At 40.1% G+C, this 57,132-nt stretch overlaps 2 protein-coding genes and 1 long non-coding RNA gene across 4 annotated transcripts; 2 read left to right on the top strand and 1 right to left on the bottom strand.

The window, feature by feature from the left end:
* The first annotated feature begins 10,583 nt into the window (after positions 1-10,583).
* LOC147523079 (uncharacterized) lies at positions 10,584-11,705 on the top strand. Its single transcript, XR_015215552.1, has 3 exons — positions 10,584-10,885; positions 10,970-11,149; positions 11,232-11,705. It is a non-coding gene; the product is annotated as an uncharacterized LOC147523079 (long non-coding RNA).
* Positions 11,706-20,740: 9,035 nt separating this feature from the next.
* Positions 20,741-23,289, top strand: LOC147523078 (non-functional NADPH-dependent codeinone reductase 2-like). Its single transcript, XM_086596742.1, has 4 exons — positions 20,741-21,295; positions 22,248-22,491; positions 22,584-22,766; positions 22,856-23,289. The coding sequence occupies exons 1-4, from the start codon at positions 20,985-20,987 to the stop codon at positions 23,078-23,080; spliced, it is 963 nt and encodes a 320-aa protein (XP_086452868.1). The 5' UTR covers positions 20,741-20,984; the 3' UTR covers positions 23,081-23,289.
* Positions 23,290-23,603: 314 nt separating this feature from the next.
* LOC147523077 (E2F transcription factor-like E2FE) lies at positions 23,604-26,643 on the bottom strand. Of its 2 annotated transcripts, XM_086596724.1 has the most exons (11): positions 26,516-26,643; positions 26,348-26,415; positions 26,216-26,268; positions 26,051-26,128; positions 25,900-25,959; positions 25,511-25,622; positions 25,215-25,282; positions 25,051-25,117; positions 24,881-24,954; positions 24,390-24,789; positions 23,604-23,869 (listed from the first exon to the last, which is right to left on the bottom strand). In XM_086596724.1, the coding sequence occupies exons 1-11, from the start codon at positions 26,557-26,559 to the stop codon at positions 23,781-23,783; spliced, it is 1,113 nt and encodes a 370-aa protein (XP_086452850.1). In that variant the 5' UTR covers positions 26,560-26,643; the 3' UTR covers positions 23,604-23,780. The 2 variants fall into 2 exon arrangements, with proteins under 2 accessions (XP_086452850.1, XP_086452858.1); XM_086596732.1 differs by lacking the exon at positions 26,516-26,643 and having other exon boundaries at positions 26,224-26,268; positions 26,348-26,483.
* Positions 26,644-57,132: the final 30,489 nt, after the last annotated feature.

Raw genomic sequence — 57,132 nt, 5'->3', positions numbered from 1 at the left:
TGAATGGAAGTGGAAAGTGATCCTTACGAGTGACGGCATTAAGTTTGCGATAGTCAATGCATATTCGCCATTTCACTGGGATACGAGTGGAAATGCATTCATCTTTATCATTTCGCACAACTGTAATGCCAGATTTCTTGGGAACCACGTGTACAGGACTCACCCAAACACTATCAGAAATAGGGTAAATAATACCCACATCGAGTAATTTTAAAACTTCTTCTCGTACCACATCTTTCATGGTAGGGTTTAGTCGACGTTGCAGTTCACGCGATGTCTTAGCATTTTCTTGAAGGTGTATGCAATGGGTGCACACAGTAGGTTCAATGCCTTTAATGTCATTTAGGGACCATCCAATAGCATAATGATGTTGTTGAATGACATTAATTAAATGAGCTTCCTGATCATCAGTCAATTGTGAAGAAATGATAACTGGGTGACGACCATCCGATCAAGCCAGCGTATTTTTTAATTCGGCGGAAGAGGTTTTAAATCGGGGGTGGGAATGGGTATTAAAGATTCTTGAGGAAAGTCATCATCCATGCAAGAAATGATTGATGTTCATCCAAGTTCTTGGACATCACAAAGTAGGTCAAATAATAGTATTAACTCTAATAACTCATTTACTTCTTGTGTATAATCATCGCCCTCAAACTCGGGATTCGCTACAGAAAGAAATTGGTACACTTCATCCTCTGGAAAAGAGTTTGTTAAATACTCTTAGCGTAATCTTTGTCAACCCCGCTTGACCTCACCATAAATGTCAGGCTCTGGAAGTTGTTTCATCAACTTGAACACATTCACCTCGACCGATAGATTTCCGAAGGACATGGTCATAGAACCATCCCTACAGTTAATAAGAGCATTAGCAGTTGCTAGGAACGGACGTCCTAAGATGTTGTATCCAAAATAACAAAGTATACAGGATAGAAGAAGTCTTGGACTTTTACAAGGACGTTTTCCACAATTCCTTTTGGATACTTTATGGAACGATTAGCTAACTGTAGAGTCATGGTGGTAGGTTTGAGCTCATGAAGACCTAGTTGTTTAAATAAGTAATATGGAAGTAAGTTCATACTAGCTCCTAGGTCTAGTAGCGCAGTAGCCGTATATTTGTCACCTGAGGTGTATGGAACCATTGGTCTACCAGGGTCCTTGTATTTGACTATACCATTGTGTTTGGTGATGGATGGAAATTGTTCGGTGAGAAACATTTGTTGAGGAACATTAGTTCTCCTTTTTGTGGTGCACATATCTTTCAGAAATTTTGCATGTTTTGGTAATAGTTTTAAGGCATCGAGAAAAGGTAAGTTGATTGTCAAATTTTTAAAAGTCTCTTAAATTTCAAAGAAAATTCTCATCGTTTATTCTTTGCCAAGCGTGCAGGAAACGGTGCCTTAGGGCTGAATTTGGCAAAGGGGTCTACTTGCTTGTTTCCTACATTCGGAGTTGTTGACTTTGTTGGATCTGGGGAATCCTCCGTAGGTTCATTATTAGAAATAGATTCATTGGAACCTTCGGATTCCTTTGGTTGATTATCTGGCATACGTATTTGATTGTCTACAGTTTTTCCTGATCGTAGAGTAGTGATTGCATGCACCTCACCTTGGTTGGGGGTGCTTGTACCAGGTGCATTGGTGAGTTCAAAGGCCGTGTTTGTTGGTTTAGGGTTTGGAACTGCTTGTGCAGGAAACACGCCTTTCTGACTCTTTTCTTGCGCCAATTGTTGAAGTGATTGTTGGATAGACGTTAAAATTTGAGACTGTTGGTTCATGTAAGCCAAGAAAGTCCCATTTGTCCTATCCATAACGGGTGGCGCAGGTTGTGCAACAGGTAGTAGTTCTCGATTATTGCTTAGAAGTTGCTGATTATAGTTAGGATCTGGATTAGCTGGAACAAGGCTGCGGTTGGTTTGATAATTAGCATTGGAATTATTTTGAAATTGACCTTGTTGGTATTGTTGATTATTTCCTTGGTGGTATGGAATAAAATTATTGGTAGGTCGAACAGGTGGATAAGCGAAACCTGGAGGAGCCCCCATTTGTTGGTTATTTTGGCGCCAAGCGAAATTCGGATGTTGTCTCCACAGTGCATTGGGAATGTTGAATGCACATGCCTCCTTCGATTGTTGAGTATGGGAAGCATATAACAAGGGACAATATGCATCAGGATGGTCAAGACTAAGACAAAGGACACACATGGGGGTCAACAACGTTCATGACCGGTTTTGGTAGTTGATCGTTTACTTGAACCGCACGGGCATCTACTTTTTTAGTTAGGGATTCTATCAAATTTTTTAATTCGGGATCGGGTTTTACCTCAAAAATAGATGTGGCCTTTGTAACATTGTCCTTTGATAACCTAGACGACTCAGTGTTACCCCAGTGTGTACCTTTTTTCGCTTGTTTTTCAAGAAAAGTATAAGCTTCAGTAGCTCTTTTGTCCATGAAGCAACCTCCGTTCATTATAGCAAGAGTTTCTTTTTGATGATCGCATGCACCATTAAAGAATGAACGAACAAGGACAGCTTTGTCTAGTTGGTGGTGAGGACATTCTAACAGAAGATCAGTGAAACGACTCCATGCTTCCGTAAAGGATTCATGAGGATTTTGACGAAAGAATTGAATTTTTTGAAGCATTTCAGTTGTTTTCTTCTAAGTGTAAAATTGAAGCATGAAAGCTTGAACTAATTTATTCCATGTGTCTATGGATTGTGGCTGTTGTCCTGCTAGCCAAATTTATGCTTTCTCCGCTAAAGTGAATGGAAACAACCGAAGCAAGAGTTGTTCCTTAGAGACGGCTGGATGGTGAAATGTTGTGGCCACTTGTTGAAGCCGGCGAAGATGATTGTACGGTTTTTCGTGTTCCAAACCATGATATATAGGTAACAAACTAAAAACGTTTGGTGGGATACGAAAATCACCGACAATGTCCTCAAGTTTGATGCAGGAAGAAGGTCCTTCCTCATGTAATGCAGTATAGAAGTCCGACAGAGGCTTCTCAGCTGGTGGAGGATCGTCGGCCATAACAACAGAAGTTAATGGCGACGAAGGATCTTGATGAAGGTAATTAACAGAAGAAGAACAATTTTTAGGTGAGAACTTACGCAATTGCTTATCGTATTTTCTTCGACGATAGGTATGTTCAAATTCTTTAGCGGAACTAGACCGTAATCTCATGCAAGCATAAAATTAGATCTAATTGATAGAAGAAACTTATTATTACTTGAATTTTATTATTATATTTAAGTTGTAGAGTTGAACAACGTAGGCCTAAGCTGCTGCTAACGTAGCAGTGAAGCTAGGAATATGTGTTCATAAACCAACAGCCAGGTCACAAGAGAGATATGAGGGAGGTTTTCCGTGCAAGCACGGTTCTAATTAAGTAACCTCAATCTTTCAAGTTTCCTAAACACCGTTGGAATATGATTATGAATAAGATTTATGGAATTAAAATTTATGCAAGGGCTTAATTTATTTATATATATATATATATATAAACTAAGATTTATGCAATGGTGAAAATATAAACATGCAAATACGATCTACTCATACAATACTAGATGCAGTAGCATGTGAAGATACTCTACTCATACGTATAGCTATACGAATAGGCAAGGTTGTGTCATCGATAAATAATTCCATACGTACAGGCAAATAAACATCAAGAATAATGATATATGTACGCTTAATTTGTAAGTCGATATTACGTAGACGATATCAACAAGAATGTGCAAATTTGAATCACTCATACGTGATCGAAATACATTAGCATGTGAATATCGTATACGTACGCAGATAAATACGACAAAACTAAACATACAACGTATTATACATAAACTAAAATACGACTCTTGTATTGCATAATAATTCGATTTCGGTAATACTCATTGAGATTGCGAGTGTCATATAGAGAGCAGCTTTACCCCGTAGGGTTTAGAAACAACTTACCCAACTCAGATTTTAACCCTCGTTGGAATGTTCTCCTCTTTCTTGACAAAATCAACTTATTAGACAATACCGTGTACGTATACATAGAGAAATACTAAACATGCAATAATAGACACTAATACATATAAATATAGATAACCATGCAAAACAGTACCATTGGTATGTACATATACATTAATATGCAATTCATACCCACTTAATCGCATATAAATATTTACGGGCGTATTAACATGATTCATGCATATTTCTAGCCTAAGACGTAAATAATAATCCATAAACTATTACATTATACTACATACATGGCATTCATGCAAAAAACTAAAAATAAAAACAATACTAAAAATTTGGAACCTGTAGCTTCCCGCTAGTCCGCCAAAGAAATGAAACAGACGTTTCAATCCGTCGACGTGATTAATCCCAAAAGATATTCGAAATTTCAGGTACAAGTACAGAGAGTTAGGTCTGGATATGGATTAGGATTTAGCAGTGGATGTTGGGGGGCTATTAGATGAGCAACAAATGAGCAAAGTCACCCGCGGACGCGAGTTACACTAGCAGACGCGAGTCCAGCTACGCGCACGCGTGTTAATTATGCCACAATGAGTTCAACTTTTCACAGAACTCTTATAATCGCCTGCAGTGTACTTTCCCAATCCTAACTTTTGGTACCTGGAAGTACAGCAAAAAATCCGTGAGTGATCAGGTCTTTTGCGAGACAAAATATGAAAATAAACCAAAAACGTAAGAAAGAAACGAAAAGGAAGAAAGGAAGAGAGTGGGGGTTCCCCCTTGATGCAACTTCCAATCTGTAGCACAAGTCATATGCCTTTAGAACAGCAGCGGCGCCATTTTGATAATCCTCTTTCTACCACGTTAGTTATTGACTCTCTAATTTGGCAAAAAATGCGAATTCAAAGTTTCCTTACTCACGATCTTCGTGTTCGTAAAGTTGAAGTAAGGATTCGAACCAACCTAAAGTCTAGGACAAACTACAACTTGGTTTTTACTTTTAGGGAACTAGTGAGTAAGTTTAATACTAATACTAGGTTTCTTTACTACACAAACATTAAAAAACATTAAGTTTCAAAATTATACAACTAAGACACAATAAAATTTACTAAAACAAAAGGTGGAGAGTTAATCCTCCTCATGTGAAGATAACTTTTGTTGTTGATTTTAATAAGTTCATTTTATTCTTCCTAGAACTCATAGACAAGTCCTAATAGAAGAAAACTTGATCCCTAACATGTATGGCTCATCTCTAAGCTCATACATGCTAGCAAGTGGAACCAAAGCAATGACTTATCTCTAAGCTCATCACTTTGATTCCTAACTATACACTACACTAACTATCATTTTGGGATAAGATGTAGGTCTAGTTGTTCTTCCTAAACAACTTACCAAACCAACAACAAACATTTTCCCTCACATGAGTTTTATTAACTCCCCAAAAGGGGAAGTTAGCTTATGATCCTTGGGATAAATGATTACAAGTTAGAAAGTAACAAAAAGAGAGAGAGAAAAAGGAAGAAGAAGACTAACTATCTAAACTCACTTAGTTTTGATTTATTTCACTAGAAGAAAACCCAAGTTTCCTCCATTAAAACTATTACAAACTATTTCTTCCAAAACTCAAAACTAAATAATAAAAATGACTAAGGAACTAAAATAATACAAGGTAAGGAAAAGAAGTCAAGGGAGTGAATGGAGTGTCCCCCCCTTGTTTTGTTTTCTTCTCCATTTGAGAGAAATCTCATTTCCTCCCACGTGAAACATCAAACCACATTTACTTCATTTTTATCCACCACATTAAAACAAAGTGACACTTTGCCTTTTTTCACTATTAACGCCTAATCTAATTAATTACATGCAAGGTGTCAACTTTGCACCAATAATTTGTCATTTTTGTCTTGACATGCTCCATAATTGATGACTCATCCAATCTTGTGGGCCCACATAGTGGGTCCTATGTGCAGTCCAGTGGCAGTCTGGTCTTTGGGCAATTTTACAACTTCCCACCTATGCATAGAGTTCATTGCCCTGATTGTCTGAGCAACTCACTTGTCGCATTTGGAGTCCTGGTTCAAGAGGTAGGAGCTTCGGAAGTTTGATGCTTCTGTGCGGATTTGGAAGAATTCATATATATGTCGTTCCTCGTGCTTTATCACAGGTTTAAATAATATTTCCATGTTTACTGCAAATACCTGCAAAAGTATGAAAACATATTTATTTCATGATTATTAAACACATAATTAACCAAATTTATATGTCTCAATGGGGTTTCATAATACACTTTTGGGTGCTTATCAGGAGTCGAGGGTAGGAGGAGCTGCCTCATGCGACTCCCCGTGGTTATATAATCCGCGGAGTGGGAGGAGCCCTTCGCGGATTATAGAGACTAACGACCTGTGTGGGAGGAGGCCAAACATAAAGAGAAATATTGGGAAGGTGGAGTACTCCGCAGAGATATTCATCCACCGCGAGTCTGTTACTAATACAAGGAACCAATCGTGGAGCACAGAGGCTGGATCACAACTGAAGGGATAGCCAGACTCAGAGGAAAGGGCTAAGCACAGGTTACAGGAGACAGATGAGAAAGAGAAGTACTCATCCAATTGAACTAGAATCTCTGGTAACACTAGCCGTTGTTAATCAAGGGACAAGAGGCATAGGATTGCTTATGCAAATAGACAAATCAGAAGAGATAGAGATGACAAACATGCTGAGCAAAATCGAACTTCATGGGAAAGAGAGTAGTGTGCAAGCATAATCGTAAACATAAACGGATGGGAAACCCCGTGAATATCCAAACACAAACAGAAATGATCAAACAAATGTAAGGTCATAATTTGCTCAGAGGGAACAAAGTGACTTATTACAAAAGACAGAGTATTTCTATTGCTTCTCGGATGGGGAGTCAGCGGTAGTAAGGACAGCGGACACTTCTTCAAAGGGTTCAGTAGTGAGGGATGCAGTAACATGCTCTGAGCTCCCAGTGTGGGTCTCTTCGATGGCCGCGGCTATCGGAGAGTTTTCTTCATGCACTGGGGAGCGGGGAATGATCTCAGTGGCGGTCACCTCTTCGTCGGAGGGGTCGGCGGCTGGGGTGGAAGGCTTGTCAGGTAAAAGCCGCCCTTCCTGGGTGAGTCGGACAAGCTCTTCTTGGATCTTCTTGGCTACCCGTTTCTCAGCCAGGGTCTTGAAGCGTTCACAAAGAATAGCCATATCGTCTTGATGTTGTTGGAGCAGAGTGGCGGTAGCAGCCTCATGTTCTTGGCAGAGTGAGGTGACGGCGGCTTGGTGTTGTTGTGACAGTTCAGATAGGTGTAGCTGATGGTGTTCAAGGAGTTGTTCCCCCTGACTGCTGAGATGGTCATTCACCGAATCCATGTAGGATTGATAAGACGACTCGCGGAGTCGCGTTAAATCCGGGCCTTGAGTTTGGCCATGTTAGCAGCGGCCAACTCAGCTTGAAGACCGGCATGGGCGGCCTTCAGACCACAAGGGCCATTGACCTCTTTCTCCAAGGCAGCCAGTTTGTTCTTGGTGCTGAGAAGACCGCGGATCATAAAAGAAATGTCCAAACTCACCTAGAGATAGAAACATAGAGATAATAAAAAATTAAAAAAAACGCATCTGCTCCCAATTGGTATAAAAGGAAGTGCGGTGGGTGTCAAACGAACCCCCATCGGCGTATGCGATGTCCCTTGGCAGATGGGAGTTGTAGAACAAGGAAGAAGCTACGGCCACATTATCTAGAGCGGAGTCAACAAAGGATACTTTCGGCGATTCGCATTACATTGAAGACGGGGTCAAGTCTTCGGCGGGGAGCTAGGTCAAAACAAAGGGAGGTCATGGAATCGGTTCTTTACCAGGCCGGCGAATGCTAGGGGAAGAGACTGTGGATGGAAGTGAAGAGTTAAAGGTGGAGGGTGCGTCGGGCACAGAGGTCCACGGAGTGACAGGGACGGACCCTTCAGAAGTTGAGGTCCGCTGCCTCTTGGACAGGGGCATTTCAGTAGGTGCCCTCACCTTAGACGGGGAGACTTCAGTCACCTCATCCTCCTCGGAGTCACTGTCAAAAAGTTTCTGCTTGTGAACATCCATGTCGTCGGTAGGAAAGGTGGGAGAGGTATACTGGTCGTCCCAATTGGAAATGGATCGGTAAGAGGGGATGTCTTCGGGCGTGGAGTTGGCAGGAGAGTCACGAGATCTAGGGGGTTGAGAGAAGGTGCGAGGACGACGGCGGTGGGAAGAGGAGACGCGAAACCTTTTCCGAATAGGGGGAGATGCTCTGGGTTTCCGTTCTTTGGGAGGAGGGCAGTAGAAGGGAGAAGAGAATCCACGGAAAATGTGCAGACTGGGGATTTGTAACAGAGGGGTAGCGGTGGTAGGATGGATGCCTAAGTGACTGGCTTGATCGGGTCCGAGATCACGGAGTCTTTGGAAAATGGGATAAGACACGCCGGAGTAAGTTTGGGATTTGGAATCTGGCCACCAACCTACAAAACAGAGAAGATTAGAGCGTTAGAGCATAACGGTAATAATGCAATAAGAGAGAAGGGAAGTACAAAGATACTCACCACGGGGGATGAAGGCGAGGTGGTTAAGAGTTAAATCTGAAGGAAGGTCCGCAAATAGAAATTGTCCCGATACGTACAAGGGGTAATGGTGTCATACTTTGTCAGAAGAGGTAATGCGGAGCAAGAGGGGTAACTTCTGAGGACGCACACAAAATGATTGGTAGCCCACACCGACATCTTTAGTGCTTTTCTTAAGGAAATAGTGGGAGAAGATATCGCGGCTGGTTATTTTGGGCTCGCCGATTCTATTGTGAGCATTCGCGGCATACATAGTTCTCCAGAAGTTTCATATACCTTGACAGGGGGGAATGTTGAAATGATTGCACACCTCGACATCCAAGAGAGTGAGGGGCAGCCGCAGCTTGGCAATAATTTGCCCCACCGTGATCACAAGGTGCCCAGGTCGGCGGGGAACCAAATGAAGGTAATGGGTGATGGATGGCATATGTTCTAGGGTTATGTTGGCCGGAATGCTGTAAGCAGCCCTAATAGCCTAGATCAGGGCGGCGGCATCGTGAGGGTGGAGGTAACAAAGAGGCTGGGCGCCCGGAGGTGGAAGGGGCCGCAGCGGTGGTAGGAGGAGGCAGGGATGCTATCTGAGGCGAACGGGAAGGGGAAAAGTCGTCGGAGTTAGAATCCGACATCGGAAAAATGAAGGGACAGGTGCAGATTATGGAAAGAACGCATTATCTAGCTAAACAAAAGTAATACAAGCCTAGAAAACGTACCAAGGGGAGCAAGGAGAGTAGATACACTGGAGTTGAAGTCCGAAAGGAGGAGAGAATCGCTAAGAAACCAGCAGTGTGCGTGCAAACCGGAGGGTGATCAGAAGGGAGTGAAGAGCAGTGGAAAATCAAAGGAGAGGGAAAGTGAAGTGAGGAAGGGGGAGAAGGAAGGGTATTTAAATAGAGAAGGGCAAAAAAGTAATTTTAGGGGTCGTGGAGCTCGAGGGGTCAGTGGAGTAGCCCAGCCAGCGCGAGACACGTGGATGCACAAAGATCGAGGGACGATTGAAATTGTGCGTGATGAGTGCAATAAAGTACACACGCAAACCAAGAAAAAGGAAGGGGCGGTGGAGAGAGAATAGCGGTGAGTGTTCTCGACCCCGGATCCATTAATAGGACCGCAGAGTCGAGAAGGGGCATTTGTAATAGCATGATATGTACCTCTTAGACCGAAGTTCGCGGTCACCGGTGATAAAGGGAGCAACATACGCAGGACGAGGAGGAGCAATGGATCAAGGCCGCTGAGAACCCTAGTCCACGCCGGCAAGTAGGGTCGGGTAATGGGTCGGTAAGAACCGATAATACGATCCGGTCCGAACCAATAAAAGCGGTCCGGGATGATAGTTATCATATTAGACCGGTTCTGGGTCTTGAAAATCAGAACCAGACTCTTATTGGATTGGTTCTGGATTAAGTATGTACCGAACCGTTATGGGCCTAATCCAATTAAAATTTTTAGTCTTATTCTTCCTAATTTTCCTCTACCATATATTTCTATTACCTTATACAACATTGCAATATTTAAAGTTCTAAAATAAGATATGCAAAATATATATGTAATATTACGATATTTTTTTACATAATAAAAAGATGGTTTCTATCTAAAGAAAAATCCTCTTTTACAAATTTGGATTTCAAATTATTCATTATGCCTTTTTGATTTGTGTACCTTGTTTTTGTGTTTAGCAAAAAAAAATTATTTAATATTTATATAATGAAAATTAGGATCCAATTATTAAAAACACAGTTCGTCGGGTTGAAATTGAGCTTATTGGTTCGGAACGGATCGGATTCGGAATCAAAAAAAAGTTTTCGGTTCGGTTCTAGTTCTCTAACTCAAATATCCATTCGGTCGGGTCTGGTTCTGGGTCTGTATTGTTGAAAAGCGGATCGGTTTTGGATTTGCCTATATCCGGACCGATCCAACCCATTGCCAGCCCTAGTGGCAAGTGTACGGCCGACATCGGGTCGTAGGATGACAGGACAGGTGGACGGTCCCGAAGAAGAAAAGGGGAATATAAAAAGGAGAAGAGGTGGAGAAAAGAGGGAGGCTGCTGGAGAAAAAGAGGGAGAGAGGAACAGGAAAAAGAGAGAAAAGGAGGGTCCATACATTTTGTGTAAGAGTGAACTAGAGAGCTAGGCATTTGTGTAGTAGTGAATTAGGGGTCTATACATTTACCCAATACCAAAAGACGATCTTCTTCCCTTGGATTTCGAATCTGTATGGGCAGCCATGGAAGAGTGTCAGGTTCTTAGCCTTACAAAGTCTATAGGCGTCAGCAATTTTTCTTGCAAGGAGCTTGAACACATTCTGTCCATTTCAACGATTCCACCCACCGTCAATCAAGTAAGTCAGCTTCTAACAATCCAGTCAATAATTATTTATCTACCAGTGAGAATGACAGTCGCCGAGAGTTGGTCATTTTGTTAGGTGGAGATGAGTCCAGTTTGGCAACAAAACAAGTTGAGAGAGTTTTGCCAAGCCAAAGGTATCATTGTAGCCGCATATTCACCTTTGGGGGCCAAAGGCACATCTTGGGGAACCAACAGTGTTATGGACTCTGAGGTGCTAAGTGAGATTGCCAAAGCTAAAGGAAAGACTCATGCTCAGGTTAGTATTGTTCTCTTCTTCAAAGTGCATTTCTCTGAATTCCAACGCCAAGCATATATTCAACTATTTGGTACGAGTGCAGATTTGTCTTAGATGGGCATATGAACAAGGTGTGTGTGGTGGTGAAAAGCTTCAATGAAGAGAGGATGCAAAGCAACCTGCAGATTTTTGATTGGGCATTGAGCCTAGAAGAGCATAAATTGATTGGTCAGATACCGCAGGAGAGGAGCAATGCGACACCGTGATGGAGAGATCTAATCCTACATATGTAGACAAAGAATTTCTCTAGTGATCTGCAAGTGAATCATTCGTTTGTGCGACTGAGCTCACGTAGCCGGCATATAAGTATGAAGTTTGTACTAATACAATATTTTCACCTGTCTAGTTCAAGGTTAAAATAAGTGCCCCTGTTAAAACAGGTTAAAAAATTGAATAAGAATCTTTTTAAATATACTAGTAGACAGCACGTGCAATGCACGTGATTGAGAGCTAGTATGTGGTATCCTATGATGTAATGATTGCAAAACGAAATATATTTTGGCAACAGTATGAATGACATGATTTCTAAATCCTAAGGGACTGCCAGAAATTTAGTATGCATATATAGGGCCATAGGGGAGATAACTACAATAAAGTTTCTTGTGTGTATGCCGAGCATTTCCTATTAATCTATGATAAACATCAACTGTTGAATAACTTTTTAATATTGGAATTCAACTGCAAATTCAGATAAATGCAGAAGAATTTAATCCGAGTAGAAGTATTCGCCTTTCCTATCGATCCAAAAGAAAAAGAACATCCTCTTCCTGCCAAGTCTTGTGTATCAAGTGTTGTGTGTACTGCCACTGTTGACGATGTCACAACATCGAGCCATCCACTCCATACTCCATAGTACAAAATATCAGGATATGGGTATTTATCGATATTCAATTTCTAGATATGTATCGTGGATATATCCTCTTCTTTAGAGATATTTGACATTGTTTCACATGCAAATATCGTGGATATATCTAAAATATCGATAAATATCGTAGATATTGTGGATATTTCTTGATATATCATGATACATTATTTATATTTATTTGAAATATAATGGTAAATATTAAATAAAATTGTTATATATACAAAATATCGCCAAATATCTCCAAATATTGCAAAATATCCTCAAATATCACAAATATCACAAATATTATCAAAATATCACTGATATTTACAGTCGTATATATCTCTAAACATATCGTGATATTTATATATCTTTTTCTGAAATATGGATAGATATCTCCAAATATCGCGATATATCGGAATATTTTGTACTATGATCCACTCATCCCAAACTGTTGATGAAGGACCTTAGTTCGGTATAGAAATGTTCTGCTTGATCAACTGCGTTGTCCAAAGATCTCCCTATCTATACTATCTAACATCAATTGTAGAGCGTCCACCGTGGAACCTGCATTATCAAATCAAGCAATTAATAACAAAAATCTCTACCAACACAATCTGAAATATTTCAACAAAACAAATATTTCAATAGCTTTTATTAATCTATTTCTTTAGTGTCGTCTAATTCATCTTTTTTGTATCTTCGCAATCGCAGCAAGAGGCATGTATACATGAGAGCTTTCTCTGAATGAGAAGGCTTTCTTTTGATAGCAGGGTGAAGATCTTGTGGGAAGATCACTGTGTTAATATTTTAAGAAACGAGAATTCTAAAAAAGATATAGAAAAGAAAACTGGATAATCAATACGAGTTCATATGGGAGACAAAATAAACGATATAGTGCTTAACATAGTGCTCACCATTAAATAAAAATCTCACAGTGTATGTCTTCTAAAATTGACATAAGCACGTTTCTACACATTGTATTACACGGTAGGGACATGGGGGTACGGTTACCTAATTGCCTGCTAATACTGCTATGCATCATTTAATAAACAATAGGCTCATATAAATGTGAAATATCAAGATAAGGATACAAATATAAGTAGGACATAATTTTTTAAAGTGCAGAGACAATATAGAAATTAAAAATTGGAAAAGAAACACGTATGCTAACTTAAGTAAATAAGATAAAGTTAGAGTAGATGTAGGACTATAATTCAAAGAAGACTAATAAAAGGTATAACCATGAGAAACCATGGTTAGTAAGTGCATGATGAAAATAGTTACTATATCACGCACTAAATGAGAATTTGGACTTACACATTTGCCTTGGAGAGTGCCTTTGCAAGTAAATTTATTGTTGATAAATCAGATCAAGTCATGTTCTGCTTGATCAACTGCGTTGTCCAAAGATCTCCCTATCTATACTATCTAACATCATTTGTAGAACGTCCACCGTGGAACCTGCATTATCAAATCAAGCAATTAATAACAAAAATCTCTACCAACACAATTTGAAATATTTCAACAAAACAAATATTTCAATAGCTTTTATTAATCTATTTCTTTAATGTCGTCTAATTCATCTTTTTTGTATCTTCATGCACTGCAAAGAGGCATGTATACATGAGAGCTTTCTCTGAATGAGAAGGCTTTCTTTTGATAGCAGGGTGAAGATCTTGTGGGAAGATCACTGTGTTAATATTTTAAGAAACGAGAATTCTAAAAAAGATATAGAAAAGAAAACTGGATAATCAATACGAGTTCATATGGGAGACAAAATAAACGATATAGTGCTTAACATAGTGCTCACCATTAAATAAAAATCTCACAGTGTATGTCTTCTAAAATTGACATAAGCACGTTTCTACACATTGTATTACACGGTAGGGACATGGGGGTACGGTTACCTAATTGCCTGCTAATACTGCTATGCATCATTTAATAAACAATAGGCTCATATAAATGTGAAATATCAAGATACGGATACAAATATAAGTAGGACATAATTTTTTAAAGTGCAGAGACAATATAGAAATTAAAAATTGGAAAAGAAACACGTATGCTAACTTAAGTAAATAAGATAAAGTTAGAGTAGATGTAGGACTATAATTCAAAGAAGACTAATAAAAGGTATAACCATGAGAAACCATGGTTAGTAAGTGCATGATGAAAATAGTTACTATATCACGCACTAAATGAGAATTTGGACTTACACATTTGCCTTGGAGAGTGCCTTTGCAAGTAAATTTATTGTTGATAAATCAGATCAAGTCATGTTCTGCTTGATCAACTGCGTTGTCCAAAGATCTCCCTATCTATACTATCTAACATCATTTGTAGAACGTCCACCGTGGAACCTGCATTATCAAATCAAGCAATTAATAACAAAAATCTCTACCAACACAATTTGAAATATTTCAACAAAACAAATATTTCAATAGCTTTTATTAATCTATTTCTTTAGTGTCGTCTAATTCATCTTTTTTGTATCTTCGTGCACTGCAAAGAGGCATGTATACATGAGAGCTTTCTCTGAATGAGAAGGCTTTCTTTTGATAGCAGGGTGAAGATCTTGTGGGAAGATCACTGTGTTAATATTTTAAGAAACGAGAATTCTAAAAAAGATATAGAAAAGAAAACTGGATAATCAATACGAGTTCATATGGGAGACAAAATAAACGATATAGTGCTTAACATAGTGCTCACCATTAAATAAAAATCTCACATTGTATGTCTTCTAAAATTGACATAAGCACGTTTCTACACATTGTATTACACGGTAGGGACATGGGGGTACGGTTACCTAATTGCCTGCTAATACTGCTATGCATCATTTAATAAACAATAGGCTAATATAAATGTGAAATATCAAGATACGGATACAAATATAAGTAGGACATAATTTTTTAAAGTGCAGAGACAATATAGAAATTAAAAATTGGAAAAGAAACACGTATGCTAACTTAAGTAAATAAGATAAAGTTAGAGTAGATGTAGGACTATAATTCAAAGAAGACTAATAAAAGGGATAACCATGGTTAGTAAGTGCATGATGAAAATAGTTACTATATCACGCACTAAATGAGAATTTGGACTTACACATTTGCCTTGGAGAGTGCCTTTGCAAGTAAATTTATTGTTGATAAATCAGATCAAGTCAATTGGGCATAAGCTGCTGATTTTAGATACAATTGAAAATACCTTAATATCTGTAAGTATGCAAATGTCGTCAGCAGGTGTAAAACACCAATAAAAGCCATGTCAACAAAAGCCTTGTTGTATTAAGGAAGCCCTTAACTTTTACCACTCTTAGCAGATACATTCTTAAATTCTTTTCTATCGTCTTCCTAGATCATAAAATATGCATCCAACGGAATGCTTATAATTAAGATGACATGATGGTAGAGGCCAGGATAATAAGAAGACATGTCGGTAGAGGCTAGGATAATAAGTAGACATGACGGTAGAGGCAGTGCCGGCTTATGCCACTTAGGCGGCCGCCTAAGGCCTCAAATTTAGAAGGCCGCAAAATTCCCTTATTTATCCTTACATATGTTTGGTATTACCATATGTTTTGAAGAAAAAGAACTCAAAAAAGGATACTAAGAGCCAATTTGGTTTCTCTTCACGCACTAAATTTTAGGAGTGAATTTGTTTTAAGAAAACTTATTCCTATAGTCCACTACAAAATTTGCATCTCGAAGTTACATGACAAATCCAATGGTTATAAGTGGCGTGTTTATCTTAATTTTTGTGGTAGAGTCCTCATTTAGTTAGATTTCTAAATTGGAAATAATAAAAGAGAATATAAATTCCCACGTTATATGCTAGAATCTCCATATTCTATGGCACTTTTCCCAGTTATTCTCCACTTAATTAAAGACATTTTAAACACATATTAACCGATTTTCTCTCTTTCTCAAGGTCTCTCTCTCTCACACACTGCCCCCCTTTCATGTTTCATTATTTTACTCATTAAGTTCTTAACCATTTATTCATTGATCATCTCAAACTCACAAATTGGTATCTATTATTTTTGTATTTCGATTGAAATCAATCTACTCTTCACTCTTGTATGTGAAATTGAGGGTTTTCATTTTTAATATAAATCTATTAATTTATTATTTGTTTTTTTTTTTGGTCAATTTTCTAAAAAAAAGGCCTCACATGGCTCGCCTAAGGCCACATCTAGGTTTGAGCCGGCCCTGGATAGAGGCCAAGATAAAACTCAAAAGGCATAACCGAAATAAGTTCTTTTTACTTTGTCCCTCTTCTCCTAGATTGATGTCATTTACACATCAAGATACTACAAAATAAAAAAAGATCATCAGATCAAATACTGGTAACGAATCCCCAAGAAATTTTCGGAAGAACATGAAAATTACATACCCAAACCCGAATGATCAACAGTATCATCTGATGTTCAAACCAGGTGACGCGGCATTTGTTGTGACCAACGTACTTAATTTGCCCAACCTAAATCCTTTAAGAGTGACCTGCAAGAATAATGTAGATGCCAAAGTTTTAATAGAACTAACAGTAGAATTTAGTTACTCAAAAGCACCCTGAACCAATGTCTTGCATCTGAAACCAACACAACAATATCAATAACAAACTTATTCCTAGAGCAAGAGGTGCATAATTAAAAGCATCCCAATTGAGAGGATTAAGAGTTGGCAATATGAACATTGAAGTCTGAACATGTGTAACAAATTCACAAAAAAGGCTACCAAACAGAGCAGTTATCTAGCTCTACCTAGAAAAAGTGGTCCTGATTTAAAATCTTTCTCATCAATTACCATCTTTGGCAAGATTGGCAGTGCAACCAACCAACTATAGCAACGCTGCAATCGTACTTTTGTCTAAATAATGGAGTATAGAATGTCTTTTGAGTCTTGACTGAGCATGCTCATCCATCCTCTCCAAGAAGTAGAAGATCACGTAACTTTTGCATCATCATCAGTGGTAGAATTACCAGGGTACTTTCTAAAATTTACATAAACAAAAATATTTCAGGGGAAATAAGAGCATCATCAATGCATTCCTATAAGTGATTGTAACAGTAACGAACTCCACCAAATAATGAATCAAAAAGATCTTGATTACAACCAAGAGATTTGTATTAAGAATGACAAAAGTGGATTTTTCGAGATTCATTGCGCCTGGAATGATTTTAAAACTGGTAGCACGTGAAGAATTTGTGAGAACAACTATGAAACAGACATTAGGAACTCAGAGACCTTAATAAGTAATAGATCAGAGTTTCATATGGGTGTTCCCCAATTAGCTAGAAATGTTTTACTCTAAGCCGCATACCTTTGGTCCATAATCATAATTGAGTCATAAAAACAAAAAATATGAATTGACGATATGTTTCAAAATTCAATTGTGATTAAACATGTCTTCTGAAACAATAAAAAAATCATGTGGGAGATGTAAGTGATGAAGAAGACAGAGAAAAGATGAGGAACACACCTGTTTTTGAAGAAGAAAAAAACTTTTTTCTACGATTGCCTGCCAAAGGTATTTTGAAGAGTTCACTCACCTTCCTAAAATAAATTTGGAAAGTTTAACTGGCAACCGAAATGGTTAATGTGTTTCTCGGGTAGTTCTTATGGGGAAAACGTAATTGCCAATTTGCCCTTTTACAGAAAGGCTTCAGAAAAATTTTGCGGATGGAATTTTTGGAAACCCTTTTAATTTAAAAGATTGTGTTAAAAAGCGAGAATGCAGAAACATATAAACGGCGGCAAGTAAAAAGATAGAAGATGACATACATGTTTGTGAATGTGTCTGAACTTTAAAACGGGATTATGAGTATTGAACGACGCAGCATTATTCTGAAACTGGAACAATTGCAAAATTAAAAGTTAAAGCCAAAAAAAAATTGAAATAGAAATAAACCATTGAAACGTTTAGAAAACAATAGTAAATAAAAAAAAATTAACGAAAATCTTATTACTTTGAGTTTTAAAATGGGAAATTGGAATTAACTTCATTGCATGCGAACTTACTAAGCGGTTGGTTTTTTTTTTTTTTTTTTTTTTTGGAACGGTGATGGGAAGAGATAGAGGGAAACTTTTATTTTTCTCAGATAAAAGAGAGAGACTGCATGTTCGGTAAGAACTAAATTAAAATGTGAAATGGGAGAAGAAGAATAACTTACCTATTATCTGACATCGAACAATTTTTTTTTCTTCTTAATATTTTGTTTAGTATAGAGTACTCAGGCTGCACCGCGGGTACGCATGAATATGGGCCCTTGCACAGTATTTCGTGATGCAATATACCCATACATTTTGGTGTGATGAGTGGCCTACATTAACTACACCACTCTCTCTCTCTCTCCTGCGCACACTAGATTTTATATACTTTGTTTTGGGAGAACAAGCAAAACGATGCGACTGTTATGAAAGAAACTTTAGTTGGTGATGTGCAATTATCGAACTACCCTTCTATTAATAGGTCAAATTAGATTTGAGTGGTGGAAAAATTGGGTACCCTTTTCTTTAAAAACCTTACCTTAAAAGTTGAAATCGGGCAACTAATTAAAACATGGGACTTTCTAATTATATAGTAGAATAAATATGCCTTAAACCAACAACTTCCAAGCCATCTTTATGGAGAATTTATCAACTTATGAAAGAAAGGCAAGAGATAGAGTGTTGCTAACAGTGCTGAGTGTGGCAAATAAGATCTCAGATTCTCAAATAGAATTGTTTGTGAATAATTAGTTGTTATGTTTTAATCCTGTAAATAATTAGTGTTTGGCAGCAGTGTAGCACAAGAAAACTTGGAAATGATTGAATTGCTTAAAACTTAAAAGAATCAAGAAATGGGCCTCAGCCCCCTATTTGCTATTCGTGTAAACCCCCTCTCTTTGACTCATATCATAAAACACCTTTCTATTTTGACCCAGTTATAACCAATCTCCTTGTTTTCACCGAATAAACAAAATCATGATTTGTTTTTAATATTTTTTTTCTTTTTGTTTTTGAAAATATCCTTTTGTGGAAACTAGATAGAATTTCTTTGATTTCACTCCTTAAATCCTTTTTGATTCCACTTGAAAATTAGTTTCAATTGCTTCGGTTAGGGATCAACTTTGATATGCATGCAAGACAAGATCTTTGATTTGTAGTTGGATGTGTGAACGCATATTCTTCAATTGGTTAAATTCTTTTATATTTTGTTTCTTTGTTTCCCAACGTTTAGTGTTATATTTTATGTGTGGTTTTTCTTTTTCTGTATGTTAAAATGGGAATTTCTGTACGCAAATTTTCTTTTACATTGAAATTCTACTATGCAAATTTACTTTTGCATAGATATTCTACTATGCAAATATATCTTTTCATATGTAAATATAATTTTTCATAGCTATTCTACTATGCAAATTTATTTTTACATACACAATTTTTATTTGTAAATATATGTTTTCACATGTAAATATAATTTTTCATAGGTATTCAACTATACAAATTCATTTTTGCATACAAAATTTTTCTATGTAAATATATTTTTCATACATATTCTACTATGAAAAATTATTTTTTCATAAAACGCAAGTCTTATTTGCTTATTGGAAAAACAACTCTTAGATCTGTCTCTTAATTTGCAAGATTTTTTTTTTTTAAAGTCTGCAATTGTTTGATGAATTATAGTTTATTTGATGAGTTGTGGTTTATATCTATTTTTAGAACCATTTTTTCCTTGGTGTTTTGGAAAATAAAATTGGTGTCTCGTAACTGAAAAATGAGATGTTTCTAGCATATTTAAAAATGCATAGTTCTTATATTATTATTTTGGGTGAAGTTTTCAGATTTGAAATAAAGAAAGGCGGGTGAAAAATGACAGGGGGTATTTAAGTCAATATTTTGTTTGAGTTTATTGTTTTTGAAAATAGGGAAGTTTTGTAGATTCTTCGGCAAGTGGAGGTTTTTTTGTGTAGCTAATAGACCAATGGGGGAGATTAAACTTAAAGCCTGTTAAAAGAATTCCTAGGACCCAGGCTCCAAGCCACTGATTTTTGGCTACTTATATGCATTAATGAGACTGAGAGACTTGTACCAATGTTTTATGAACCACAGATTGTGGCTCTGTTTGGCCATGTGAAATTCGGTAGTACTCTACCATATTTAGGGTATAGAAAACAAATGGTGGATACTCCAAAAGTAATTACTTTAGAAACTGTTTGGTCCCTTTTTTTTTAGAGAGATTGTCTCGTACTGTTTTTTTTCTAACTCTCCCAATGGAATAAAAATCCAAAAAAAAAACACACACACACACATAAATCGACCAAAGAAAATCCGAATCAGTAACTTCAAAAAAAAAAAAACCAAACTTCAATTCAACATAATTTCATAGAAGAATCAAAATGGTGGTCGGTCGATCAAAATGGAGACGGTGAAGAAGGATAAACCATAGACCATTTATGTTTTTTTGTTGCTTGCTCCTATTTCTGATCTCTAATTTTAATTTGGAAAGGTGAAGGGAAGAATTTGTGAGAGAAGAAAATGAGTGGGTGAAGAAGAAGGTTCAATTTTTTGAGTGTATAACTTGAATGAATAATAAAAGGATGTTTTCTCTCTCATATATTTCTCTTGTGTATTATGGTATCTCACCTAAACCCAAAAATCCATTATATACGTTTTTTATGGTTTCACAATCTACCCCTACTAATTAGTTGTGGCCCCAATTTATAAAATGGACCGGACCAAACACTAAGACATAGTATACGGATTTTATTACTTCTACAGGTTGGGCAATTCATGCTGCCAAACAGGGCCGCGCTGGAATCACGTGGGATGGTTTAGTGGTCAGTGGTAGTGGTGCATCAAATGCTAACTGGTCATCTGTTAGGTGAGCCGTGAGCATAAATGATAAAAACCTTATCATATAAACCTCAGAGTTGGTAATATTAGCAAACCAAATAAAAGCAAATCAAGAGAGATGGGTAGTGTTCCAGAGATAATCTTGAGCTCCGGCCACAGTATGCCTCTCTTGGGCTTGGGTACCGCATCTATTCCCTTTGCAGAAGATGAAGTAGTGAAGTCGGCGATACTCACTGCGATTAAGCTTGGTTATAGACACTTTGATACAGCATCGTTATACAGGACAGAGCAGCCTCTTGGTGATGCTATAGGTGAAGCGCTTCGCCATGGCCTCATCAAATCCAGAGACGAGCTTTTCATTACGTCCAGGCCATGGCTCAATGATAATCACCATGATCGAATCCTCCCCGCTCTTCAGACGACTCTCCAGTAAGACCTACTCTCCAAATTCACTAACACACACAGTTCTGTACACTAATCCAACATAACAAATATCTTATAGTCTTATAGATTAAGAATTTTGTTCATGAACATAATGAACGTAATCTGCTCTTCTGCTATAGGAAGAATCTATGAAATACAAACATTTTCAATAATTTTTTTTCTAAGTAAGCAAATATTGTATTGATGAGAGTAAAAACAGAAAAGAGGAGAAGGTACATGTGTATCCTATAGTCCACTGTAACAGTAGCACTGCTAGGATTTTTAGTCAAATCTAAAGTAAACTTGTTGTGGAACCTCCCATGTGGTAATCCATGGTGGTTTTACATCAAAAACTAGTTGTTCCTTTGTCTGTAAGTCTGCTGCATATTTGGCCACTTTATCTGCGGAGAAGTTGCATTCCCTCCATGTAGGCGTTATCTTGCAGTACTCTAGCTTTTCCTTACATTTATCCCATCTTTGCTTCATCCCCCATGGAAGTTGTGAACTCCCAAAAGCATGGACTGCAGCCACCGAGTCCGATTCAACCCATAACTTCTTCCAATTCCTTTGAACCGCATATTCTACACCTTCAAGTATAGCCAAGCATTCAGCTATATAATTTGTGGCAAAGTCTATGTGTCTGCATACCACAGCAACAAAAAGACACCTACTATCTCTAAACACAACTCCATAGCCTGAGGGGCCTGGGTTTCCTTGAGAAGCACCATCCACATTCATTTTAATAACATCCCCATCCGGGGGATACCATTTACAGTCCTTGAATATTGGCGCCCTTCCAAGCTTATCCGGTAACCCAAACATTTTCAATAAAGTTGCTTCATAAACCTGTTAGTGGCATCGTGTTCATAAACAAAATGCGAAAATTACTTGATATATAGAATGTCGGGATTAAAATACTTGACAATCAATCTCTGAGTTTCTTTTAAATTTTCTGTAGAAATCTCCAACTGGATTACCTTGATCTTTATATTATACATTGGCCACTGAGCATAAAACCAGGGAATATACGACTCCCTGGACCAGACGAAAAGATTCTTCTAATGGATTTTGAGTCTGTATGGGCAGCCATGGAAGAGTGCCAAAGGCTTGGCCTCACAAGATCAATTGGAGTCAGCAATTTCACCTGCAAGAAACTTGAGCAGATTCTTGCCTCAGCAACGATCCCTCCTGCTGTTAATCAAGTTGGTTATCAACAAGCATCGGTTTTCTTTTCATTTCCAATGCCCTCTCTGTACTAACTGCATTATAAATTTATAATTTACCTGTTGCACAGGTGGAGGTGAACCCACTATGGCGACAAGAGAAGCTGATAAACTTTTGCAAGTCTAAAGGTATTGTTGTAACAGCTTATTCTCCTTTGGGAACTGTTGGAATCAGTTTTCAAGGTAACAACAATATCATGGAATGTGAGGTTCTGAAAGAGATCGCAGAGAACAAAGGAAAGACTCATGCTCAGGTTTTAATATACCTTTCCTTCACACAAGCACACAAGTGTAAATCTTTTCTGGTCTAAATATACATGCTTATCAGCTGTTACAATTTCAGGTTTGTCTTAGATGGGTATATGAGCAAGGGGTTGGTTTGCTGGTAAAGAGCTTCAATGAGGCGAGGCTGAAGGAAAACATGGAAATATTTGACTGGGCATTGAACGAGGAAGAATCAAAGAAAATCAATCAACTGCCACAGAATAGAGGATATCCTGGACATAATTTCATTAGCCCTGATGGGCCTTTCAAATCTGAAGAGGAGCTTTGGGATGGAGAGATCTAACCAACTGGTGGATTTATATGGCTTTAGGTCTCTTTGCTAAGTGCTATCCGGTTTCTCTCCTTTACCTATATTTCGTAAATAATTGAGACAACCCACCATTTTGATCAAAGGTCATCTCCGCATGAACCTAGAGCATTTGTAAACTTATTGCAGTAAAAAAGTTATATCGCAGTTTTTGTATCCCTAATAAAAATGCGAAAATTTAGATACTTCACATGATAATCATAGATGATATGAAAATGTCTAATAGGCACCATACATATAAACATTTAATGCAATTATTAAAGATTGTCACTCGCAGAAAAGTCATTGATCAACAGTACTGTACTGTGGAGAAACCAATTCTAAAGATAGGTCACGAGATTTCCCTGAATCAAATAATTCTTCCTGTAAAGAGACAAGTTCTTGTTCTGCTATGTTGCAGTATAAGTTTGTAGCAGGGGATTAAGGTTTGCTCCACATAGGAAACTATGGTTTCTAAAGAAAATCAACGCCCATTTATTCTCGCTACTAAACACATATATGTAAAATTTTGATTTTTATTAACTGAATATTTTGTCATAGGGATATCGAGACACATACAGGTATACAACCAACAAAAGTGTCTTGTTTACTAGTATATTTAAGAACAAAAAGAGCAAAATGTTAATGCCATACTGTACAGATTTGAAGTATGTCAGCAATGTAGACAGTAACAATATCATAGAAGCTGAGTTTGCTGCTTTCCAGTGACTTCTGCGTACCAGGACTTCCATGCATCGACGTAATGAGTAAAGATCTCACCTAGCTCTGCCAATGAAACAGCAAACTCAAAATTGATCAGTATCTCCTAGTTGGATAACCACCCCAGCTCGACTGCATGCAACTCTGCAAGTGACAAAATTTGGGAAAAACCATTCTTTTCTCAACCAATGAGAAATTGAAAATAGATATGATGACTCACAGGCTGAAGTGGGAGCTAACCATGTAATCTCAAACATGTTCAAGTCTACTACCCCCATACATGTGCAAAGTCAGGATTAATGTGGACATGATTGGCTATCTAGGGTGACCAAGATGATGCACAGCCCGAAGGCTAAACCAATGCCCATCAAATTAACGAATATTATCCTAGAGACAGTCCCTTTTCTCTCTTTATCTACTAATAATCTCCTTTCACATGAATGCTATTTTAGATAAGCTATAAAAGTTGGAGGTGGCTGAAAGCAAGAGATTCAGTTTCACCACCAAATTCTTTAGAATGCTACTTGCAGAGCAAACAGATACGAAATGTTAAAGTAAGCTATTTTAAAAGAATGCATGATGGTACCTTGATTGTAGTATTGAGGATGATGAGAAGACATAAGGCTTTCCCAGTCCCGAAATCTTTTCGCAGTTTTATTTTCAGCAACATCGTCTTTGGGAAACCCAGTGGGACAAGAAGGACCAGAGCCAACGTCGTCAGAGTGTTGTTTCAACTGTTTTGGTTGTTGATGCATCTTGTTGTGATTAATCCCATATTGAAAACCTTTGCATTTTGTTTGCATATGCCTCTCTGCATTCTGGTATGTATTCTCATCAGCCAAAGTAAAGGCCTGATTCCTTTTGACAGTGGTTTTTGTTATATCAGTCCCAAATGCCCTTTTCTTCGACATCAAAGATCCATTCTCAAGTGCTCCACTGATGCCCAACCATTTATATGCAAGTTTTCCTGTTGCAGCATCAGGAGTCTGCAAATAAATCAAGAATGGGTCTTTTACCAATCATATTGATTCGAAGACATTTCTGCACTTCTGTCAACCAAGTACGAAATTCACTTACCTTTTCAATGAGATTAATGGAGGATAAAACATTTGCGATGTCATATAATCGTCTGAGCTTAGATTTTGAGTTATCTGGTGAAAAGAGAATCATTCATAAAGCTGTAGGTCATATTTCTTTGATGCAACCTACTATCCCCAAGATAAAAGGAAACAGAGACAGTTCATTACTTTGTGATGGATTGTGGTTGTCACCAAACAATATCCTTCCAATTTCATCAAAAGTGACCAAATTATTCTGAAGAAAAATGATGGAAATTATTAACAACTTCAATTGGAGGAACTAAATGAAGAAGCAATACTCCAGGAATAACATAATAATCGAATCAACTTACATCAGAGCAAAGTACGAGCTTGACAAAATTCTGAGTAAGAAGTCCCAAATATTTCTCCGTTTTGATTTCTGTAATAACAAATGTGTAAAGGAGTCGATTACTGTTCAACAAATTATTCTGTGTCACTTTTCTTAATGGAGGTTGCTCAGAGCAAGTCAGTAAACTATGAGTGATTTAGAGCAGCAACAAACAGCTGAGGATTTCAAAATGAACGCGCTATAACAGGAAGCTAATATGAATATTTGAATACATCGAAACAAGAAAAAACCAAAAAGTCATAGACAGGAAATAATTACTGTGTGTAGATGACAAAGATGAATTAAGGAGAGGGACACCAATGCTTGAGTTTTCCTGTCCACTCAGATTACTTGAATCATGCGACTGCTCATCTCCTCTGTCATCTGAAATCTGCTACAAAGGTACCCAATTAGATACAAAACAGAAATACCACACAGCCTTATCATTGCTTATAGATTGAACTCTTATTGAGAATTTATAGCATAATCTATACTTTTACACTCTCCATTACTAGTTCAGAGTTGTGGAGATTCATAGTCCTTGAAAAGGCAATCACCAGAAGCATGTAAAGGGAAGCTTCGGATTCATACTAGAATTTAGACTACAAAGTGTAGTATATGCTACATTATCCCAAACGCAAGGCAAACCATATAAACAAATAACTTACCCCTGAGCTATTATTGCTGGCACCAAAATTACAGTAACTTTTATCCCTCAATGCTTCTTCCTGCACAAGTAGTACATAAACAACAAATATTCAAGAACCCCTAAACAAATTCCTTCAAATTACAGTCAATCACATTGAGCCAGAACATTACCTTAAGCTGATTTAAAGCCTTAGGTAATTCACCCAAACCCTTCAAACAATAAACACTTTTCCTTTTCTTTTCAAGAACCTATTAAATCAATCGGAACACCCTCAAAAAACACCTCAAACTGACAAAAACCTAAAACAAACTGACAAAACAGAAAATTGAGCTTACCCCTATACCTTCCAACACATTTATGATATTATACACCCTTCGACGCTCACCCCCTTCGCAAAACAAAACTTAATATTAGAAAGCAGTACTAGAATCAAAAGCATGCTATTTAACTATAGATTGAAAGCTTACCTAATTGTCGCGTAACGTCACGTATATCAATTGTGTCCACATTTTGTCTACTGTACAAGCTCAAGAAACTGTTTTAAAGAAAATAAATAAATTATTTCAAGAACTGAAAAGTGGAAATTGGATATGAAAGAAAATGAAGGTGGGGTAAAAAGTAAAAGAGATAATTACTTGGTGCACAAGAGACCAAGGGATTTTGACTTTCTGTTCTCCATCTTTTTTTAAATGTTTCTTTTCTTTTTTGTTTTTTTTATCGATTGATGAAGAGAGAGAGATTTGGAGGGAAAAGGAGGAAGACCGTTGAAATGTGTCAGACCGTTTAAGGAGGGAAAGTTAGTTAAGTTGGCACGTGTTAAATTTCTAAATGTAATTACGGTGTTAATATTGCAGCCGTGGATATTTCAGTCATTCAGCGTGAAAACCTTTGCATTGGACAACTAATGGTAGATTGCATGCACCAAACAAGAGCAACTTGGGGGGCAACTTATCCCATGTGGAGGTAACAACTTGCTCTTTGCATTGGGAATGTCCTAATATGTTATATCCATTGTTTCCATTGTTACCAAATTGAGCGTTTTTTTGAAAAAAAAAAATGTGTTTAAAATCCGAGATATTGGCAAGGCGTCTTGTTCCAGTTTAAAACCCGGGTTTTTCAAAAAAACGCATTTTAAACTTAAAACCCGAGATTTTGAAAATCTCCCATTTAATTTTTTTTTTAATAATAATCTAAAAGAAAATGCGAGAAGAAAAAGGGGTTTTGGAGTTTACATTTTTAAAGAGTGGGCTAACGATTGACTTTGAGACAGTTCTATTTTACTTTGGACTATTAATAATTGGAAATTTTAAAATTATTAACTTATTTGTAGTAATTGATTATGTCATTATGGTTGATAATTAATAGTATCTTATTTAGAGTCATGTTTTGGTACTGAATCTAAAACTTCTAGTATTTGGATGAGTAATTATAATTTGATACTTTCATGTATTTGAATTTTCTTTCATTTGTATTATTATTATTTTTATTTTATGTGCCTATTTTTTTCCCCACTCTTATAAAAAATCAAACTCCTTATCTATTATATTCTTTATCATTGGCTTTTACCGTTTCTTTTATGTATTATACATTTTAAATCCATTTTTTATGCTCTACGTTTTTTAACACTTTTTTTCCGTTTTTTTTCCGATACGTTCCGTTTAAAACACGAACTAAGTTTTTTTCAAGTACACCGTTTTAAACCCGTACCGTACTTTGTGACAATGGTTACATCTAGAATTCAACTGTTACTGTATGGGTTATGGGTTATAATGATTACATCAACACATGTAGCAGAAGTGCAAAAGAGCTATGCTTTGATTTTTATTAGTTTTTTTAAGTAATAAGGAAAATCATCTATTATCTCTGTAGTGGCATGATACCGTCTTGAAATAGCATGGGGATTTGGGCCGGACTTAGCGTAACCTCTGAGGGCATACCGCACCGCACCGATGGCAAATGGCGGTCGCGTGGTGTGATCGGATAAACCCTACACATGGAGGGGAGTGGACCAGGAGATGAAAAGACAGGTGGAGGGTTGAGATGAAACGTGGTCGCGGTACGGAAACCCTACACATGGAGGGGAGTGGACCAGGAGATGAAAAGACAGGTGGAGGGTTGAGATGAAAGGGAGAGGGGATATAAAAGAGAAGAGAAGAGAAGAAAAAGAGGGAAAAAGAGAAAAAGAAAAGAAGAGGAAGAGAAGAAGAGGCGGCCAAGAGTGAGAAAGAGAGAGTCTTGTGAGGAGAGTGGAAGATAGCAGTTTGTAATCCGTAGTCTAAAGAAGAGTTTGCCATTACTATTTTGTGTTGTAACATTTTGGCGCCGTCTGTGGGGACGACAAGATAGAAATGGCACCAAAGAAGGCGGTGGGTAGGCCCCGAAAGAAGAGAGGCACAGAGCAAACGCCGGAGGCGGCGGTGGAAGAAGGAGAGGGAAGGGAGGAGGAAAGAGCGAGGAGGAAGCCGCGGCTCATGCGAAGAAATGGGAGGCCGAGAGAGGAAAATGAGGAGAGAGAGAGAAAAGAGAGAAGGGAGGAAGAATCTGGGGATGAGACGTAAGAGGAAGCGGAGAGAAAAAGCGGAGGGGAGGAGCAAGGACCGACCTTGGGGACAATCCGGTGACCGGATTAACAATGGAGCAGTCCAAAAAATGATTAACAGCCGGCGAGAGGCTTAATCTTCAATGCATAAGGGGCCCAAACGGGCGCCGCCAATCAGTGGTGGCGAGGTTTGAATCGCGAACCCCCGGGCGGACGCTGATATGGACGCCCGAGGTACCAAAACGCTTCAACCAAACCGAGGTTCGAGAGGTATGATGGCATGGGGACCCGGCAGATCACATCCATCACTTCAGATAACAGATGCCTCTCTCGGGCAAAGAGGCGGGTATGATGGTTCCGGTGCATGATGTTCCCGCTAGCCTTAAGGGTGGGGCTCCGATCGGTACTATCGATTACCCTCAAAGAGCATAACGAATTTCCAAGAGCTAGAAATCAGCATTTGTGGACCATTTTATACATCGGAAGAGGAGGGTGGTAGACATCGCGCCCTATTCAATGTTAGACAAAGATCCGCGGAGTCGGTCCGAGAGTATCTGTGTCGCTTTAAGGCCGGTGACCTTAAAGGTGGAGAATCTGAGACGAGAACGGGCGGTAATAAGCGTTTGAAAGGGGCTGCGACCGAACAATGATCCATCCATCACCGGTGGCTAAGAACGAGATTGCGAACTTGCAATGAATTATACCCGCTGGTAGAAAAGTACATCAGTCTGAAGATACCATGCGTAAGAAATCAAGACGGAGGCAAGACAAGATCGGCCGATGGAGAAAGAGGGGAACGCGGTAAGATCGGGGAAAAGACCGGGCAAAGAGAGATACCGCGGACAATCGCCGAGGCCGGAAAGAGGGAGGGAAGTAGTTCAAGAGAACGGAGGGAGAGGAAGCCATACCACGAATGGAGACCGCCCCCGTACGACAAAGACCGCCTGAGTGAGATATTGCCGCTTGATAAAAAATGTGCAAGGATATGAAGCGGTCGCGAACCATTCCGGCCGAAATGCTAACAAGCCATACCGCGACTATCACCAAAAAGCAATCATGAGACCAACGATTGTTATGCCTTAAAATGGTTAGTCCAGAGATTGGTGGAGAAGGGGATGCTGAGGGAATTTGTGGGTGAACCTCAAAATAGGGAGCAGGGCGCAGCGGCCGGGCGAATACTGGGAACTATAAATGTTATTTTCAGCGGGGAAGCGCTGAGCCATAATGCCCACCGAGACAAGGTCAGAGGACCGCGAAAGTATCCAAAGAAGTCAACGAGTCACACCGAGGACAGAGATACAGAGAGGAGACAATGGAAGAGACAATTACATTCTCCAAGGCAGACCTCCGAGCCGTGGACACACCGCATGAGGATGCGTTGGTCATTACAGTAGCGATGGGTAATTATGTGGTCAAAAGGGTTCTGGTAGACTGTGGCAGCGCCGTGGATTTACTGTTCAAGGGGGCTCTAGAGGAGATGGGAATCGACCCGGGGCAACTGAGACCTCCGCGGACAAACTTGTACGGGTTCAATGGGAGCGCCATCGAGCCTATGGGGAACTCTTGGCCGCCAAACCATCGGGACCGGTGATGTTGTTCTCAAGGTTTATGGTGGTCGATTCCAGCTCCCAGTACAACGCAATCCTGGGAAGGAGATGGATACATGAGATAAGGGCAGTGCTGTCGTCGACGTACTATCAAGTTATTCGATTCCCTACCCCAACCAATTACATATGAGGTCCGCGGAGATCGGTGGCATCCAAAAATAGTCACCGTAATAATCAATCAAAAGGATGTCCCGCGGACCAGAGGACAAGCCGGCGAGCTCCAGGAAGAGGGCCGCGTAGCAATTACAGTGTGGGGCCGTGGAAGAGGGGGAGCAAGCCGCGGTGACCCCAAAAACTTTGGATGAGATAGAGACGGTAAACCCGGGGCGGGGGAGGAAGAGAAGTTCACGCCGATAGGGTCGAAGTTTAGCCGAGGAATGGAGGAGAAACCGATACAATGCTTGGTGAAAACAAAGACGCCTTTGCGTGGGGATAGAGGATATCACCGGTTTAGATCCGAATTAAATTGTCATCGCCCCCGCATTAATGGGGAGGACGCCGGCCGAGACGAAGATGAGGGGTGTAAGGCCCAAATACGCGGAAGAACTGGAAGAGGTTGTCGTCGGTTAAAGAACGCGGGAATTATAAAGGGATGTGGAATTCACGACCGGTTTGTCCAACATTGTCGCGGTCCCAAAGAAGAATGGCAAGGTCGTCGATGTGTGTTGACTTCACAGACGTGAATTTGAGTGCCCAAAGGATAGTTATCCAATGCCGCCGAAGTGGACGAGTTGGTAGACGAGACGGCGGGTTCGGCGTGTTCTCATTTATGGACGATCGATCGGGTACAACCAGTGGCGATGTATGGCCGGACCAGAGAAGACCTCCTTTGTAGTGGAAGGAGGCACCTATCGCTACACGAGAATGCCGTTTGGGTTGAAAAATGCACGGGCCACGCCCAGCCACCGGGCGGAGAAGATGTTCGAGGGCAAAATTCGTAAAGGCATTGAGGTGTACATCGATGATATGGTGGAAAAGAGCATGACGGAGCAGAACATTTGGAGGGTTGGAGGAGACGTTCGAATACATCATGGACCCACAATTTGAAGCTCAACCCCGAAGTGTACATTTGGAGTGACCACAGGGAATTTCTAGGGTATATTGTGACGCCGGGCGAGGATAGAGGCAAACCCAGAGCGATTAGGTCATTGGTAGAGATGCCCTCGCCCAGCAGTAGAAAGGAGGTGCGCGGTCATCGAAGGGTTCGCGGCTCTCAATAGATTCATATCGGGTCGCCCGACAAATGCAGTCAGGCAGACTAACCGGCTGAGGAACTCCGCGCGGATTTCTCATGGACGGCAGAGTGTGAACAGGCATTCCAGGGGCTCAAAAGATATTTGGGGGAGATCCCCTTGTTGTCGCGACCGGAAGAGGGAGAGAAATTGTATCTGTATCTAGGGGTCACAGACACGCACGCCAGCCGATCCTCGAAAGTAGTGGATAAGATAGAAAGACCAGTGTACTTTCAGAGCAAGACGATGTTGGATGCGGAAACCCGGTATAGTCGCGTGGAGAAGTACGCCCTCGCCTTGATATTTTCGGCCCTGAAACTAAAGCCCTACTTCGGCACTACTCAGTGATCGTGGTCACGAACTTGCCCCTGCAGGCTCGAGGCGCAGAAATCCGAGAATGTTGAAATGGGCCGCGGATGCCGAAAGCATATGAGATCCAAGAGGTTAGGGACGGGAAAGCTCAGGCCCTGGCCGAAGTTCTTGGCGGAGTTCCCCGCAGAGGACCCTACTTGGGGGGAGGATATGGTGTTGGAAAACGAGGGAGCAAAGGAACCTGATAGCGCGGACCCATGGGACGAAGGTAACGGTTGGAGAGTGTTTGCCGACGGGTCAGCCACAGATGCAGGCAGCGGAATAGGAGTAGTATTGGTTACGCCGGACAATAACAGGCTAGAGCTGACGATGAGATTGGGGTTCGCGGCATCCAATAACGAGGCAGAGTATGAGGCGGTAATCGCAGGCATGGGAATGGCAGAGGGCTTGGGGGTGAAGGAACTCACTGTGTATTCCGATTCTAATTTGGTGGTGTGTCGAATGAATGGATTCAGCGGCACGGTGTCCCCGGATGGCGAGATACTTGGAGGTCCTCCGGTAGAAGCGTCGGTTCGCGGAGGTTCGGTTTGTACATTTGAACCGTGGAGAGAACTCCACATCCGATGCCCTGGCATATGTGGCCGCAGCCATGCCGGGATCTGAAGGAAGGACTATAGAGGTGAGAAGACTGGACAGACCAAGCACAGAGGAACCAGTGGGAGTAATGAGTACTGCGGAGAGCGACGAGGGGTGGATGTTGCCCATCAAGCAGTTTTTGACAGGAAGGGAGAATGTTGATCCCAGGGAGAGACGAAGGTTGGAACAGACGGCTCGGAGATACACCTTAGTGGGGGGAGAGTTATATCGGAGGAATTTCAAGGGACCTTTGTTGAAATGCTTGGGGCCGGACCGCCTCGAGGTGCTCATGCCGAGTTACACGGGGGGGATTCGCGGAGCCACTCGGCAGGCGGGGCGACAAGATAACCGCTTTGTCGACGCAGGTTACTTCTGGCCTCACATGAAGAGAGACGCTGTGGAATTCTCCAAAAAATGCGAGAAGTGTCAGAGATTTTCTCAGTTGATATGGGCCCCAAAGAGAGAGCCGCGACAAAGGTGTCTAGCCCATGGCCATTCGCGATGTGGGCCCTCGACATAGTGGGACCGCTGCCCATGGCCCGCGGTAAGAGGAGGTTCTTATTGGTCGCGACCGATTACTTTACAAAGTGGATTGAAAGCCGTGGCCGCCGCAGCGGAGTTAAAGAGGTGCATGTGATCAAGTTTTTGTGGGAAAACATCATTTGCCGCTTTGGGTTGCCTCTATGCTATAATCGCGGATAATGGAACCCGCCACCGGTTCAAGGGTTAGGGTTTCCCCGCAAATGTATCACATCAAACAGGATTCTCAGCCCCATACAACCCCGGCTGAAATGGCCAGCGGAGTCCTCTAACAAAACCATACTCAACAATCTCAAGAGGAAACCGGAGGGCGTGAAAGGGTCCCGGGCCGAATTTAACTAAATCGGTGCTTTGGGCCTATCGGACGACCCCACCTAACATCCACCGATGAGACCCCTTCGCGATTGGCATATGGAGTAGAGGCCGTGGATACCAACCGAGATGGTGGCGGCGACCACTAGGACCGCTGGGCCGTGGAGGATAAGTCAAACCGGGGCATTTTGGCCGCAGACTTGAACCCGGGCAGAGGAAAGGAGAGACAAATACGCATCGATTGGAGGAATATCACCGCCCGCCGCAGAGGCAAAGACGGCAAAAAGTCGAGAGAGGAGGAGATTCGCGGGGGAGACAAGGTGCTTGGGAGAGTGACTCCCAAAGACCAAAAAGCCGCCAGAGGGGAAGTTGGGCCCGGCGTGGGAGGGGCCCTACGTGGTGGTCGGGGGGGAACCGCACCTACAAGTTACAAACTTTGGAGGAAATAAATGTGGATAAGCCGGGAATGTAAGGTTGTTGAAAATATTTCACGAAAGTGAATGTAACGAGAGATTGAAAAACTGCATGAGCTATTTGTACATATATAAGACCGTAAAGACTTTTGAGAGGTGAACTATTATTGTTTGAGTATTCATTACCCCTTAAAGTGAAGGGAAGGGGGATGATGAGCCCCCAATCTAGAGGTCCAAACCTTAGAGGGGCAAAAAGGAGTTGCCCCCTAAGGTAAAGTCTCTCGTATCGGGGAGAGGAGTCACCGCTAACCCTCGGAGATTATTAGGGGCAACGGAAGCAAAGAGGGCTCCGCGATGCAGGCGAGTGCCCGCTAGAGGTAGAGAGAGCCGCTGAGCTCCAATCGGGGCATGGGGCGTATTAAATCAAACATCCCCAACCGACGGGAGGGATGCGCTAACGGAGGCCGCTTTTACAAGGACAAATACCCACACGATAGCGAAAATACAAGGAACGTAAACAATCGATAGAAAGGAGCAAAAACATAATATGTATATCCCTACCGGTGGGGAACGAAAATACAAGAATAAGTAGCGGAAAGAGTATGACAACACATAGCATCAAGAGACGCCAGCCAGGCACAAACAAACGGGCTATATTCAAGGAACAAGATTTCCGAAATCACCGAATCGGCTTTCTTCTATGATTAGGTCCGCAGTGTCTATAGCCTCGCCTACCCGCTCGGCGTCCCCTCCCTTCGGCCGAAGTCCCGCGACCGCAATAACGCCTCGATAGCGGAGCAGCGGTGGGAGCTTCCGGAAGAAGGCGCCTTCTTCGGTGAGGACGGTCAATCTCCTTGACCTTCTTGGCCACCCTCTTCGCCCGGCCCGTAGATATCCCGAGCTCGTCCATGTCGGCCTCATGTCGCGCGGGATTGCCGCAAAGAGCTTCCCCGGTGCTTCCGAAAAGTCCGTCCAGAGCGGCAAAGATGCTTTTCTTGGAGAGACTCGCTACCGGAGGGCGGCCGCTCATATACGCCCGGATGGGCGGCCTCTGCGGTCCTCGCCGTCTTGGGCCCGGACCTTGTCTAGGTCCGCGGCGAAGTTCTTCTCTCTAGGAGGGCCACCTCCTTATCAGTTCATCGATCCGGCCCGGCACCAAATAGGCGCGGATCATGAAGGATATATCCAAACTCATCCGAAGAAGATAGCAAAAGTCGAACACTCAAAAGAGAGAAAGAAGAGGTCAAATGTAAAGAAAGTAGTACCTTCTCCCACCGTGTAGAAGGAAGTCCGGTGGGACTCAAAGGAGCCACCTTCGGGCGATGCCATATCTGGCCGGGAGGTGAGACCCATAGAACGAGGGGAGAAGCCATCGCGGGTTCTTCAAAGCGTAATCCTTGATGACCGAGGAGCCGGTTCCGAGCTTGAAGGAGGGGCAAAATAGAGGAATGGGCTCGTCGGCCTCCTTTGTCGGTCGCGGGGCGCCACCTCCTTCCCGGACGTTGTTCCACTTTGAGAGAAGGCGCGTAGGTGGGTCGCTGGCTTAGATGGAGGGCCTTCCAGAGTCGGATGGCCGTGGACGCTTGGAGGCGGGGAGGAGGTGGGGAACAATGGTGGATTAGGGGCAGGGCGGCGTGCGCCCTCATCCGAAGTCGCTATCAAAGAGTTTCGCTTTGTTAGCCCCATATGCTTGAAGGGGAGAAAGAGGTGGAAGAGGAATGAGATGGGGAGTATTGGTCTTCCCAAGTCTTCGTGGGAGCCGTGACGGAGTGGGGGCTCGGAGCTATGAGCGTACGACGACGAAAGGGTTCGGGGTGGAAGAAGAGGGGCGGGCGGGCGCTTTTTCCGAGGGGAGGGAAGTGACACGGGGCTTTTCTTTCTTTAGGGAGGGGGACGAAAAAATGGGGCTTATATTTTCCTATGGATGCCAGCTCGAGAGAGAGTAGGAGAGAGCGGGGCGGTCAATGCCGAAAGTATCACGGATCGAGCCGCGCCAAATCACTTAATCTTCGAATGTTGTGGAAAAGATGTTGTCGTAGGGTCGCGATATCGAGTCGGGCCGCCAACCTGAAAAAGACAAAACAACAAGTTGGATTATTGCCGAAAGACATAGTTCAATGGGGATAGATAAAGAGCGGGACTCACCACTGGGGAGGAAAGCCAGGTGACGGAGGTTCAACTCAGGTGGAAGATCCGCGGAGAGGAATTTCCCGGATATATAGAGAGGGTAATGGTGCCACAATTTGTCGGAGGAAGTGATGCGAAGGATAAAGTGCTGTTTTTTAGGGCGGAGGCAGAATGAGTGATAGCCCACACTGACTTCCTTGGTACTCTTCTTGAGGTAGAAGTGGAAGGGCGCCATGTCGCGAACCGCTATCCGAGGTACTTCCGAAGCGGTTGTAGTGGTTCGCGCATACATGACCCTCCGTGGTTGCCAATACCTTGGCATGGGGATGTTAAAATGATTGCACACCTCGACATCAAGACGAGTGAGAGGCAATCGGCGTCGGCGACAATCTGGCCGACCGGCCAATGGTGACACCCCGGCTTGGGGGACCAAATGCGGTAATAAGTTAAGTCGCACGTGCTCTAAAATGACGCCAGCGGGTATCCCGTGAGGCCGCTTTAACAGCCTCAAGATTAGGTCTACGACTCGCGGTGGTGGTGGCGGAAGGGCAAAGGCTTGCCCGGAGGTAGAGGGCCTCGGTCCGGTCGGGGGGCAAGTCGGTGTAAGGAGGAGGAGGAGGTGGCGGATCTAGAGATAGACATCGAAAGTACAGGCGGAAGACACACACCACAAAGAAGGCAAAAGGGAAATGAAGATGAACAGCTTCAAACACAAAGGGGAAATGCACACTATAACAATTAAAGGAAGCCAAAGAGAGAAGGAGACCAACCCGAGGAAAGAGAGAGAGCAACCGAGCAAGAGTGTCGACCACGATTTGAAGAGATCGACCGAAATGAAATTAATCGGAGCTAGGAAGACGTAAGAAAGGTGGAAGAAGAGGGGAAGAGGAACCGGAAGGTGAAAGAAGGGCTAAGGGAGAGAGAGAAGAGAAATCGAAATGGCTTTTTATAAGAGGGTGAGGGCAAAGGGGTAATTGCGGGGTGCTGAAATCGAGGGGACACCAAAAAGAACCAAACAACGAAAAGACACGGGGATGCACGCCAAAACGGCGGTCGGAAGTGAAACCGCGCGGAACACTCATGAACCCAATTGTGAGGGAAAGAGGGAAGACCACGGTCGGAAGGAGGAAGGGGGCGAGCTCTCGACTCCACGATCAAGATATCATCGCAGACTCGAGAGGGGGCATCTGTAGTGGCATGATACCGTCTTGAAATAGCATGGGGATTTGGGCCGGACTTAAGCGTAACCCATGTGGCCGCTACCGCACCGTGATCGGGATGGCAAAGACGCGGTCGCGCATACGGAAACCCTACACATGGAGGGGAGTGGACCAGGAGATGAAAAGACAGGTGGAGGGTTGAGATGAAACGTGGTCGCGGTACGGAAACCCTACACATGGAGGGGAGTGGACCAGGAGATGAAAAGACAGGTGGAGGGTTGAGATGAAAGGGAGAGGGGATATAAAAGAGAAGAGAAGAGAAGAAAAAGAGGGAAAAAGAGAAAAAGAAAAGAAGAGGAAGAGAAGAAGAGGCGGCCAAGAGTGAGAAAGAGAGAGTCTTGTGAGGAGAGTGGAAGATAGCAGTTTGTAATCCGTAGTCTAAAGAAGAGTTTGCCATTACTATTTTGTGTTGTAACAATCTCCAATTAAGCACCATATATCAATATCCACTACATTTGGAGTGGTCAATAAAAAAACCATGGAAAAAAAAATAAAAAAAGAGATCTGAGAATCATGTTTAAATCCAAATGGTATTTAAATTTAATCAAATTGTAATGAAAAGATTCAATTTGAACTCTTTTTTTCTTACGTTTTTTTTTCAACTCGAACTCGTATCTGGAATAATAAAAGAGAACTCTTCAAAAAAGAAAAAACAAATTTTCTATTGTTTCTTGATTTCTTAGACATGAAATATATCTCATCTTAACGTACAATGAGATAATTGGTGGGTGAAAGTTGAAAAATGGAGTTGAGCATTTGTATTATTATTATTATTATTATTATTATTATTATAGTCCTTCTCTTAAAAGTAGCTACTTAAGTTAACTTTAAAATAAGTACGTAAGTAAAATTTCACCTACAAAATAAATTTAAATCTATTTTTTTGTGGATATGATATACTCAATATTAAGATCATTTCTACAAAATTTCAGCTCATTTGGAAACTTCTAACATTGGCAAAAAACAATTACAAAAATTCAACATTTATGGACCGTTAGATTTCTTTTTAAAGATGACAACAATTTTTATCTATATTAGAGGTTTCCAAATGAGCTGAAATGTTGGGAATATAATCATTATGGTGAGTGCTTCATAACTACAAAAAATTAGGTTTGAATTCATTTTGTAGGTGAAGTTTTACGTATGTACTTATTTTAAGTTAACTTAAGTAGCTAATTTATATATATATATATATATATTTATTTATTTATTTTTATTTTTATTTTGTCGAAAAAATCAAGAAATAAAACACAGAGTTACGAAATGAGTTATATAAACTAAGGAAAAAACCCAACTCAACAAAATAAGATTAGTGTTTTTGCGTAGAATTTGTGGGCATTGGATTATTACCATTACAACATAAATAGATCGATTTCATAAGTTTGCAAAATAAATAAAATAAAAACTCTCTTAAGAAAGCTACAAGTGGCGTCTCTCTGTTTGTTATATTGGGCAAATGGCAGGATATATAAATATATACATGGCCTTGTATCATATTTCATTTTCTAACACCAAAACACCAAAAACCCATTCAAACTACCAAATACCATTTTGTTTGTATGGTCTACATTTTACTGTAATAGCAAAACAAAAGAATGGGTGGTGAACTACACTACTCATTTCAAAATAAAATACACACTACATGTACATACTTACTCAGTACATCACATAGTAGAACCACACAAAACTAACACTTAAGTTTATCAAACTCCATTTGGGTTTAAGTTTTAAGGTTAGCCAAAAACGTACAAATAAATAAATAAACAAAAAATAAAATGACAACAAAGTTTGAGATGAATAAGTTGTTTGTTGGAGAGATCCACAAGTTGTTGTTTTTGTTAGGTGGTGGTTTTAAAGAAGCTAAAACAAGGTGGTTTTTCTTGGGGCTGATGAGAGAGAGATCGAGATACACATGGAGAGTGGTGCATAAGAGTTGTACATACAAACTGATTTTTATTAGTTTTTTAGATAATAAGGAAAGTCAACAAATAACGTAACTCCTACTAAGCATCACATATCAATATCAATTGCTTTTTGATAAAAAAACACTGGTAATTTCCCAATTAGTAACCCATAATGTCAATCTGTTCCCAAGTAGTAACCACTCTTCAATTTTGACTTTTCAACCTTACTTTTGACACTTTTGCCCTTCTCCTTATTTTCAAACAATGCCCACGTGGACCTGCAACACTCTCTCTCCCCTCTTTACCTACTGCGCATAACTCTGTCATATTGTACCTGATGAGTTTGACTTTGCAAATGATGGACAACCGTTGATCTTGATCAAGAAAACACGCTAATCAAAACATGTTGTAGTATCTCGTGGTTGCTATAATGAAGAAGCAACCCGACTAATAAACTATCGCAACTCTCGATTTTTGGTTGTTGACCTTTACAACTTTTACCTCATATTTTGAGCCAACCTAAAAAAATAAGGACAAAAGCTCAAAGTTTCGTTTTTCTTGGTTGTTTCTTCTTCTTCCTCGCCATTGTCCCTCCGCTTTTGTATTTTTTAAGGTTTGACATGGAAAACATGACACATTCACATGATAAAGGTATAGTTTGTTGTTTTTAAGCTATCTAGGGCCTTGGGTCTACGGTTTTGTTCCACGAGTTTAGTGTTTTGTTTGTTTGATGTTTCATCTTTCAAGGAAGAGGGTTTTGAAGACAAATTTATGACGCCTCCATGCATAAATGCATGTTGATTATATAGTTGTGGTAGAATGTTGGTGGTTTCCATGTTGATTCTATATTTAATGTTGGGTTTAATATTAAGACATTTAAGATAGATTTTGTCATAAATGTCCTAAAAGTGTTAGTTTAACTAGTTTAACTAGTTTGTGCTTAAATGTTTGAATTTACTTTTCAGTTTTTATGGTTTATGGTTAGGTACTTCTTTGTAACCATCGCTTTTTGGTTGTTTTTTTTATACTTACCGTTAGGTACTTCTTTGGATGTTCTTATTCACTATAATGGGGAGATGAAAGCGACAAGTATGGCCGGATAAAGTATGTTGGTGGCGAGGTGAAATTGAGAGTTTGTGATGGGGTATTTCATTTGAAGGATTCATGAGTACCGGGAAGGTGTGTTGTCGAAAAGAGATCTACTTTTTCTATAAGATACTTGACGAAGAAGTCCCCGTGGTCGAATTGATGAAGAAACAGATTATTTGAACATGATTATGAAACAAAGAAAGTCTCCAAGAAAAACAATGATGGTTTGGGTTATCAACGTAGAAGTGGTAAGCAATGGACAACCTAATGTTAAGAAGAAAGAAGTTGCTACCGAAGTTGTTTAAGAAAGACGCTGACTCCAAGCATTGTTTCTCCCGGCGGAAACACTCTTTTCTGAAATAGAAGGAGCTAGCTCGTCCGAGCGCCCCATTAACCAATTTAAACTTGTCGATGAAGCAATTGGTAAGTAATGCGCCCATTTGGTTAGGTCATTCATTATTAGTGAGGGTGGGTACATGCTTTATTTCCTGATAGTTATGAATCTTTGGTTTTCCAGAAAGTCTCCTTAACCAACCCTAGAGTGGGAGAGTGGGGACTCATCAATGGGAAGATGTGGAGATTCACGACGCCGAAGAACACATTCAACCTCACAAAATTGTCAACGCTCGAAAAGGTGATGGCGGGTAAGTCTTCGATATCAATGGGATATGTTGATAGATGATAGCTTACCCGTCACCGATAGTGGTGTGGAACTTCATCGAGTGTTCATTGAAATATAGATATTTGGCCGTAGGGTGTTTCCTCCGGTTACACCCGAACCTTCAAGATGAAAAAGAGAAACGATCACACCGCTGCTTTGTGGAAGGTACACACTATAGCCTTGCAAGGTAACATATAGTTCCAAATTCTGCGATAGTGGGGAGCTAATTATCGATATAATACTGTGGACGGTCAATGATGGTGATGAGCAAGATGGTGTACCGGATCTTGATCAACCTGATTATGATGACTTTGATTCCCAAAATCCATATGGTGATACAGAGGACGTCCCTGAGGAATATAGAATTTCAATCAAAATATTGACAGTAATGAGGGTGATGATGATGAAGTTGAAATACTACATGAAGTTAATTTTTGAAGAAGAAGAAGTAGTACAAGTAAAGGATGGAGCTGATGATGATGAAGTTAGAGTAGTAAATGGTGGTAATCAAGATGATGATGATGAAGTTCAATTATTGGATGATGATTGTGATGTATGGTCTACTCCTAACCGTAGTCAAGAGTTTTTTTGGGGAGGCACGCCTATGACTGTTAATGATGAGGAAGGCCAAAGTGAACCTGATATGACTGTTAATGATGAGGAAGGCCAAAGTGAACCTGATATTGAAACAAATGGAATGGTTGATGCTACACTATTCGGTGCAGAAGATCTCAATTCAGAAGACTTACGTCAAGGATATGATCCTCTTCGCTCTCCCCATAGTCCAGAAACACTAGCTAAAGTGGATGTAACTCCTCCTCATGTGAACCTGAAGTTTGTTCCTCCTAAAGCAGGACAACACTATCCTACTCGGGATGATCTTATAAAAGACATGAAGTCATACGCAATAGCAAACATGTTTGATTTGCGTCGTGCGAGCACTTCTCCTAAGAGGATTTATATGAAGTGTAAGTCTCCTGGTTGCACATTTCATTTGTTTGCAAAGCCGACCACTGGTTCTGATATATGGGTTATTATAACCTTCAGAGAAGCACATACATGTTCACAAGATAAAGCAATTGCAACTAATAAACAAGCCGATGCAAAATGGGTTTCGAAAGTCAGGAAATCGAAACTTAGGGACAATATTGATATGGCTCAAAAACAGTTTTGCAGTTGGAGGTTAAGGGCTTAATACCGCATAAATGTGTCGTATAAAGTTGCTTGAAAGCAAAAGAAATTGCAATGCAAAAGGTAATCGCCTTGGTTATATCAAAGAACTAATGAACGCAATAGTAGCAACAACTAACTTATGTTTTTGGCTTTTTGCTTGCGCAGATAAGGGGAAGCTTTAGTCACCGTACCAAATGTTGCCAAATTATTGTAAAGAACTTAAAAGAGTGGATTTAGATTGTTTCACCGAAGTTGCAAATGTCATCGCCCCTCGAAAGCACAAGTTTGAACGCTTGTTTGTGAAGGCTACTGGCGCCACCGTCCGAAAGCTTACAAAAGATGTCTTCGGCCCATTGATTATGATTGATGGCACTTTCATGACAGTAGGTACAAGTCAATCATACTAATCGCTATCGCTGCTGATGGCGATAGCCACGTTTTCCAATTGCATTTGCCATAGTCCCAAAGGAAAATAATGACCACCACCGGATTGGTTTTACGAAAAGTTAAGAGACCTTGTTGTTGGGGACGGAGCAAAACTTTGTTCTTCTCTCTGATAGGCATGTAAGCATTCTTCAAGCCGTGCCTAAAATACTTCCTAGTGTGGTCCATTGCTTTTGTGCACAACACATTTCAAATTGTATGACTAAGCAAGAGACAAAAGGGAAGGTGAAGAGAGAGCTTAAACTTATGAAACATGAACAGTAGAATTTGTAAGACTTATGAGCCAAATTTATTGTGCCGACAGCAAAGGTTATGCAAAGATTGTAAATATTCCGAAAGAGTCGTGGTGTTGTGTTTTTGCTCCAATGAGAAGGTATGGCATTTGCTACACAAATCACACATAGAGTCGAACAAGATGATACTTCCGAGAGAGCTATGCTAGTGACATCTCTTGTCAATGGTATCAGGTTGAACATAATGAAACATTTTTATGACTATCGGGTGATGGCGTCAAAGCTGAAGACAAGACTAACCAAATCAGCTGAGGAAGTGCTCATCTCGTCGAGATATTCGAGTAGACGCTTCACGTAAGAACAAAGACAAGTGAGCACGCGTTTACTCAGGCGGCAATCACTAGACCGTCATCGACAATCGTGATACCTTTTGGAGAGGACTTGCACATGCGGTTTCTTTCAATAGGTTGGTGTTCCTTGTAGCCATGCTATGAAGGCAATCGATCACTGTAAGCTATGTGCATATGACTTTTGCTTGCATTGGTACACAAAAGAAACGATGATGGATACATATAGAGAGAACTGGACACCATTAAGAGGAAAAGAACAGTGGGTTTGGGTTTATGATGGCATCATCGTCCGTCCACCCGTTGATGAGGTGATGCCCGGAAGACCATAGAAAAAGAGAAAGCGTTCGAAAGGAGAGGGAGTCCCAGTGCAAAGAAGAAGGTGTACGCGTTGTGGTGGTCTTGGACACAATACGACAACTTGCACGGTTGCCAGTGATTATGCTGAGTGGATTGATTTTTCAGTTGGGATTCCACCAGATTTTGAATATGAAGAGTACATATGATCTTTCTTTTAACCAATCACCAATAGTGGCAGCTTTGGTTTGTTTGTTTGAAATTGGCACTTGCAGTTGCATATATGTTAGTGGTAAATTGTTACCCTGTGGCTTTACTTCGGGGTTGATATTTTGGATAGTTTTGGTTGGCAATTTTGGTTTCATAATTAATTTGGTTTGAACGGACATCTTCTTGTACTATTAATATCAGTAACTATAACAATGACATGGTCGCCTCTCTAATGGACAGCTTTACAAGTAGGCTAACATCATCAACACTGCCCTTTATTTTCATTTTAATAGGACCATCAATGGTGATTTGCAACTGGTTTTCCTTTGTCACCTTTGCTTCACTAGCAGGTGCTTTAGCCTTATGTGTCCCTTCACCTTCTAGATCTATCCATTTAAAACCCTTGCATGGATCGGCCCTGCATGAGAGAAACCTTCTTCCCAGACTATGTGGCTTTGTACTTACACCATACCTCATATTCGTACTTGAGCATAGCGGACAATGCGTAGTTGCCCATGGACAATTGATCTTCCAGTGCCCAGTTTCCCCACACTCAAAACATTTTCTATAGTTGGTTGATGATGTACCAACATTTGTATTATTCTTGGTAGAATCCTCACCCCCACCCATTTTGAACGAGAAAAAAAAGAGAAAGAGAAATAGGATGGACCAAGAAAGGCAACCCAGTTTGTACTTATAAAGGAAACACACTATTTTCCCGCCCAAGTGGTGTTGGCGCCAAACTATTCCCGCCCAAAACATTTCCCGCCTAAACTATACACAAATGTTTGATGAAAAAAATATTCCAATAACCATATTGCATTGCAGGACCTATCAGCAACTAATTCCATAAAAAATGCTTCACTAAAAACTTAACTCATCACTCCATGAAAGCATGAAGCAATGAATGACAAATTCCATCATCACAAATTCGTAGCTGATGATATTAACGGCACCACAAAATGATATTACCATACTAAAATTAGACAACTAAACACAAACTAGAAGAAGTTATTTGTTTCACTAAACACAAAATAGAAGAAGTAGCATCCACCAAGCTGTTTCATAGTGATTCCCCTGCTCACGTACCGACTTCTTTAGCATCCTCCAAACTCTTATCCAATTGCTATTGTCTGCTTTTTGAAACAGTATCTGGATTCAACCCATAATTAATTATATCCATTCTAATCCTCTTCCTCATTCGATGGGGTTGCATATCTATTTTGTTTACTTCCTCAGGTACACCCCTCAGAAGGCAGTCTAAATAGGCTAGGCAAAATAGGTCACAACTATTTGTATCTGGTTGTTGAGTAACAGGCACAAACTCATGAGCCCAAGGGGCTCCCAAATCATGAGGTGACTATGGATCAGCACACCTCATGACATAAGTAAGACAAGTCTCTATAGCAAGTTGCTCATCGAAAACTTTCTTCGCACCAAAGAGAATCATAGTTGTAGATTTTTCTCTTTCCAAAATTGTAAACTTCAAGAACCCAAGGCTACCTTCAACTTGAAGAGGAATGATAAGACCCATTGCCCTGGATGGGTGTGCTTGATCTCTAATTCTTCCTTCATAAGGGTCTAAGTACTCTTTAACAACTTCATGTGGATGATACGCACCACTATCTACTCTGTCATCGAGTTGCACCACCGAAGGTTTGGTCTTCCATCTTCTTCTTAAAGTTTGTATACTCTCTGCTCATGAATTTCTACATCAACAAAATCATAAAGTACTTCATCGATAAGGGTGAACTATACAAAACAAATTCCATCAACCAATGAGATACAACTTACGTAAAAGTATACATCCTCAATGATAGTATATGTTTCTTCTTCCGGAATATCATTTTCCTTACAATGTTGGATGTACCACGATCAACAAATTTCACATATATGGTGATCACCGAAATCATAGAATTTTAAACATTATTATACAGAAGTTGTTGATGGTTAATATGTTAGTTCTTTCATGGTTAATATGTTAGTTGTTTCTTTGGTTAATATGTAAGATAATATGTTAGTTGTGTAATCGACCTCCCTATCTACCCACTCTCTTCCATGCAATGAATGGAAATCGGTACCTTGAAATAGACTGGTTGTATCCAAACACTCTAGCATTTAAACAGTTTTGTGGACTGCATAATCTTGTGAACATCTTCCAATAGTAATCTTGTAGATTTGAGGAGGTCACCTTTGGTGGTGGTTTTCTTGATAAATGTTTTGGCGAGCGGACTTGATCACCTTTCATCACATTCCCTCGTCCCAATGTTTTCTTCCCATGACCGACCTTGCATCCCTTCCCTTCTTTTCTTTCTTCTTTGGTGTGTTTCTTTAGTTTTCTTTTCCATTTCACTTGCCATTTGACTCTCAGTATGCTAATTCACATCGGGGACCACCATTTCCCTCCACAAAGATCATCATCATCTACATCATTATCACGTTCTCCCAATATCACATTATCATTTTTAGATTTCATAACAACAATAGATTTGAGCTGACTATCTACCTCAAAGGTTTGAGCGGTTGTGGGTGACAATACAGCAAGTCGGCTTATGTCAAGATCGCAAGAAAGTAAAGCAGAAAATGTGACCTTCTCCATTTCTGAGTTCAGGACTTCTTCCCCATCAATATCAACATCATCATTGGAGGGAACATCAACATTAGGTGTAGACAAGGGACCATCACCAGGAGCAATGTCCAAGGGACTAATAAATGGCACATGCTCAACAACATCCATATTATAGACTTCCACTAGGGGACTTTGGCCAACCACATTCTTATCAACAGGCTCTTTCACACCCTCTTCCTACACTTCATTGCTCAAAGACTCCTGAACCACATTCTCTTGACATTTGTAGGTATTTACAACCCTCTCTTCAACCTCCTCAACAAAAAACTCTGGAGCACCCTCATCATTATCATAAGGGCTTTCATGTTCATGTTCAGGTTCTTGGAAAAAACTATGTACATGGTCTTCCCCCATCACCTGGTCATCATGAGGAGTCTTGGGTAACTCTTCACTAATATCTCTCAAAACATCAGCTGCTGCAACAAGATCAGTTTCACTACCCTCTCCCTCTTCATCTTCTTCTTCCTCACCTACACCAATCAAATTTCTTATTCTTTTTGGTTTGTTAGCTTCCTTGCTCTTAGCCTCCATGTCTTTTCTTTTCTCACTGACTTGACTTCTTTTCAAAATTGGTTGCCTTTTGCTAGCCTTTACAACCTCTACTTTACTTAACCTTGGTGGCTGGACTCTCACTTGCTGCATACTATGTTTCTCTTCACCCCTCCTCCTTACCATTTTAAACCCCGTATTCACTCCTCTTTTTCTATTTTCTTCAACCTCATGTGAAAGATCAAATGTAACTTTCTTAGAGGATGATGACTTCCTCTTAGAAGGTGGGGATGATGACTTCCTCTTAGGAGACTTCCTCTTAGAAGGTGGGGATGACGACTTCCTCTTAGGAGGTGGGGATGATGACTTCCTCTTAGAAGGTGGGGTAGACACAACTTCTTCCACAACAGCTTTAACCTTATTCTTAACAAACCGTGTAGTAGGTTTTTTGACAACAGCATCAGCATTGGTGTAGACACAACTTCTTCCCCTTGTTTTCTTTGTTCTTGGTCCCTTCACAACCCCCTGGGATGATGATGGTTCACCCAATCCACTTTTCTTCCCACCCTATAAAACCCCTTGCAGTATTATCTCCATACCTGTCCTAATTTCAGACTTGATGTCATTCCGAGCCACCCTAACCTGTATTCAAAAGTTAGTTGAAGTAAGCATTGCCGGTGTATCATAGAGTCCTATCTTATGAGTCCTATCTACCTTATGAGCACTAACATAAAGTTCCCGATATATCCAGGTTCTTAACCTATCTTATCAGTTAACATAAAACTACCATAGAGTTTCTGATATATCAAGTTTAAGAACCTATCATGTGAGTCAACACAAATGTAATATATATTTCCTGATATTTTCAGTTTAAGAACCTTTCTTATAAATGCAACAGATGTCAAATAATTAAAAATGCAATGCTGATGTATCCAGTTGCAGAATATAATTAACAATGCAGAGTTTATAATCAACAATGCAATGCAGAGTTTATAATCAACAATGTAGAGTTTATAATCAACAATGCAGAGTTTCAATAATATGCTTACAAGGCCTTTCAGTAGGTGTGCTTGTCTCTGAAGCATCTCCTCTGAAACCGGCAGCGACTTTGTGGCCCTATTGGTTGAAAGCCACCTTCATTACATCTTCATTCATTTCTTCTTCTTCAATATCCAAAGTGTCAAAGGCAACAACCTTACCCCCAAGAGGCTCGAGCTTCTTCTTCCAGGTCTGGAGATGTAAGTTCTTGGGATGCAACTGAACCCAATCTAGTATTCTTGGGAATTTACCATTCAATGCCCTACGAGCCCCAAGAGAGGGGATGTGAAGGTATGCCCAAATATCAAAACAAATAACACAACCATAAACTGCAAAGGAGTCCTTCTCAAATAACACATTTTTGTAAATATCATCCAAACAAGATTCCAACATCTCAAAGCAAGGTGTGCCCCATGGAAACTGATCAAAAGCAGCTAGGTCCTCTGCAAGATCAACATACCTTCCATCTACAGTCCTAGAAGATCAAGGAAGCACAACTTGGAGCAGCACATACAACCTATTGAGCCTAAATATATCACTTTTATCTTCACTATCACTGGATTTTGCCACCACTAAAGCATCTAATATTTCTGTCTCACTAATGATGCTTCCTTTTAAAACCTAGCACGAAATTCTGATGTGTTGTTCTTCACGTCAGTGGTGTAGAATGAGTTAGCAACACAGTTTACACTAAGACCCATAATCAATGCAACATCACTCTTCTTGAATACCAAATCTTTGTTACCAATCCGATAGCAAAGTCTACCAACTTTATGGCTAACTATGGCACAAACTAGTGTAGTTGTTGCGTGCATATTTTTTTGATTTGCAAAAGCTTCAAAAAACAGGAATTCTCAAAATCCTCCTTTTCTTCCTTACTAAATCAACCAAATAATTTCTGCATTTTATCTAATGACATTCTACATGTCAGGTTAAGCTTCCTCATTTCTCCACCAATAATTCGAACCGTTAAGATAAAATGAGGGTTATAATATGGAGATTGAAGTGAAACTAAAAATTAGGGTTTCCAAATTTAATTGAGGTTCACTAGGACAGTTTTTCCCCCTAATTCCCAATTGATTTCTTTAAGTTTCGGTTACTGTGACACGTATGTTCCAAGGTCATTTCCCTCCACATGTCAGACTTTATTGGGTACCCAACTTCATTTCCCGCCAAAATACTGATGTCCATGTTGATTCCTCTATCAAATGAATAAACATATTCCTACCCTAGAACTATCAGCAACTTTACTATACATTGTCTAAATAATTAATTCTAATAAGGTTAAAAAAATTCAAGAAATTCAAGATAAAGATTAACATTCTACATGAAGCTTTTAACATGCCGCAGCATGCTTGCCACTAGATATCATGAAATAAATATGGGTATTTGAAAAAGAAAAAAGGGTTTGATTGCCTTTAAATAAATAAAAGGTCTTCTACAAATTGGGGACACATGTCAATCCTCAAATTTCCCACCAAAAAATGATATTCATATTCGGTCTATCCAATTAATAACTATATTGTGGCCTTAAGACTATCAGTAACTTTCTTGTACATTGATAATTATTTATGGGTACCCAAATTATTCATTCAATCCATTTAGGGTCCATTTATGGGTTAATTTCGGGGTAATTTAGTCGAGTTGCATACTTGCATGTCCTCTAATATGGCAACAAACGAATTACATTGGGTTTGACAAAGGGTCAAAATTCACTTCATTTTCTAAATTAATTTGGTCTTGCCTGTCCCTTCATTGTTTGTGTGTCATGATGACCATTTACGGTACATTAAGAAGGGTGAAAAGAAAACTAACCACCCCACATAATTACAACGCCTCGTTTCCCGCAAACATTTATCTTTGACATCACTTCGAAATAACAGTAGAAATAGTCATCTAAAATTTGATCTCTCTCACATTCTAATATTCTTTCTGTTAGCAACAATCTACCAAAGTTAAAACTTTTCTCTCCATCGTTTTTTATCAACATGCCTCTTCCTGGATGTTCAAGCGGTGAAACCACTGATTACTCAAGTGACGAGTATGAGAAAATGTGGGATAGTTATTCTACTGATGACTACACTGATGAAGAAGAAGACGATGAAGAGATGTATGATCCTTATTTTGTTGAAGACCCTACTGATTATATGTGGGAAGACCAACATGATGATGATAGTTCCAGTTCTGGGGATGATGGCGATGATGAAGACGAGGAAGATGAAGACGAGGAGGAAGATGAAGACGATGAAGATTAAGGGTTGTTATGTTCTGTATTTATGTTGGGGTTTATGTTTTGTCTTAGTTTCTGGTGCTTTTGCAATTTTTGTTGATGATAGTTGTAGAACCAGAACATGTCCTGTGAATGCTGTGTAGATTTTGCTTAGTTTTAATCCTTTGTTGATGGTTTAAGGGTTTAATACATGGGTTAGTTTAATTCATGATTTTTATCTTGTTATTTTTACAAGAATCTTATTATTTTTTACCATTACTCATGTTTTTGTTGGTTCTTGTAATATCTCTACATTTTTCTTATTAAAAATAATTTTTTTATAATAAAAATAGTATATGAACAGTGTTAATGTAAATAACCGTCTATCTTAATGTTTACGAATCTCGAGGCTTTTAAACCACAGATGCGTTCGTGACCGTTCATTTGCATCTCTTCATCTCTAAGATAATCTGTGGTATCTATCCACACACCCATCAAATCACTTCAAATAAGGAGAGAGAGTGTTGCGAGAGAGAGAGTGTGTTGCAGTCCACGTGGGCATTGTTTGAAAATAAGGAGAAGGGCAAAAGTGTCAAAAGTGAGGTTGAAAAGTCAAAATTGGAGAGTGGTTACTACTTGGGAACACATTGACATTATGGGTTACTAATTGGGAAATTACCCAAAAAACACTATGAGAATCATCTTTAAAGCCACATTGAAATTAAATGTGATCAAATCATGACCCCATTCAAGAAGAAAATGTAGAACAAGTTCCAAGTGACTCCATTCAAGAAGAAAATATAAAACAAGTTCCAAGTGACCCCATTTAAGAAGAAAATGTAGAACAAATTCCAAGCGACCCCATTCAAGAAGAAAATGTAGAACAAGTTCAAAGTGAAGAAAATAGAGGAATGGATGATGATGCATTTAATAAGAATAAGGTAAATCTAAATTAAATGTAATTATGCATGTAGTAATTATATATGTAGTAATTATGTATGTGTACAGTGATATATAGGACTGAAAGAGAAAATTCGAACACCTAAGGCTTAAACGACCCGGCTAGGTCGTTTGTATTGCACACCAAACGGTCTGGTCACACCGTCTGGACTGAGTCCAAAACGACGTTTGGGATTTGGACTTAGAAAAAAAAACTTACCGGTGTGGTCACACCGTTTGGACTAAGTTCCAAACGGTGTAGTCCCAAACGACTTGGCCACACCGTTTGGAACTTAGTCCAAATGGTGTGGCCATGTCGTTTGGGATTTAAACTTTGAAAAAATATGAAGTTCTGTTTTTTGGCCTCTTGACCGGTGTGGCCAAGTCGTTTGGGATTTGAACTTGGAAAAACATAGAGTTCTGTTTTTTGGCCTCTTTACCGATGTGTCCACACCGTTTGGGACTTATTCCAAATAGTGTGGCCATGTCATTTTAGGATTTGAACATAGAAAAACACAAACAGTGGTAAACGGTGTGTTTGTGGCATTTGGTACTTAAGCCAAATAGTGTGGATATGTCTTTACGGGGTCCATAATACATCAATTAACAACTGTTCTTTATTTAGGATCCTTCGGTGTGTTTCGAGAACTCTGGAAACTCGAATGACGTGGATGATGTTCAACCGCTTTCAATAGATACAACATAAATATTTACTCCGGAAGAGGTACATAGTAGGCATTGTTTTCACTTGTTTTTATTTTCTAAATGAAATTATATTAGTTTATTGATTGTTGTTTTCTTTCATATCTTTAGGTATTTCATACACATAATGACGTAATTGGTTGGGCAATTGCTCAGGGAAAACAATGTAATGTGGTTGTGGTAATTGGGAAGTCGCAGAATGCTAACGGGAACCGAGTACCAAGGCTGGATTTAGCTTGCGAGAGTTTGGGCGTGTATCGTTCACACAAAAAGGTAGAGAAGGCTAATAAGAGAAATACGGGAACCAAGAAACGTGGATGTCCATTTAAGTTAAGATGTATTTTCCAACGCGGCATTGTCGATAGTTGGAAAATTGTCGTTCTTAATGGTGTTCACAACCATCCATTGGCGAAGACCCTTGAAGGACATGCATTTGCTACTCGACTGACCGTTCCACAATTCGAATTCTTGTTAGAGATGACGCAAAATGGAGTTAAGTATAAATTTTTTTTGAAGTCCATCAGACATAGGTTTCCCGATAACCTATCTAGCATATGTCAAGTCTACAATGCCAGGCACAAGGTGAGGACATTGGATATGAACGATCGCTCGCAAATGTAGAGATTGCGTGAGTTGTTAGCAGAAAACCATTATTTCAAGGAGGTGAGAGAGGATACGAATACGGATGAGATAACGGGATTGTTGGGCCCATCCGGACAGTGTTAAAATGGCTCGGACTTTTCCAAAAGTTTTCATCATAGACGCCACCTACAAAACCAATAAGTATCGGTGGCCTTTTGTACAGTTTGTGGGGGTGACTTTAACCTGGAAGTCTTTCACGGTCTGTCAAGTGTTGCTTCAGTCTAAAACAGCGATAGACTATGAGTGGGCATTGCGTCAGTTTAATAGCTTGCTGGGTGAAGAAAGGCCATCTGTGATCGTGTCTGACAAGGACTTGGCCTTGATGAGTGCCACTGATATTGTGTTTCTTGACGCGCACAAGTATCTCTGTAGATGGCATATCTCTATGTGCATCGTTCAGAAATGCAATGATTTTTTCCCACCACAGAATTTGTAGATAAAGGCCAGTTCTCGTGGAACACTATAGTGAAATCGAGGACTGAAGATATCTTCAACCGTAGAATTGTTGCTTTGGAAAAACACTATAGGGTTGAGTACTCCAATTTTGTTAGTTATCTGCGAGAGACTTGGTTGCCTTATAAGGATCGATTCGTATGTTGTTGGACAGATCAACACATTCACTTTGGGAGTACAACGACCAATAAAGTTGAAGGGTCTCATACTCAGATGAAACGTGTTCTAGGAAACATAAACATACATGATTTTCTAAGTATGTTTTACTTGATCCACCCAATTTTAGAGATCTAGATGTCTGAGATTAGAGGTACGTTTGAGAAAAGTCTGATTGTAACCCAGCACCACCACCGGATTCCTTTATTTCGAGAACTCAGAAACTTGGTCTCAAGAAAATGTTTGTACTTGCTTTATGAATAACTAGATACCCGTGTAAGCCATGCTGCTAAGGACTCTGAGTTCATTTGTGGGTGTTATTTGCGCACCAGTCATGGATTGCCATGTGCTCACGAAATCATTAAACTTCAAAAGCAAGAACGTTCCATATCTTTGAGTGCTATCAATCCCTTTTGGAAAACTCTGTCTATCTTTCCAAGTGTGTCGGTGGGTGTTGGTCCCGATTGTAGACCTTCGATGGATATGTTTATGAAAAGGTATGAAATGGCTTCTAAAGAAGAGCAGAGGGTTATGGTTAGGAAACTTATGGAGATTGCTGTGCCAGAAAGTACATGGCTAGAACCACCTTATGAAGAGGTGAAAACCAAAGGTCGGCCTAAGGGTAGCTGCAAGAGAAAGCTTCCAACTGAGGATGAGAACTCTTCAAAGCGAGATTTATCTGGTTTTGAACATTCCCAACGTGAGCATGAAGAGTGGGTCTCGTCACAACAATCGGAATGTACGCCAAATTCCAAGCCTTCTTATAAAACACCCACATCATCGAAATACGCTACTCCAAACCCACCGGCAGAGAAGTCTTCTCCGAAACCACCTTTGCCACACAAAAAAACCACACCACAGAAGAACTCTTCTCAAGAATCACCTTTACCACCTAAAACAACCGCACCACGGAATAACTCTTCTTAAAAATCACCTTTACCACCTAAAACAACCACACCACGGAATAACTCTTCTCAAAAATCACCTCAAAAGTTAGACATTGGCATCCTGAGGGGGCCAAAACAATGCATTACGGTTTGGATATTCCAGAAGAACTACACAAATATATTGTTAAAGTGGATGACCTTGTGGGTGATGGCAATTGTGGGTATAGAGCAATGTGCATTGCACTGGGAAGAAGTCAGGAAGAGTGGCCGTGGATGAGAAATGAGTTATTACAAGAACTTAATGAGTTGTTACAAGAACCTCCCCCTATACTGTACATTGTACACTCACAGTGAGGTTAGTTTTGTGAAACCTACAATTTCTCATGCATGTGGTTGGGCACCCTATAATAAGTGGATGGCCATGCCCTTTGTTAGATATCTATTTGCTTCGAGATTTAATGTCGTCCTCGTACATTTAGGAAGTGCGTACTGCCATCTTATCTTGCCACTGAGAACCCAAACAAATCCTAAGAGAGTAAAGAAAGTGTTGGGTACCGCTTACGTACAGGGATGTCATTTTGTCCATGTTGAACTTGTTGATGATTGTCCGGTTCCAAAACCGATGCGAAGATGGCGTAGAGCTCGACACTTAATTGCAGATAGTTGGGATACTGCATTACAAGCAAGACAAGTGCAATTTACGGCATTGAACATTTCCAATTTAGTATTGGAAGACGAGCACACTAATGATGGGTCCGAAATACCAATAATAGATGTTGACTAGGAGTAAGTCTATGTAATTAATGTTCATGTGGTTGGAATTGTAATTTGGTTTTTGATACAATTTTCTTAAATTTTATGGTATTATTTGGTTGAATTTGATGTATGGATGTATATTTGTTTGATTTGGATGGTTTGGATATTCAATGGTGTGGCCCATAGTACAAAATATCCCGATATATCGCGATATTTGGGGATATCTATTTAGATTTTAGAGAAAGATATATAAATATCACGATATGTTTAGAGATATATACGACTGTAAATATCGGTGATATTTTGACGATATTTGAGGATATTTTGCGATATTTGGAGATATTTGACGATATTTTGTGTATATAACAATTTTATTTAATATTTACAATTATATTTCAAATAAATATAAATAATTTATCATGATATATCAATAAATATCCACAATATCTACGATATTTATCGATATTTTGGATATATCCACGATATTTGCATGTGAAACAATGTCAAATATCCCCAAAAAGGAGGATATATCCACGATACATATCCAGAAATTGAATATCGATAAATACCTATATCTTGATATTTTGTACTATGGTGTGGCCATGTCTTTTGGGATTTGAAGTTGGAAAAAATATAAAGTTATGTTTTTTGGCCTCTTGACTGGTGTGGCCAAGTCGTTTGGGACTTAGTCCATACGGTGTGGCCACACCGGTCAAGAGGCCAAAAAACAGAACTTCATATTTTTCGAAGTTCAAATCCCAAACGACATGGCCACCATTTGGGACTTAGTCCACGACATGGCCACACCGTTTGGACTGTCGTTTGGGACTTAGTCCAAACGGTGTGGCCACACCGGTCAAGAGGCCAAAAAATAGAATTTCGTATTTTTTCAAAGTTCAAATCCCAAACGACATGGCCACACCGGTCAAGAGGCCAAAAAATAGAATTTCGTATTTTTTCCAAGTTCAAATCCCAAACGACATGGCCACACCATTTGGGACTTAGTCAAGTAATATTTTGAAATAACATACGACAAAATCAAGTATTCATAAAGTTGGGTACAGATATCACAACGTCACTCTTTACAACAAAAGCAACCTAAACAGCCCTATACTACTAGAACTCCAAGAGTTGGGATCAATGCTCAAGAATAGGCTGCTTCTTCACCTATGCGCTTTCACGATATCGTCCGCCAATGAACTTGCACCTGGTCAAATTGTATGCCTCCATGAACTCGTTCCGTGCATCGTCTAGAATCGCAGTCCCACCAAATTGCAGGCCTTGATCGAGCAAGCGAGAAATTTCATCGACGATGGGGTGCTGTCAAAATTAAAATGAAAAACTACATTAGTATATACATTTATAAAATACCAAAACAAAAAAAAAAAAAAAAAAAAAAAAAAAATGTTGTAAGATATTAACTCACCAGATTATGATATGGAAGACTCTATAAGGAGTAATGATTAGGATTATCATGGTTTATCATTCGAATATGACTATTGTTTTCGTACCAACTCATGTATCTACTCTTACACTCCCATGGATAAGACGCAATGGGTCCTCGATGTTCAAGTTGTATCAAGTGATCTTGCCATTTACTCCAGTAGGAAGACACAATATTAAATTTCACATCGTACCCGCATTCGGAAGTAGTTCGCGTCAAGGTCTTTGGTCTTGGGGGATCTGAGGGTACAAACTGCATATGACCCAACTGACACACAACCCTCGAAACAATGTATTGCTCGACATCATCAAGAAAGCATATAAATCCCTCGAAAAATGCTATTTCATCCACCGGGCGTGTAGCTCGGACTTCAACATAGGGATACCATTCAACCTGTCAAATAGCATATGATCTAGGAAATTAATCATTAACCACATACTAATAATATCAATTAATAAATAAAACTATTTACAAACAAAAATGCTTATATCGGTACAAGTCATATTATCAATCACTGCTCGGGTATGCTTCAATGCAGCTATTGTGCTAGCATAAAAAGATTGAGTAACTGAGTACCTATGAGCACGCGACATGCTCATCTGATAGTCCAAGTTTGGGAATGGCCTAAACACCGGGAAGTACTCATAAATCTATGCCTAGATTAATATAAACACCCAGTTAACATTGTAATAGATAGATAAAATTGACATTGAAAAGAAAAACAAAAAAACTAATACCTGTAGGAGAGTGAAATAGCCTGAAACACCCTTCACCTTGGCACTTGTGGCAATCCCAAGACCCCTGTACAAGTAAGCCAGTAAGGCTGCACCCCACGCGTAGTCTCTGATCTAGGTAAATTTCAAAAGCAGTCTTAGATAACAAACGAGAACTGCAGTTCCAGACGTGTCGGTGAAGGCGGTACATCCGAAAAAAATAACAGATAAGCTCTCACAGCAAACTGCAACTCTTTTTGGGTTGATGCCTTCTTCACAACAACCTCATTTTCATCACGTAAATCTTCATCCGTTACCTTCCCAGCAAACTGCTTCATCAAGAAATCCATCCTAACTTTGGAAGTGAACTTATTGGATTTCATCTCCGCATCTATCTTGTCCATGGGTATGTCAAGACCTTTGTGGAGGAGTCTTTTTGTCTGTTCCAGGGTCAAATCAGTGTCCCCAGTCACTGCTTTGCCTCTGATCGAAACTCCTAAAAGTTGGGAAACATCGTCCAACGTGATTGTCATCTCGCCCCACGACATATGAAATGTGTTGGTCTCTAGATGCCACCTCTCCAGAAACGCAGAGACCAACATAGGATCCTGATGCTTGTATACACTTAAGACCAGAGCACATAAGTCGGTCCTTTGAAGCTCCACGTGAAAATTAGAACAATCTAAACACTCTTCGACGATATCCCATTGTACCAACTTGTTTAGGTGCCCATGGCACTTCAACACCCCTTGTTCCGCCTAAAACAACAAAAACTCAGTATTAATGTATGCACAAGGTTTCGTAATACAAAATTTAAATACTAATAGACACTATATGATAATATTACCTGCCCCTCCCAAACATCGCGAGCCACGTGCACCGCATAGTCATACAACAGA

The sequence above is a fragment of the Coptis chinensis genome, chromosome 1 (assembly GCF_015680905.1).
Source record: "Coptis chinensis isolate HL-2020 chromosome 1, ASM1568090v1, whole genome shotgun sequence".
Classification (NCBI taxonomy): Eukaryota; Viridiplantae; Streptophyta; class Magnoliopsida; order Ranunculales; family Ranunculaceae; genus Coptis; species Coptis chinensis.
The sequence above is the reverse complement of the archived record's forward strand: the minus strand, read 5'-3'. Positions and strand labels throughout refer to the sequence as shown.

Bases quoted from the DNA above. Each gene is read 5' to 3' on its own strand.
- LOC147523078 (XM_086596742.1), top strand. From the start codon at position 20,985: ATGGGTAGTGTTCCAGAGATAATCTTGAGCTCCGGCCACAGTATGCCT. The intron at 21,296-22,247 runs GTAAGACCTACT...AATTTTCTGTAG, and splicing joins GCTCTTCAGACGACTCTCCA to AAATCTCCAACTGGATTACC. The intron at 22,492-22,583 runs GTTGGTTATCAA...CCTGTTGCACAG, and splicing joins TCCCTCCTGCTGTTAATCAA to GTGGAGGTGAACCCACTATG.
- LOC147523077 (XM_086596724.1), bottom strand. From the start codon at position 26,559: ATGGAGAACAGAAAGTCAAAATCCCTTGGTCTCTTGTGCACCAA. The intron at 26,269-26,347 runs GTAAGCTTTCAA...TGTTTTGCGAAG, and splicing joins TGACGTTACGCGACAATTAG to GGGGTGAGCGTCGAAGGGTG. The intron at 25,623-25,899 runs GTAAGTTATTTG...CCTTTGTAGCAG, and splicing joins CCAGCAATAATAGCTCAGGG to ATTTCAGATGACAGAGGAGA.